Source organism: Dermacentor variabilis, chromosome 3 (assembly GCF_050947875.1).
Source record: "Dermacentor variabilis isolate Ectoservices chromosome 3, ASM5094787v1, whole genome shotgun sequence".
In the NCBI taxonomy this organism is placed as follows: Eukaryota; Metazoa; Arthropoda; class Arachnida; order Ixodida; family Ixodidae; genus Dermacentor; species Dermacentor variabilis.
The window spans coordinates 171215732-171287820 of NC_134570.1; the positions used below are offsets into that span (position 1 = coordinate 171215732).

General features: G+C 46.5%; 3 protein-coding genes across 5 annotated transcripts in view; 2 read left to right on the plus strand and 1 right to left on the minus strand.

Moving 5' to 3' along the window:
• Positions 1-5219: 5219 nt before the first annotated feature.
• On the plus strand, positions 5220-31333 carry LOC142576516 (uncharacterized). Its single transcript, XM_075686667.1, has 5 exons — positions 5220-5387; positions 6244-6311; positions 14152-14256; positions 29988-30017; positions 30597-31333. Exons 1-5 carry the CDS (start codon positions 5342-5344, stop codon positions 30795-30797), a joined length of 450 nt encoding a protein of 149 aa, XP_075542782.1. The 5' UTR covers positions 5220-5341; the 3' UTR covers positions 30798-31333.
• A 28646-nt stretch (positions 31334-59979) lies between these two features.
• Positions 59980-61110, minus strand: LOC142574899 (uncharacterized). The gene has a single exon (XM_075683895.1). The coding sequence runs from the start codon at positions 61108-61110 to the stop codon at positions 59980-59982; it is 1131 nt and encodes a 376-aa protein (XP_075540010.1).
• A 9519-nt stretch (positions 61111-70629) lies between these two features.
• LOC142576518 (uncharacterized) overlaps positions 70630-72089 on the plus strand; it is a 3134-nt gene continuing 1674 nt past the window's right edge. The window contains exon 1 of one of the 3 annotated variants that reach the window (XM_075686668.1): positions 70630-71491. In XM_075686668.1, coding sequence (XP_075542783.1) covers positions 70966-71430 — 465 coding nt within the window. In that variant the 5' untranslated portion in view covers positions 70630-70965 and the 3' untranslated portion in view covers positions 71431-71491. The other 2 variants (XR_012826861.1, XR_012826862.1) reach the window with 2 other exon arrangements.

The following is a 72089-nucleotide window of genomic DNA, read 5'->3' on the forward strand; positions in this document are numbered from 1 at the left end:
CGCTATATATATCTTGCAGTGTTTTTACATACGGCTAGTCTACACCCTGATTCGGTAATTTCTCCATGGCTGCTGAGGCTTTCACTGAACCAAACACTTTTTTGTAATCAATGAAAGCGGTATATAAGTGTTGCTTATATTTCGCACATTTCTCTATCACCTGATTGATAGTGTGAATATGGTCTATTGTTGAGTAGCCTTTACGAAATCCTGCCTGGTCCTTTGCTTGACAGAAGTCTAAGGTGTTCCTGATTCTATTTGCGATTACCTTAGTAAACATTTTGTAGGCAATGGGCAGTAAGCTGATCGGTCTGTAATTTTTCAAGTGTTTGCCGTCCCCGTTCTTATGGATCAAAATTATGTTAGCGTTCTTCCAAGATTCTGGTACGCTCGATGTCATGAGGCATTGCGTATACAGGGTGGCCAGTTTTCCTAGAACAATCTGCCTACCATCGTTCAACAAATCTTCTATTACATGATCCTCCCCAGCTGCCTTCCCCCTTTGCATAGCTCCCAAGGCTTTCTTTACTTCTGCCGGCGTTACTTGTGGGATGCCAAAGTCCTTTAGACTATTCTCTCTTCCATTAGCGTCGTGGGTGCCACTGGTACTGTATAAATTTCCATAGAACTCCTCAGCCACTTGAACTATCTCATCCACATAAGTAATAGTGCCAGCTTTGTCTCTGAACGCGTACGTCTGATTCTTGCCTATTCTTAGTTTCTTCTTCACTGCTTTTAGGCTTCCTCCGTTCCTGAGAGCATGTTCAATTCTATTCATATTATAGTTCCTTATGTCAGCTGTCTTGCGCTTGCTGATTAACTTGGAAAGTTCTGCCAGTTCTATTCAGGCTGTAGGGTAAGAGGCTTTCATACATTGGCGTTTTTTGATCAGATCTTTCGTTTCCTTCTATAGCTTACTGGTATCCTGTCTAACGAAGTTACCATCCACTTCTATTGCACACTCCTTAAGGATTCCCATAAGATAGTCGTTCATTGCTTCAACACTAAGGTTATCTTCGTGAGTAAAAGCCGAATATCTTTTCTGTAGCTTGATCAGGAATTCCTATATTTTTTGTCTTACCGCTATCTCATTGATCGGCTTCTTATGTACCAGTTTCTTCCGTTCCCTCCTCAGGTGCAGGCTAACTCGAGTTCTTACCATCCTATGGTCACCGCAGCGCACCTTGCCGAGCACGTCCACATCTTTTATGATGCCAGGGTTTGTGAAGAATATAAAGTCTATTTCATTTCTAGTCTCGCCACTCGGGCTCCTCCACGTCCACTTTCGGCTCTCCCACTTGCGGAAGAAGGTATTCATTATCAGCATGTCATTCTGTTCTGCAAACTCTACTAATAACTCTCCGGTGCTATTTCTAGAACCTATGCCATATTTCCCCACTGACTTTTCTCCACCCTGCTTCTTGCCTACCCTGGAATTGAAGTCGCCCATCAGTATAGCGTATTTTGTTTTGACTGTACTCATCGCCAGTTCCGCGTCTTCATAGAAGCTTTCGACTTCCTGGTCATCATGAGTGGATGTAGAGCCGTAGACCTCTACGAACTTCAATTTGTACCTCTTATTAAGTTTCACAACAAGACCTGCACCCTCGCGTTAATGCTATAGAATTCTTGTATGTTACCAGCTATATCCTTATTAATGAGGAATCCGGCTACTATTTCTCGTCTCTCCGCTAAGCTCTGGTAGCACAGGACGTGCCCGCTTTTTAGCACTGTATATGCTTCTTTTGACCTCCTAACCTCACGGAGCCCTATTAAATCCCATTCACTGCCCGCTAATTCCTCCAATAGCCCATTGGTAGATTCGCCTCACTAGACGGCGTTCTAGCGTTAAACGTTGCCGGGATCAGATTCCAATGGTGGCCTGTTTATGCGCCCTGCTATATATGTGGATATCGGCCAGTATACCACCAGCTACGACCAGCACGAGATCTCAAAGACGTAAATAAAATTCCTACGCCGCGCCTTAGGAATAGAAGTGGTCTAGCATGTGGCACTGCTTAGTACGCTTGTTCCCGCTTATGGTGTCGGCACGCCGCGCTGCATTTCTCTACGCATTCGCAGCAACTCGTCGTCACCGGCTACAAAGGCCAATACGGGAATACGATGTACGTGTTGTTATTCTGTGTTGCGGGATTCTTACACAGGATGTAAGTTATCTTTAGTACCCTTTTAACACTTCAGAGGGGCATTTTGCGCGTACCAAGTCCACCACGATGGTTGGCTGCGGACGTAATTGCGCAGTGTTAGCACGCCTGTAAGTCCCGGTCACACAAGCGTGTCAAGACGCCGATTCTGCCCTTCGGTGTCGGCGCCAGGATTGTACTGCGCCGAGCCAACAGTCTGCAGACTGTATGCGGACAGCCTTTTCGGTGGCGCGTCGGTGAATCGGTGTCGTCAGCAGACAGTCGGGTGATTATGTTGTTACATTGTGCACTGTAACGACGACTTGATAGATCCGAAGCGGCTAACATGACGGTTCAGCGTAGGAAACATGGCGCCACCTTCTAGGCAGCAGGCGGCAGCTTCGGATCTATCAAGTTGTCGTCCTGCACTGTTACGTTCTAAACAGACACTCTCATTTTCTTTACATTTGAGTCATGATACTTCTACAGGAAAATATTAGGGAAAACTGGGAGCTATTTCCAATATCCCTTAACCGTTTCTTAACCCATGAGACCTAACAAAAACGGCAGTATCAGATGGACATGGCCTCCGTGACAGTATAAAGCCCACAGGAAAAAAATTATGGGGCTTTACGTGCCAGAACCACGATCTGATTATGAGGCACGCCGCTGTAGGTGACTCCGGGCATTTGGACCACCTGGGGCTCTTTACCGTGCACTTTAATCTAAGTACAGAGGTGTTTTCGCACATCGCCCATATCGAAATGCAGCCACTGTGCCAGGGATTCGATCTTGCGACTGGCAGTGATTGCGTAGTGGCTGTGGTATTGGGCTGCTAAGCCCGCAGGAGGCCAAGTGCGGTAGCATATCTGCTACCACACTTGCTTGTGAGTGATAGTTGGTTGCTTGTGTGTGATAAATAGCGCAACAACTTGGGGCGCTTGACGCTTCTTTTGTTACATGTAAAACTCTATATCCTTTCTTCATTGGCGCCGCTATATTGCGTATGCAATATTTAATATTGCATAGGCAGTAGCGCAATCTATGGGCAGTCTTAATGATGGCTTGGACTAGTGCTCTGTTATGGTAGCTAGAAGTTGTTAGGTGACGCCAATAGGCGGCGAGCGCCGCTCCTCTGGTTCATGTCTTGCGTAAGTGGCGCTGATCTCCGTAGCGCGATGCGCCCAACGTGCTGGACCGGGCTGGCCGCGTTCACCGTTTAGCCATTTCTCGGTGATTTATCTTGGCAAGAAGGCCTATTTCCTGAATACAATGTCCAATAAATGTCGTTTTGGCAACCTGGATATGGTAGCTGAGGTTCGTGACTGTTTTTGGTGTGCTCCTAATTTGTTGGAGCTGGCCGTCGTGAGCTCGGACATCGTATGAGAATCACGAGTTCCCTGCCTATCGTGTGCAGTGCCATAATCAATTGCTGTCAAGAGCTGAAACTACATGTGGAATTTATTCACTATAAGCCTTTAAGTCCGCACTTGCGCTTTTAACTTATCGGTGCGGGAAAGCGCGCCCTAAACTAAAGTAAATGCAGCTTCTTTCACGCGCTGTCAAGAAGCTGCATTTACTTGAGTTTATGGCGCGTTTTCAAGGCGCAACCTCGAACAAATGAAGGAGCACAGCAGAAACAGTGACGAACCTGAGCTATCAAATCCAGGTTGCCAAAACGACATTTTTTGCACATTGTATTAGAAAATACGATTTCTTCTCAACACAAATCACAGAGAAATTGCACATAACTGGAACTAAAAGTCACTGATAAAAACAAAATTACGTAGATTGTCAGGCAGGAGTAATTTATGAGATTCCTCTAGATTGTGGTAGAAAGTACGTGGGCCAAACAGAGCTGCGCCTGAAGGACAGGCTGAGGCAGCATAATAACAAAGTCAACATCGGGCGGGATGGCCACACGGCAATTCTTTGTAGAAATTGCAAATGTAAGCCAGACTTCCACGCCTGCGCTGTGGTTGCCAGAAGCCATGACAAATGGGCTCGATTAATAACTGAGACCAAAATGATCATTGAGGCAGGTGATAAGTGCGTAAGTGTTGAATGAATATCACTATCACGCAAAGAACTGCTTTACCTGAACGCGAATTCGCACTCGGAAACTGTGATTGCCCTACCTGTGCAGAATAGTGGCGTTTTTTCCTCATAAAACATTGTTGGAAGTGGCGCCCTGTGTGTGTGTGTTCCCTCTTCGTCCACCGTCGTTGTCGCGCCTTCACTTCAGATCATGCTTCACCAACGTACACGCCCAACTATCCATCCAAACAGAAAAGGGGGGGTTAACCGAGGGGCCCGATCTTGATCAGTCATATCATAAGAAGCCAATAAACACTGACACCAAGGATAACATAGGGGAAAATACTTGTGCTTAATAAATGGAATAAAGAAGCGATAAAATATTGGAAATGAAAGTGGATGAAAAAACAACTTGCCGCAGGTGGGGAACGATCCCATAACCTTCGCATTTCGCGCGCGATGCTCTACCAATTGACCTAAAAGGTTTCATATAAAAAGAAGCATTACCAACAGAAAGCTGAACTTAAGCGCACCCGCCATCGCATAACGTACGATAACGGTGACGGAGACTGAAAAGAAGCAATGCCGTGAGCACAGAAAACTTCGTCCCATGACGCTGCTTACACAACTCATGGTGGCTGTAATGTAGTGCGCACTCCTACCGGCTCGCGTCTGCATTACCTGCCTTTCCGCCTCAGCAAAAACATTCTCGTTAATTTTGTGTTCCTGTCCGCTGAGAGACTGAGGATCGGGCATAAGACTACCGCAGGCATTCGCTTCGTGATGTGGACGTATTTTCCTAATCCAAATAACAGCGGCATGGAGAGCGGACAGTTTAATGGTAGGCCTACATCTCCCAAACAAGCGTACGCGCGTCGTGGAGCTCGAAATCCAAGGCAACACTTTTCTAAAGAGGCAGGTCGTCCTTGCAGCGGATCAAAATCGAAACAATTCAACAGGCCTACCTGCCTGCTCGTATTAAACGCTTCTGTCAATCGCGCGAAACAATAGACGTGATGCAAAGGAGCCCAGAGGGCATTTGAGCGTGTTTAAGGCGCAGGCTGCATCTGGCAGTTCTTATACTGACGCGCGTGACGAGAAGGAAGTCGGCACGAGATCCCAACGCTGGCTTCCTGCTCTTAAACCACGGGGCGCCAGCTATGGGGTCCTTAAACTACATTTTAGCATTCGTTCTCGCTGTCGTCGGTAAGTACGACCACTTCTGTCGCACGGATGTCATATTATATAAACTGAAACGATCATAGAGATGCATCATGGGAAACCGTGTTGTTTCCAGTGACCGAGAAACAGTCGTTTTGCACGTTACTGTAGCACTTGTTGGCATGTTATGCAAATGCGTAGAGGGCCAGGCCCGCGTTAAATTGAAAGTCTTTTAGCAGCATTTATTCCGCTGTTATGAACATGAAGAGCACAATCTACCATACGTTCTTTACAGTAAGGCGCTTACGCACCGTACGATTTGGGTGTTTCCATGTCCTGCGTAGGGCTTGGATTATATTTGCAACGGGTTGAAAAGACGCTCTTCTGCTAAGTCTTTCGGCAAAGCTCGAGATAGTTTTTGAGGGTCCTGGGGGGGTTGTCCTGTACCGATTCCATCTTGCTCAAAAAGAGTGCACGTACGGTAAATTCATTATTCTGTAATTTATTCGCTCCATATGAAAAGAGCCAGAACAAACATTTCGCCTTTTTTAGACACCAATAAGGTTAGCATTTCTGTGTGACGGAACTGTTATGTCCTCAACAGGTTCTTCTTCTTTCTTCTTTTTAATTATCACACCAGACTAAAACGTATCGCTGCCGAACAACTCTTATTCCGTACGACTACTGGGCAATGGTTGTTCTACATAACAAAGCTAAGTTTTACCTAAGCACCCTATAACTCAATAGTACTGCTTAAATACTCAATTAATACAGCTAAGTTTGAATCACCTTGCAATATGTTAGCCAGGAAGTCAAGACAAATACACAGCACCGTTCAGATTCTAATTTATTGAAATTTTTCAATGTTAACCGCTGTATATTTTCTATGTCATTGTTTCAGCACTGCCCAAATTGAAAGCCTGGGTGACAGACGAGTGGTATTGCCAACGCTTGGCTCCGCTATCAATAGTGAGTGTATATTTACTGCGCCTGTCACAGCCCTTAACATTATAGCGATAATATATCACAAGATGTGGCTTTTCCCTCAGTGCGTGAAACTGCTTTTCAAATATCCGGTGCCCTTAGACTTACGGGCACATTAAACAACCACAAGTGGCCTGATTTAATCCAGAGCTCTCCACCTCGGCCTCCCTCTTATCAGACAATGATATTTCGAAACGTTAATACCGTGGTATAACAAAATTCATGTGCTTGACGTTAGCGAGTGAGAAATAATATTGTGATTTAACAGGAAAACTGCACTACAGAAAATGTCTGAACAGAGTAACAAGTAACACCGCAACCTAATGTTCATCTTTTCAGGCGCCCATACCATATGGTAGATCAAGTGACATGTTAAAATTTTTGCTTTGTATTTTGCCAAAACAGAAACACGAGAAATTATATACAAAACCTTTCCGCGTAAAAAAAATTCATTGCGTCGTTATGTTACAGAGTTAAGAAAGTTAAGAATCATTTCGCCTCTTCCTCGAAAGTGAAATTCTCAGTAAACACTAGCATAAATTGCCATTTCCATAGGTTTACATTCATGCAAATCTATGCAGCGGTTCATCGAGATAATTTGATATAACAGTGCAATTTAATGGAGCCTTTCGCAGCAACATTCAGAAAACTAAAGTTGGCATGACACTCACTTACTTGGCCACAAATATCGGTTTATATCTCGCGCACGCAGGAGTTTGCACTGCGTCCGCACAGTCGTTGACTCGAGCTTACCTTTCATATGCGAATGATAAAATCCTATTAGTTCGTTTACTACCTTTCCGAAACAGTTCTCTAACAGCCAATTCGCGGCGTACTACTCAAACACAGCAAAATTATGGACATCTTAACTGACGCCGACTCTTTCTAATAGATATCATAGGTTTGTCTTTGTACCAGCTTTGAGTTGGGCATCAATATTACGCACTTAAATATATGTTGCATGCATAACAGCACTAGAAGAAGAGCAAGCCCCAGGCTTTTCGCAACTTCCACGAACAAATCGAGAAGACGCTTTTTCTCGCAAAGCATGACTGGCGCAAGAGGCTATGACTTCGTAATATCTTTTTTTTTTCTGAAATTGTCGGTGATGTATCATAGAATTATGGGACTTAGCGTGCCTGATAAACGCATTCACCAACTGACTTCGACTCAAACTTCTTTGTCCAATCTATTGCACAGAGCGTAGTGGCTACCCTTTACAGTAGAAGAAACTGTGCTTGAATATTAGTCGTCGGTGATTGCTACAATGAGGAATTCATTGAAAGACGCACCAATGCTCCCTTACGACCTAGTAGATGCTGAAAGCAACTGAGTGCATAATTTAAACGCAGGAATCGCCGAGGCGTGTCACTGACAAGCGGTAAACACTTGTGGGGGAGGGGGGGGGTGCGTTGCTATCTGTTTACCCTGTTAAGGTGGAATGACGAGTTCAAGAATGCGAGGTTACATTTTCTTCTAGTCGCTGGTGATCACTGACGGTGATGTGTAAAAAAAAATAGCCCGTGTAGACTTGCAAGACTACACTGATGACTGAGTTTGTGCGATTGCTCGGCTGATGAAACAGAATAAAATGAGTTTAAGTACGAGGCGGAGGTGGCTTGGAGGCGAGGGAAGCGGCACTGACTTGTGCGCAGAGACGCGCTCAATAATTCTAGGTGCGACAGCTTCCGGAATGAAAAGGTCTGACAAATAGTTGGAGGCAGTAAATGCAGTTATGTTTTTATGTCCTTTATTTTTTTACGCCCAACAAGACTTGTGAAAACATATCCTATATTTTAAAGCGTGGCATTCTATGCGAACCATACCCTGATTTTGCTGACCGTGACTGATGCTACAGCTATCTTGATCAATATCTCATACAAGACATCTTAGAAATACATGCCCGCAGGCATGTATTTCTTGCGTGGCCTCCGACACGCATGGCATGTCGCTGTGTGGCAACGATTAGAAACGCATCATGCGGCAACCGAGCTCCTCGTTCACGCTTCCTTTCATTTAAAAGTGGTTCATAGCCAGTTCGGTCGTTCCCTAGCGTGCTAAAGGGTCGGGTTGAATCCGTGCCACAGGAACCCTTGTGTCATGGGGTCGATTTCTCTCAGTATCAGTGAAATTTCAGGGTTCTTTTCGTCATTGTAGAGCGAGACACATTCCTAGTGTCACACACCTAGTTACCCAAGCTGGCGTCAAAGGCGTGCATTGAAGAGCGGCACACACCGACCGGCACATGTCCATTCCCCCAAGTTGGCACTCAAGAGGCTCATTGAAGACCAGCACAGACCGAGTGGCGCCTGCCCAGAGCTCCATGTCGGCGTCAAAGAGCTTCATTGAACAGCGGCGCCTTCCCCGTCCCTCATCTCTACAATGACCCATATCGGCGTAAAATAGGTCCGTTAAAGAGCGGCGAATAACTACGCATTAACACATGCAGAATGACTCAAGTTGGTCCAATGGTTGATTTCCAAACCTGTTCCCTCACCTCGGCAGCCCGATTGCACTACCCATTACGCTTACCCAGTTTTATACATACATTACTAACAGTTACATATTAGACTTAACCAAGAACCTCTGTTCAAAGATCAAGGCACTGCTGACTAATCACATAAACAAAGTGATTAAAAGAAAATTTCAGCTGAATGGCATGAGAGCAAGATGGACCTCATCTACAGAGGCAAAGGTGATCAGGATAAGACGAGCTCGTTCAGGCCAGTTACGGTAACGTCGGTGATATATAATTGTAGACTGGCAATGCAAGCCGAAAAATTACAACTGTGGAAGTGGGTGGGAAAAAATGATGTACTACAAAATCGGTTCAGACTAGGCAGACGCTGAGGGGATAGCACTAACACGGTGCATAGAGATTTCAGTAGCACAGAATATACCTTTATGGATACCATTTCTAGATATTAAAGGAGCCTACCACAACGTGCAAAAGCAATTCTTAAGGGGTATTCTGAACCACGAAGTCATAGATGACGATTTTGTGGAGCTGCTGAGGGATATGTACGGAGACAGCCGAGTACAAATTGTATGGGAAGACTGAAAATGTAATGAAATGGTGGAAATTCACCAAGGACTGTAGCGAGGATGTCCTCTGTCTTCGTTGTAGTTCACGCTTTCTGTTGACAGCATAGAAAGACGACTACAAAACAGTGAATTACGGTTTGATTTATGCTACATGCGTAATGAACAAATGGTGCAACAGAAGGCCGCTGGACCGATGTACGCGGACGACATACTGCTACTAGCTGGCAATACAAGACATCTACAGGCACTTTCGAATATCTGTGACAACGCAGCGACAAATCTAGTTCTTGAGTTTAGCACAGAGAAATCGAGAATGATAATCTTTATCTAAGAGACGAGTAATCACGTGGTGTAAATTCAACAGCAAGTCATACCCATAGTCAAGTAATATTAAAATATCAGCGTATACATAAATGAAGGAAAGACTTGCTCAAGAACTCACCAAGATAATCTGGAAATAAAGCAGAAGGGTAATACAGAAATAACGAAACAGAGCACTTTGGGGCCACCATAATTGTGAGGCGGTGCGTGCAATCTTGAAAGGAGTAATGGTGCCAGAGCTAACCTTCGCAAACGCCATTCTGTGCTTCAAATCGGATATTTTGTCGGGATTATAAGTTAACGAAAGATACCGCTGGTTCACTTCGGGAGCCCACATCAAAACCAGAAATGAGGCAGTGTATGGTGACATGGGTTGGGGCTCGGAGAAGCGCAGAGCAAAATTAGTTTTGAACAAATGCGCAAGGACCTGGAACAAAGTTTATAAATGGGTGGCTAAAGTACACACGTATCTGCACCTGAAAAGCGATGACACAGAATGGAGGAAGAGGTCAAGAAAGTTGGTAGCCAAGTACAGGGTAATCGAAAGTACAGCAGAAAGCCAGGAGTCAGCAGAAAGAAAGTGATAGGAACAGACACAGAGAATTGAATGGAAATAACTCAAACAAAAAAACATGAAGATTTTCGAGAATAGGAAGAAATTAGAAGGCGCAAATCTGCACGATAACACAAAGGGCAGTGCCTTGCTATTTGACCCTCGAACTGGTTTGCCCAAGGACGGAAGCATACCATATCAAATATTCGCAACAAGATGAAGCATATGTATGCAGCAGCAAAATCCGTAGACTACTCAGCGCATACTAATGGAATGCGGATGGATTGACCTAGTGAGACCCGCAGATAACGTACAGCTTCCAGAAGCTCTTGGATTGGAAGTGGACGGAAGCATCAACCAGTCAGCAGTATGGATAAACAAAAGACGCTTAGAGTATTCGTGGAAAGAATCCAGGACGAAATCGATGCGAGCATATCCGTTAGAGGCATATGAAGCGATACAAGGTAGGTACAGAAGTTTTGAGCAAAGACGATTATGGAGATGTGTATGAAAATGATAGAACGAAAAATATGTACAGCATATCCGATTAAGCCAAGCCGGCTAAGCCACTATTTGACGCGGCCGTGTTAGAAAGGGGATGCCCGTAAATCATCATCGCCATCATTATCCTACCACGTACAACCCAGTGACCCACGTAGGCGGAAAAACTATTACATACAAACGTGAATACATAGATAGCTAGCACCTGAAGGGTGCGTCAAGCACCCTGGGAATGATAATGCATTAATAACCAGCCTTACAAGTCTCTCTGGTGCCGTATTTCTCTCTTTGTACACCACGTGAGCGTGATTGCAGGTAGCTCTATGCTGTTGTATATTACGCAAATATTTTGAGAGCTGGGGTGTATGGTGTGCTGGCCGCACCAGGTGTTGCGTGAGAAAAGAGGGCATCGCCAGGACGCCACGTCGCCCTCGCTCTCGGAAGCCTGTGTTGTCCGCACGTCCCTAGGCCGCGCAAGCTCTCGCCTGCGTTCTAACTTCGCCTCGGTAATCGCTATCAAGAAATGTATAAACACAGAATTCAAAAGGAAAAACGTTGGCAGTAGTGGATTTCGAACATATGACCTCACGCTCACAATGTGGACTTCCTACCCACTGGGCTAAATCAGCTAAGTGTCTCAACGCGCTCGCTTGCCCGCGAGGCGTTCGTTACTGGACGGACCACTCAGTGACGTTCAAATGGACATTATTGCTTTAGCATGCACTACTCATAAAAAGTGCCCAGGTGTCCTGGGATCTTTTTCTCTATTCTTTCATACCGCACACATTCAATGACTAGAACCGCCTTTCCATCGATATTGCCAATTTCTGATCACTCTCTTGTACTGCTTTAGCATTCTTCGGATGCTTCACGCACTGTCCGTGCGCTACTTTTTTATGTAACTGCGTCTCTAACCGTTTTCCCGCCTACCTAGTGCACTGCGTGGTCCATGGTCAAATAGGTAGAGCATCACGATGCTGTGCTGCGGGAAAAGGATTCGAAACCAACCATGTGAACAACTTGGATCACTGAGGCAATGTGTACATATGTTGCACTCTTGAACGAACTCCTTCACGCCGACATAGGGCTCTGTAGATGTGGTACTGGATGTGTGCCGCTCTTCAAGGAAACGCTTTGACGCCGACTTGGAGCACTGGGTATGTGCCAGTAAGCATCCACCGCTCCTCACTGAACATCTTTGACGCGAACCTGGGAAACTAGGCTTGTGCTTCTGGGGATGTGCTGCTCTCCAATGGCAAAAAGTTGAGTCGTTTTAGCATACGCTAAAGCGAACGTAGGCGTTCGCCTGCGCGCTCACGAGGCATTCATTGCACTACCTGACATTTCATTCTGATGCGCTACTTCCTATTACCTGTTTTCTCCCACCAAAGGTTGTGGGCTCAAGTGCCTTAATTAAAGCTATCTTAATTAGCTGTGCCCTAAATAACTTCGCCTTAATTTTCGTCATAGGTAGTAGATTCGACTCTCGACCTGCACTATGTCAATTGGAATTCAATTTGGAGATATGGTCGGTTTGCCCATATCTGCATGTTATGTCGTGGGTTCGAGTGCCTTATTCAACATCGCTTCAAATAATACAAAAGGTCGTGGGTTCGACTACCACTAAAGGTCATGGATTAGACACTCGACCTTCATGATGTGATTTAGAATCCAACTTGGAGATATCGCGCGTTCGCCCATATCTCCAAGTGGATTTGACTCTCACCCAAGGTCGACGGTTTGATTCCCACCAAATGGTGGGTTCGAGTGTCTTAACTATATTCTAATTACCCGTGCCCTAAATAACTTCGCTCTAATTAACGCCAGAGGTAGTGGGTTCAACTCCCATTAAAGTTCATGGGTACACGTGCTTTACTTAACTCCATCCTAATTAGCTGTGCCATAATTACTTTGCCTCAAATAACACCACAAGTGATGGGTGCGGCTCTCACCAAAGGTCAAGGATTCGAGTGCGCTAACTCTATCTTATTTACTGTGCCTTAATTAGCACCAAAGGTTGTGGGTTCGACTCCCAACAATGGTAGAGGGCTCAACCCCCAATTTCGAGGCCATTTAAATTTGGTGCCATAACGCCGGACGGTCAAATTTTCTTCCCATGAGCCGCCTAAGACTTTCGCCTTACAAGAGAGCCTGGGCGGAATCTACATACACATTGCTGGGCGCAATCAAATCCACGCTACACGGGTTCCTCGTGGACCGCAACCCTACACTTTATCAGGCTTCACCACAAATGCTCTGTCTGTGTGCCACTTTTCAGTGAACGTGTTCCCCGCCAACATTCTGGCGAGCAGTGCCGTGAATGCACTCGGTCTTCAGCTCTTCAATGAGTTTGTCGCCAGCTTGGATCACTGAGTATGTGCCACTGCATGCGCGGCAAGCGAAGGAACGATTGTTTGAGTTCGCTCACACCGGTTGACCGTGCTCTCGTCTCGGAAGCTACGCGCAGACTTCTAGGCAGCGCCACTGGATGGCACAACGTATACAGAAATAAACTCGAGAGGGGAGCCCGGCTGCCGCATGACGCGTTCCTCAACGTTCGCCGGCACCGACACGCCATTCATTTCGGAGGCCACGTGCCGGCGCCGCTAAATGGCGCCGTGTGTTCTTAGGGAAGCGAAAACGGGGAGCCCCGCTTCAGTAAACGCTTTATTCATAACTCGTTTCGACGGTGGCGTTACGTTGTGTCGCTATATTGATTTATTGATAAACGCATTACCATGGAACGTGACATTGGTTTTGCCAATTTTGTTTGCAGTTGTTCTTCTACCAACCTTCACTGTGGTTATCATGTGTGATTACTTGGTGTATTCTCTTCCCCTTCCTTCCTTTTCTTATTTTTTTTGCCATTCGTGTTGTGATACCTGCTGCTTGTTCAGTATTATCTTTTGTTGATGATTTCCCTCTAGTATTGTATAACGTACCAAGTTCATTCTGTTGTAACTCTTTCTGATACTATGTAACCTGTTCCCATGTACAGTGCCTCGGCGCTTTAAGGCATGCCAAAGAATTAAATTTTAATTAGTTAACTAATTAGTTATTTATTTAATTATTTAATTAATTATGAATAGGTATTAATTAATTAATTAATTAATTTGTTTGTTAAGTGCAGTCTACATCTCTCAAAAATCAATTGCGATAGTGTAGGTGATTGCCCATCAAATCTGTAGCCGAATTCCTCGTGCGAAAGCAATATTGTGCTCTGATCTTATACTGCAAATCATGTAACCGAATCCTACGTATGTATGTTTAAATGGTTTCAATACTAGTGGGCATTATCCGTGCTATAGTGTCAAACGTTATGACGAGCAAACATTTCATGTGCCTAAATCATCTAACCTTCTTCTGTTTACTCTTTCGCCGGTTAACTTCTCGCTTTCGTTTCAGACGTCGGTTGTGACACCGTGTACTTTTCCGTGTCTGCTAATATCACCCTACAACGCGCACGCCCGGATTTTTGTGCGAAAAGAAGCTGACGGTACACCATGTAAGGTAAGTAGCGCCTCCTGAGTGGTGTAATTGTTATTCATCGTTCTGGAGCCTATACGCCAGTAGTGTTCAACAGGAATTATATTTTACGCTTTTCAGCTCGTATGTACCGCATGATGGGACATACAAACGAAACAGGATGTAGTTCTACCTACGCGGATCGATGCCGCCTGGCAACAATCTGTATTTGCACCCTATTCTGTAATATCAGGAATACTTCACTGCAGATTCATTTCGACAGTTTTGACCCTTTTCACGGCAATTCCGTGGATACTGCAATGTTTTATCACGTAGTGGCGAGTCCATTGCTTGCCCCAGCTACCTGCGTTGCCTCGGTGCTTAATATGGATGGGCATGACACCAGTGCGGCTCAGCACTCCTTTGCAGCTTTGTTTCGACGGATATTGTAGACGGTAGCAAGGCTGACGACACGAAGCTTTGGTCGCTGCTATGGAGAAGGTGTAAGCGCTTTCGGAGCTGATTACACCTTGTCCAAAGGGTGCGAGCTGCTTATACAGTGCATGTAATAGAAACAAGGCTGGGAATCTACTCCAAGCTATCAGAACTTTCTGCTTCTGAATTTTTTCAGGGTCACTATTCTATAGCCTGCGCTCTTTATTATCTAATCACTTTGAAGCAGTGTTGGCTTGTCATGTTTTTGACTCGGTAATGTTCCTGGGTGCGCTCACTCTCTGATTCCGTATCTTCTGCCTATTCGCTCGTGGGTGGACTCAGTTGTGATAGATTTGTTTGTGCTAAGCACAATGTTTCAAAGGTACGTTTTCACTATGTTGTAATAGTCTGTAGAACAAATGTATATCGCTTGTCATTCGGTTGCCCAGTGGACCGTCACGAAACGTCCAGCTTCAAACTTTCATGTGCTGTGGGTATAGTCGCCGTCACCCTTGCTTCGCCGCATTGATTCAAGAGTACGCCCGTTCACTTATTCCTGGTACATCGCCGATAGATCGGGCCTAAGTTTCAGTGTGAGTTGGAGTGAATGGGTGTTGATAACGTGCGAGAAACTTACCGTATGCCAGTAAGCGGCGCTGCTCCTTTGTCACCGTGTAACAGGCGGTACTCCCTCTTGCCGCCATTTCGGGGATGGAAGTCTTTTCTTTGGATACAACGCTCGCGGATGAATTTTTTTTATCCTCTAGGAAAGCCGTGCATAGCTAGGGGCCCACAACACAGGCAGTCCTTGTGTATCAGCTGTCTATGAACTTGGCCACACAGATACATTACATTCCTTTATACGCAGATCACTATTTCGCGACCAACTACTGCACACGCTTTTCCTCTGCCGTTCCACATTAAGTAGCATGAATATAACACACTGTGTTAAGGTTGATTTACGCTTTTCATTCGACGCAAGCCTAACCGCACCCGTGCAGTGCATGGGCGGTGTGCGGCAGGCGCAACTGATAAGAAATTTCGATTTACGCTGGGACCGCACGGTGCAGTTGAGAGCTCGCAACCGTTCGGCGGAGCAAAGGTGTTCGAAGTCCGTCTATTCGACATTGACGTATTGTTACGTGTAGCTGGAGCCCAATACCATATACAATTTATTTACAGGGAAGCTAACGGAAGGCCATAATGGCGACGCTATATCAAGCGGGCCCACGTCGTCTTCTTCCTCCTCAGTGCAGCCTCACTGTGGCGGCTGTTCCGTAGCATCACCCCCGGCAGTAGAAGAACCGTCCCGGTGCTTAATCTACACATCAGCGGTGAAAGGTGTCTGGTATGGCTTTAGTCTCGCCACGTGAACGATGTCACTTGCAGCGTACGATGACGATGACAGGTCGGCGGGGATGACTTCATACGTGACATCGGTCACTTGTCGCACCACACGGTATGGGCCAGTGTAGCGCGACAGCAGCTTTTCGGAAAGGCCCACACGTCGAATGGGTGACCAGAGAAACACCAGAGAACCCGGAGTAAAGCGCACGTCGCGATAGTGGCAATCATAGAGGCGTCTCTGATGCTCCTGTGAGGCCTCGAAATGGGTGCGGGCGAGTTGGCGCGCGTGGTCGGCGTGTGCGATCGCGTCGCGGGCGTATTCAGTGGTTGAACGTGTGGCCGAGGGCAACAAAGTGTCCAAGGGCAACGCCAGTTCTCGACCATGTAGGGGATATAATGGTGAATAGCCGGCGGTGTCGTGACGAGATGAATTATACGCGAACGTCACATATGGTAAGTGAAGATCCCAGTCGTGGTGGTCGGTCCCAACGTACTTTGAAAGCATGTCGGTGATGGTCCGGTTGAGGCGCTCCGTGAGGCCGTTGGTCTATGGGTGGTAGGACGTGCTGAACTTGTGCTTTGTCGAGCAGGAGCGGAGCATGTCCTTGACGACTGCCGAGAGAAAGCTGAGGCCACGGTCAGTGAGTAATTGGCGCGGAGCACCGTGCACTAAAATGATGTCATAGAGCAGAAAGTCAGCAACGTCAGTAGCACAACTTGTCGGAAGGGCTCTGGTGATTGCGTACCGCGTAGCATAATCAGTAGCGACGGCGACCCATTTATTTCCGGAGCCCGAGAGAGGAAACGGTCCAAGAAGGTCTAGACCAACACGGAAAAAGGGGTCCGGTGGGATGTCGATCGGCTGGAGACATCAAGCTGGAGGTGTGGAGGGCTTTTTCCGGCGCTGACAGGGCTCACAAGCGGCAACGTAGCACCGCGCGGAGCGGGCGAGACCCGGCCAAAAGAATCGACGGCGTACACGGTCGTATGTGCGCGAGACGCCCAAGTGTCCAGCCAAGGGAGCGTCGTGAAGTTGTTGGAGGACAGTCGAACGCAGGTGTGATGGAATTACGAGCAGAAGGTCAAGGCCGTGCGGATCGAGATTGCGGCGATATAATGTCCCCTCCTTAAGGAGAAACATCAGGAGAGAGGCGTCGCCAGGCGTTTACTCCAGATGGTCGATGAGGGCTCGTAATGAAGGATCACGGCTTTGCTCGTTGCCGATTTCAAGCAACTGGGACACAGAGAAAACACACGCGATGGCGTCTTTCTTCAAGAGGTCTGTAAGAGGACGGGCGAGGACGTCGACGGGGTAGCGAGACAAACAATCGGCATCGTGGTGCAAGCGTCCCGTCTTATATACCACGGAGAAGGTATATTCTTGCAGGCGTAACGCCCAGCGAGCGAGTCGTCCCGTGGGGTCCTTGAGCGAAGATAGCCAGCAGAGCGCGTGGTGATCAGTGATGGCACAGAAGGGGCGTCCGTACAAGTATGGACGAAAGTTCGCAACAGGCCACACAAGAGCGAGGCACTCGCGCTCTGTGATTGAATAATTGCGCTCAGCGGGTTATAGAAGTCGGCTGGCATAGGCTATAACGCGATCAAGTCCATGCTGGCGTTGTGCTAACACTGCTCCTATACCGTGACCACTGGCATCAGTTCGAACTTCCGTTGAGGCAGACGGGTCAAAGTGGGCCAGAATCGGAGGCGTGGTAAGGAGAGTAGTGAGCTGCGAAAAAGATGCGGCATGGTTAGGTCTCCAATAAAATGGGGCGTCTTTCTTCAAGAGGTCGGTAAGAGGACGTGCGATAGTCGCAAAATCCTTCACAAACCGTCTGAAATAAGAGCACAGCCCTACAAAACTACGAACGTCCTTGGTAGACTTCGGAACAGGAAAGTTCGTAACGGCGCGAATTTTGTCCGGATCAGGTCGCACACCTCTGGCGTCCACGAGGTGTCCAAGGACGGTGATTTGGCGGAGAGCGAAGTGACATTTTGACGAATTCAACTGGAGAACGGCGCGACGGAACACGTCAAAAATCGCTCAAAGACGGTCTAAATGCGTGTCGAATGTGTGCGAATAAACGATGACGTCGTCCAGATAGCACAAACAGGTGGACCACTCGAAGCCCTGAAGCAAAGAGTCCATTATTCGTTCGAAGGTGGCGGGCGCGTTACAGAGACCGAAAGGCATCACCTTGAACTGAAAGAGGCCGTCAGGGGTAATAAATGCAGTCTTCTCTCGGTCCATGTCGTCGACGGATATCTGCCAGTAGCCGGACCGTAAGTCGATAGAAGAAAAATAGGTGGCACCGTAAAAGCAGTCTAGAGCGTCATCAATACGTGGCAAAGGGTAGGCGTCCTTTTTTGTGATTTTGTTCAGGTGGCGATAATCTACACAAAAACGCCACGTTCCATCCTTCTTTTTGACAAGTACGACGGGAGAAGCCCAGGGACTACAGGAAGGCTCGATAATGTCCTTTGCAATCATCTTTTCGACTTCCTGTTGGGTAACAGCTCGTTCGGACGCAGAAACACGATATGGACGTCGGTGAATAGGGTTCGCATCGCCAGTGTTTATGCGATGGGTCACGACGGACGTTTGACCTAAGGGTCGATTTTCAAAGTAAAAAATGTCGCAATAGCCGTCAAGAACGCGGCAACGGGCTACAGCTTGAACAGGTATAAGGTCAGAGGAAACCATCTTCTCAATGTCGACGTCAGTACCGTGCGATGACGTCATGGTGTGGGCTGAGCTGTGACGATCTTCCACTGTGAATGGCTCGATCTCATCATCCTGCAAAGCGCTAATTATAGCCAATGAAATCCCTGAGGCAGAACTTGCGCGGTTAGTGTGAAATTGACAAGGGGAAGGCAGGTGCGGAATCCAGTAATTGTCAGCGCAGTGTGCGGCACGGTAACGCCATGTGTAAGTATAACTGCCGGAATAGGTACGACCGCGTAATTACCGTCAGGTACAGCTGGTGAGGACAACAAGTCGACGTACGTCACAGATTGAGGCGGTAGGCGAATAAAATCCATGCAGCTCAAACGGCTTGGAGGCGGGTCCACAGGGTGGGCAAGAAGAGGCAAGTCAAGGCGAAGTGAGCCGGCCGAACAGTCAATGAGGGCCGAATGATTGGCAAGGAAATCCAGACCGAGAATGAGTTCGTGAGGGCAATGCTCGATGACAGTGAAGAGAACGACGGTGTGCCTCTCAGCAATGGTGAGTGGGGCAGAGCACATGCCAACAATAGCAACAGTCCCTCCGTCGGTGACTTGTACAAATCGGTTCGGGGCGGGCGTCAGAACTTTCTTGAGCCGACGGCGAAGAGCAGCACTCATAATGGACACATGCGCCCCGGTGTCAATCAACGCGCACACAGGAACATTGTCGACGAGAACGTCCAAAAGATTCTTGTTCGTGGGTAAGGTGAAGCGAGGATTTTGAGCAAATGTCGGTCTTTGCAGCTTCACCTCCAGAAGCTGCACTCTCTAGTTTTCCAGTCGGGGGTGCGGTGAGTAGGTCGGAGAAGGAGCACGGCGTGACGGGGGCGAACGAGATTGACGACGGCAGGGAGAAGGCGAACGGGAGTAGCGGGGTCGTGTCAAAGGTGTCGCAGGGTCAGATGATGGAGCGGGCATAGAAGGTGCGAAGGAAAGGGACGCGCTAGAGGGGCGAGGGTGGTAATCAGGAGAATAGCGTATCGGAGAAGTCCAGCGGCTGCGGCAGCGGCGAGCGACACGTCCAATGTGTCGGCAGTTAAAACAGATCGGCTTGTCGTCCACGGTTCGCCATTCGGAGGGGTTGCGCTGTCCTTAAGAGGAGTAAGAAGAACGCGGTGGGGACGTGCGTGGAGAAAGAGGTTCCGAGCGTATGGAACGAATAGATTGCAGGCCGACGTTGGACAAGTCTTTACGGACGACGGCCTGGATCAAGGAGATTGTCACCGGAGAAAGATCAGGTGACGTGAATGAAGGGGCCGCCGGTTGTGCCGCTTCGACCTCACGACGAATGATGCGGGTCAAGTTGTCACATCGTGACGGCTGGTGGAAGAGGTCATCACAGGATGACGTAGCAGCTGTGTTGGGAAGTTCCGTGATGTGCTGGGATACCCGGCGGATTTTAGCATGCTCGAGACGGCGGCACTCCATGAGGATCGCATCGATGCTGGTGACGTTCGTAAACACCAGTAAATTGAAGGTAAATTGAAGGCACCAGTAATTGAAGAATTCAAAGCAATGCTCTTGAGGACGTGATTAACCTTATCGTCCTCAGACATGGTTGGGTCAGCCTTGGCACAAAGGGCCAAGACGTCTAGAATGTACGACACGTAGGACTCGGTCGACGTCTGTACACGAGTAGCAAGGGCTTTCTTGGCATTGACTTGGCGACCGAACGGATTGCCGAAGAGGTCGCGGAGCTTCTCTTTGAAGAGATCCCAGCTCGAGATCTCCTCTTCGTGAGTCTGGAACCATGCAAATGGAGCTCCGTCGAGGTACAAAAGAACGTTCGCAAGCATAATGGTCGGATCCCACCTGTGACTGGCGCTGACACGTTCGTATAAGCGGAGCCAGTCGTCAACATCAGGACTGCCGACTCCGTTGAAAACACCAGGATCACGATGGGGGAGACGGCGACGTAGGTCGGGGCTGCAGGCGGAGACGGTTGCGTAGATGAAGTGCCGCCGGCCGGAGCCGAAGTTGCACTGTGGCCGTTGCGACCGCTGCGAAGCTCCATGACGGGTACGGGGAACGTCCACCTCCACCAAATTAATGTTACGTGTAGCTGGAGCCCAATACTATATACAATATATTTACAGGGAAGCTAACGGAAGGCCAAAATGGCGACGCTATATCAAACGGGCTCACGTCGTCTTCTTCCTCCTCAGTGCAGCCTCACTGTGGCGGCTGTTCCGTAGCAATATTTTTGTCGATGTCGGTTCAAACTTCCGTGTTACGACGAAAACACTTCTCTTACAGTGACACATTTCGTTCTCCCACTGCATGTGTTGCATTGCGCGGTGATCCGCGTTTGAAGCACTGTGCAGTCATCTTAACTGCGCCAATTTTCTTATTTATTTGTACCGCATCGGGTCACAGCCATATACCTCAGAAGAACTTTGGGGGTTGCGACGCGTTTCGGTCGACTTTAAAGACCCAGTCGTCCCACTACTATTTCCCTCCCCCTGGTTGGAAAATTGAATGTGGTTGTCACTCAAAGCTGGAGAGGGTTGCCCAGGAAGCTCCTCTCGAAGTCCCAACAAGTCCGGGGATGCTACCGATTCCCCCACGGAATCAGAAACGATTGCTGACTGTGTAGACTCGGAAGCGATACATTCAGATGCACTACTTAAATGATGCCTATGAAAGGACGATGTCACGCCAGACGAGTCATCGGAATGACTATCCAGGTTTGAATACGAGTACAAAAAATCTTTATCAGTTGTGGACAATGTACTATGTTTTGAATTATCTACTATTGTGGTTAACTTAGACGCATTCCACGTCTTCCCATCACTGAGTACAAAAGAGGATAGTCCTACCTGGGCCTTAACTGTACGAGGCATACTGTACTTAAAAAATCCATTCTTGGCAAGTTTTACTTTGACGGTGTCTCCCACCTTGATACGAGTTGCCTGAGCACCTCTACGTTTGTCTACATACTGTTTAGTTTGCCGCTGTTTCTGCGAGACTCTCTCGCAGAACTTGTGGAAGAAAACTGTCCTGAACCGTTATGTGCTTATGCAACCTGAAGTTGCTAATATCTATCTTTGAACGAGGTTGACGACCATGAAGTAGGAAAGCTGGGGAGAGACCCGTTGTAGCATGTGGTGTAATCCTATAAGAACCCAAGAATTCTGCAATGCTTTTCGAAGCATCTCGGCCTTCAAGCCTGGCTACCTGCAGGTGCTCCCTAATGACTCGGTTGAACCTTTCTATTTGACCATTTCCCTGAGGATAATAGCTGGAGGAGAAAAAATGAGCGATTCCTTTTTCCTTTAGGTAATCTTGGAATTGTTTTGAGACAAACTGTGGGCCATTGTCTGTAACTATAGAGTCTGGCAACCCTTCACGGCTGAAAGCCCAATCAAGAAGCTTAATGACATCATCTGTGGAGATGGAATTAGTATCAAGTACTTCTGGCCACTTTGAGTAGTAATCAACAAGGGTGACTAGATACCTAGGGTAGGACGTGTTTAATGGGCCAATGATGTCCATTCCCAATTTCTACCAAGGCCCGTTCGGCCATTCGACTGGTTGCAATGGAGCTACATCAGGCTTTGCAGACTTGTCTGCCAGCTTACATACATGACAATGATTTACATACTGTTCAACAGTGCTATCCATCTGGGGCCACAAATAGCGTTCACGAAGAAGCTGCTTAGTACGTACTATGCCCTGATGATTTTCATGTGCCAGCTGTAGAAATGTAGGTATTAGGACACTGGGTATTACCACACGATCACCATGCATGAGTAATCCGTCTACAAAGGACAATTCTTCATTTACATGAAAGTAAGCTATTAAAGCATTGTCTATGTTTTTCTTAGAAGGCCAACCTTCTGCTAGGCGTTTACTGACCTTCTGAAGCGTCTCATCTGTACTCGTTGCAAGTTGCACTGTTTCCTTGTCAACGACTGATGTGACTAAGGATACTATTTCTTCCTCCTGAACTTCATTCTGCGAATCCTTTACTGGAAGTCTAGACAAGGCATCAGCGACTAGGTTTTCTGATCCTTTGCAATATTCAATCTGAAAGTTGTAATACAGGAGCCTGGCTGACCATCTTGAAATGCGAAGAGGTCGACGACCTGAGTCGCCAGCGGACAGTAATGCAACTACTGCTTGATGGTCAGTTCGAAGAGTGAACAGTCTACCCCAGAGGTAAACATGCCATTTTTCACATGCGAACAGACATGCTAGCGCTTCACGCTCTCCTACAGAATACTTTCGTTCAGCTACAGACAAAGTTCTAGATGCAAAAGCTACAGTTTCTAGCTTAGAACCATACGGTTGCTGTAACACAGCACCAACACCAACATCAGATGCATCAGTCGTGACTACCACAGGCAATTCAGGGTTGAAAATCTTAATGACAGGGGAACATGTAAGACGAGCTTTCAACTGATTGAAGCTACGTTGTGCATCATCAGACCAAGCAAAATTTTGCCCTTGCCTGAGCATGAGGCGAAGCGGTTCTACAAGTTCTGCATAATGATCAATGAACTTTGCATAGTAACCAGCTAATCCTAAGAAGGATTGCTTTTACCTTGCTTTCTGTAGGCGAAATGCCTTCAGCTGAAATTTTATGGCCCAGAAAAGTCAGTTCTCTCACAGAGAAGACACATTTTTCATTCAGTTTCATACCACTGTTTGAAATGCAAAGCAAGACTTCTCTTAAATTAGCATCATGCTCAGGTTTCGTCCGACCCCATACCAAAATGTCATCAAGGTAACAGACAACATTCTTACAATTCTGCAAGATTTGTGACATCATTTTCTGAAACACTGCTGGCGCGGATGCCAAGCCAAAACAGACACGCTTGAACCTGAATAAGCCTTCATGAGTTATGAATGTAGTGAGATCTCTACTACCTTCTTCCAGTAACAGCTGGTGGTAAGCAGATGCTAGATCCAGCTTAGAAAAATATGTGGCACCATGAAACATTTGCAATAACTCTTCTACGTGCGGCAAAGTATACCCATCAATGACAATTGCCTTATTCGGTTCCCGGAGATCAACACAGAGCCGGATGGCTCCATCCTTTTTGCGCACCATGACGAGTGGAGACACCCATTCAGAAGCCTCGACGCGCTCGATGACGCAGCAGTCCTCGAGACGTCGCAGTTCATTTGTCACCTGGTCACGGAGAGCCAGGGGTAGTCTGCGCAACTTTGAAGATACTGGTTTCATACCTTGCCGCTGATGTATTCGGTGCACGAAGTTTTTGACGAGTCCCAACTCGCCACTGAAGAGGTGATCAAACCCCGGTGGCACACCTGTGGGGCTCTGTGCTGGAGGAAGCGTAGCCAGGCAGCATGTCAGCGACGTACCGTCGATTTGTATCCCGAAGTGCTGGATGGCGTCAAGACCCAGCAGTGATGTTCCTGTATACGTTACATGGAACGTGACTGAGCACGACCTTTGAAGAAACTTGACAGTGGCTTGGAAAAGGCCTTGAATGTCGATGCGTTGCTTGGAGAAATTCCTCAAGTCCACTGCTGTTTTTGACAGTCTGTGCTGTCGACCAAAGTGCTTTCCAAAATCCTCGGCCGTCCTCAATCCGACAGACGCTCCTGTGTCCACGAGCAGCCGCATGGTGACGTCGTTAACCACGGCCGGGACTTGTAAATCCCTTTTAGCGTCCAAAGTGCTCACCGTCAAGACAGATGCGGACGGCTGTCCTGCGGAAGAGACGTGCTGAACAGTACGCGTTTTTCGGCATACTGATGCAAAATGGCCCAACGTGTGGCAGGCGTTGCACCGCCGGCTCCTTGCGGGGCAATTCCTGTACGTTGCAATATGCTTCGTGCTGCCACACCGGTCGCATGAACTACGGTCGAAATTAGGGTCCTTTTTCGCATCCTGTGCTTCATTGCGGGTCCCGGAGGAGCCTCGCGGAAAATGTCGATCATCTGGGCGGCCTCTTGGAAGACGTCGGCCATCTTGGCGGCTCCTCGGAAGAAGTCGGCCATCTTCATGGCCTCCCGGACTACGTCGGCCATCTTCGCGGCTCCCCGAAAGAAGTCGGCCATCTTCATGGCCTCCCGGACTACGTCGGCCATCTTGGCGGCTCCCCGAAAGAAGTCGGCCATCGTCATGGCCTCCCGGACTACGTCGGCCATCTTGGCTCGTCGACGGAGCGCCAAGTTGAGCTGCCTCGACTCTTTGTATTTTCTCCGAGTCGAACGCGCGGTTCGCTCGATGCAGGGCTTCTAACGAGCGTCAATTTCTTCTGCCTTGTCCAGGGACAGGGTTTCGCCATGAGCCAGCAACTTTTCGCGAACGCTGACGTTCGCTACCCCATGTATGATTTGGTCTCGGACGCGCTCGTCATAGGTTGTGCCGAAGTTGCACTGTACCGCCTTCTCCTTCAATGCGGTCACGAATTCCAGGAATCCTTCTCCCTCGAACTGCTTTCGACTGGTGAATCCGTGCCTTTCCGCCAGGACATTTGTTGACGCGGCGAACAGCCGGTCAAGCTGCTGCAAGAGTCTCGGGAACTCTGACGCTGGCGGGACCGCATCACTTGACGTTGACGCTGCGCCGGTCGACTGCCTTGCTGCTTCGCTTGAAGCTGACGCTGCGCTGGTTAACTGCCTTGCTGCTTCCTGCTCCTCGTCTGCAAAGTACTTCCGTTGTCCCTCACGCCCGAGAGCGCTGACGAGCGCGGACGCTCGTCGCGCGTCCGTCCAGTCGCCACCGCCGGCCGCTTCGAGGTGGGCCTGAAAAATTTTTTTCCAGCGATACCATGGAATGAACGGTGGGCCGGGCACTTCAAGAAAAACGGGAAGGTTCGCCGTAAAAGCCATGCCAGGTAGCGTGCAGGAGACCGTGCAGGAGGCAAGCCGGAGCTCGCCGCAGGAATGGGCAAGGAAGAACAAAGGGGGCGAGAAGGCCTAGGCTCGGAAGCCTCACGACGCCAAGTGCGTCGGCGGCGTTTGCAGGCCGTGCCGATACGTAAAGGACGCTTCACTTACGAAGCTCGTTGGTTTCCCGGGGCTTCGGTCGGAACCGCTGCTGGAATCCCATCCTCGTCGCCAAAAGATGTTGTGTCGGCAGCGGCAGGCAAGCGGGGGGCCCCGACCGGGCGAACGCGCGGCTAGCGCCGGCGCAGTAAAGGAGACACAGAGCTAACTGCTCCCGATGAAAACCGGAACGAAGACTCAGCCGACCCGCGGCCGTTTATTACTAATAAAGGCTTCACACGCCAGATGACACCTCCAGGTTGGCCCAAACTCGTCACATGACAGTAGAGTTACTGTATGTGCTACCGCAGGTAGCAGAGTTGCGCGTCTGTTTTATCACGCCGCTAGCGCCTCTATTGGCAGAACGTCATCACGTGGTAGCCAAGCAACCGTGCATTGCGGAGAAGCAGATGTTCGGGCCAATTTTTGTATTTCCCGACGCCGCCGCTGCAGCGAACTGGATTGACACAAGTTGCCGCCAGTCAAATTCAAATCCAATCCTGCCTTGATCTTGCCTGATCTTGCCGTTCGCTGTCCACGTGCGTGCTAGCTGCGTAGCAACAACGCAACGTGCGCAGCGCATCTCACGTTTGTTTCGTCGGCCTGCCTCGTGACACCTTACTGCAGTAATTGTTTTTCTTCCTTTGTAAAACTAGTGAAGGGTGTTCAGGTAAAGACACCTGAACAAACAAATTTTCAGCCAACTGCCTATTGCGTCAAGTGTGTATGAGATGAAATTGCTTGACTAACAGCTACGTGCTTTTTGGGCTGTGCTAAAAAAATTCACAGCTGGAATATTAAAAGCTACTGCAAGTCTGCATATTTTTAAATAATGGAAGCACGTAGAGTTATACAGGAGATTTAGCTGGAATTACCAGTTTTCTGCATGTGATGCACCACACTGCTTTCACAGAAGTGTCGTAAAAAAGCCAGCTCACATTTTCATGATTATGCACTGCTTGGGTTGTTTCTGAATATCAAAGAGGTTACTACTAAGTAAAGATATTTAATCTACTACAGCTTATGTGAACCAGGATGCAAGAGGAATGAATGTCGTCATTTAACATACGGTAAGGGCCTGACTGTGTTTTGAATTATTCCCTATAATGTAGCTATGTCAATCCTGTGAGAAAAACTTTCGCTACACTCCCACAGAAGGCTACTTTTGGAATCCCTGCAGTGAAAAGGCACATAATGAAATCACACTTGCAGGTGTAGCTGATATCCATTGCTTGCTGGTAGATGGATATGTTCCTACACAAGATCTAATGGGGTACCAGAGTCGAAATATCAATCTTTGGTCATTGATTGACCAGTAATATTTTAGACTGGCTACATGTTGAGAGCTATGGCACATAAGCAAGTATGAGCCTCATTATATTTAGTACAGTTCCCTTAGTAAAAGAGCACCACTTGATAAAGCTCACTATATCAAAATATTTGCACGCGCATATACTAGTGTTTGTTTTTTTCTCTGAAATTCGCATTGTGATTTTATTGCAAAAAAAAAAGAGGTAGTTGCGGCTCGGTGCTTTTTGTTACTGTTTACATGCTAAAAGAGCACTGCACTGCTCTTAGTAGCGTATTTATCTCTGTTGAAACAAAATCTGAGTGCCAAGCAGTATTCAAGCGAAGGAAAGTTATTAAAGTATCTGTTTACCTCAATTACTAAAGTTTGTCCAGTTTTTAATACGCTATCTTATTTCGAACCTTATACTACTTTGTGAAGCAGCTTTTTCGCACGAAAATTTTGTAGGATTTGCGGAATCTATGAAATAACATCACCATATTCCCTAAGTTTATTCGGTGCGATCTAATCGTTACCGTCGCGGTTCACGAATGCTACATCTGATCGGCGTATATAGAATACACAATCTGTTCTAGATACGCGATACCCGCCGTGGTTGCTCAGTGGCTATGGTGTTGGGCTGCTGAGCACGAGGTCGCGGGATCGAATCCCGGCCACGGCGGCCGCATTTCGATGGGGGCAAAATGCGAAAACACCCGTGTGCTTAGATTTAGGTGCACGTTAAAGAACCCCAGGTGGTCAAAATTTCCGGAGTCCTCCACTACGGCGTGCCTCATAATCAGAAAGTGGTTTTGGCACGTAAAACCCCAAATATTATTATTATTATTAGATACGCGAGTGCCCATACGTTATTAGGGCGGAGAAAGAGCACAGGTGAATGCAACTCCAAAGAAGAACCAATATACGCGCTGCATCTTACGCCGCGCGCTAAAAAAGGGCAGCGCCTTTTTCTTCACAATCTAATCAAGTCAGCTGTTTCGATGCGCTTTGTTTGCGATTTGGCGGAAAAGCGATGCACAAGCGATGCAAAAGCGCCCACGGTCGATCGACGATACGCTAGACATGTCGCCTGCAAAAACGGAGTGCGGCTTCGCCGCATAGACTTGGTTGCTTCCCAGGCAAGATGGCGGACCTACGCGCAACTATGACACCTCCAGGTTGGCCCAAACTCGTCACATGACAGAAGGGGAGTGCGCCATCTAGCTAAACAACTATAAAACATACATGTACGATAACACAGAGATCTGACAGGGGGCGACACTATACTACAGTAGCCACGTCGCGTCGGCGTTCTGCCGACTCCACTTCCATTGCCGTGGCAAAGGGAGCGGCGTCTCCCAGTAAAGCACGGAAAAAAACTAAATACTGCAGCGCGAAGGAACAGTGGTCTTTACAAGAATCACTTCGTCGTCGTCTCCCCCCAACAGAAACTTATTGAAGTATGCGTGGGGCTGCGACACATTAGCGTTATGATGGGTGGGAAGTTTGTATGAAATTCTTTTTGCGCAGAGATATGACACGCAGCAACTTTTTCTCAACGAAAATGAAAGTGGCGAGCACGTTTTCAAGCGTGCAAGTTTTGCCTTTTGAAATGAAACCGAAAGGACACAAAATGGAAGTTCAATGAAATTCATCGTGTTGTATGGGTCATATTTACCTAGTTGAAGCAACAGACAATGGGAAGAAGGTGCTTAACGACACAGAGAAAGTTGAGTAATCAGCGTATCTTCTTCAGTGCGCATACCATCTGGCTAAGCTGATGCAGCATTTAAACAGGCGTCACAAATTATTATTGTTCCCAAGTCCTCGCGGCCACAGCCAAGTTCTGGTGCGATCGCCTCGTGTGACCGCGCTGTACTTTAAGGGAGCAAAACACTGATGTTAACTCTACGTTCGCTCCAGCTATCGGCCTTTTCGTCGGCACTCAGCGTTACTGATGTGCCAGTATGTCAGTTACGCCTCGAACGACGCCGACACTACCGATAAGCGAAAGTGGTATGCAATCGGGCCGGCTGTCGTGCCGTAAACGCCAACAAAACAATCTGCCGATCATTGTCAGACAAGTCTTCAGGAATATGAACGCTTGCATTAAACTTTGCCAAAGAAAAGAAAGAAAGAATCCTGTCTGGGTACCATAGAGGCTTTGCTTGTGCTTAATATACATGAGAAGCTCTTCCAGATCAAGCGTGCAGATTCCGGCAGTGCTCTGCTGTACACATACAGGCTTTCCAATAAAGCGAGCACTGAGTGTGTAGGAACGCTTTGTCGGAGCCAGTTTGTTTCTGAATACTATAGCGCACAACCTTAATTAACAGACATCACAAACACGAGCCATGAATTGTGTTTGTAAAGTCGTATTCGTAAAGTCAGATTCCATACAGCAGTAGCAACAATCAATTATGAGGGCCTCTAAGACAATTATAGTGCAGACAACTGTTTCCCGACGGAGCAATGGTACGTGCAGCACATGCTAAAGATGAGAATAGGCCGTGGTGTTGGCAGCGGCTTGTCACTGCCGGTTGCCCTCTGAGTAACAGGAGTACCCTTCTAAGCCTGCAGGGTGTCTGTTCTTAGCAAAAAAAAACTGTTTGCGATTCGTGTCAAATGAACAAGTGATGCACCTGTAGGTAATAAAAACAGCGTACGCTGTACAGGAGAAGACGCGAGGAGCAGATGGTTGTTTATTTCGTCAGTAGCTACGAATACGCGCGAGCCTCCAAACTGCCCTATTCAGAACTGGAAAAGAAAAATCCAATAAATGCTATGTACCACCAAATGAACTCATAATTCGCAGAAAGATTTCTTATTGTACGAAGAACAGTGACATAAAAAGTTGACGTACAAAAATGCAGTGCCTCCTTCAATAAATAACGTCACGTTATTCGAGGCTGCGAGTGCTAATATGTTGTGCGATGTTTTTTTTTTCAATACATCGTGAAACATGTACAATTATTTCACGTTATACTGAGTATAATACTCATTAATTTTTCAGATTTCAGGAAGAGCATCACCACCATTCCAGGTACGCAATTTACCTTTATTGGGTTCGATTGTGCACAATTAATTACAATGCGAGCTTTTTGAACAGTTTCAGATTTCTAAGTCATACAATTGCCATTGTACGAGCGCTATGTTGACTTAATGGGCGCTTTTGCTTATATGACTCGTTATGGGATGCCGTGCTAGATGCATATGTGGAGATAAATACAAAGATACCTAATTCGGTTGCTAAAATAAAACCTACCTAGAGTAGATTATCGTATGATTTTTTTTTACACACCCACATTATTTCTCCGCGTCTGTGCAGTGTAGTGTCGTTCCTTCTGTAAACATTGAACATACTTGCCCTCTGGGATGGACCAAAAGTCGGCTTGCACAAATACAAGCAATATGAAAATAAAGGGAATGCAAGTTTAATATAGTTTGGGTAGTGATCAGAGAAATAGAATTGGAAAACAGAGATTCATAAAAACAGTTAAAACACTGCAATCAAGCAGTACTTAAGTAATAGTTCAAGGAAGCTGTTCAGAACATGAAGGAGCCAAGCTTGGTTAAGCAAGCATTACTTTAACTGTTCTCAATTTTTTTCTTCCTCATTCAGGAGTCCAGCTGCTGCAACGGATTATGCCAGTTTCCGGCTGCTCGGCTACAGTTGCAACGGATGAAAAGGGAAACCAGACTGATTCGAGAGCGGAGGGGTTTGTTGAAAAAAATTAAAGAGACATTAACAGGAAAAAAGAAAGAGAAAAAGGAAAAGAAGAAAAAGGAAAAGAAGGAAAAGAAGAAAAAGGAAAAGAGCTAAATACAGAACGCCGGTGATACCGCTCTCTTTTGGAAATCACTCGGTGGAGGGGACACTGAGACACAGGCAGCACCAGTAACGCAGTTCGCTTGGTACAACCTTGGTTTGCAAGGCCGGTGGACAGCAGCCAGGATACTAAGTGCCAATTAGTAACGTGTACACGAGACTTGGAGGTTGTTCACGCCTCATTCATTCTCGAACAGAACGACATGGCGGAAGGTTCTTTTCAGTGCTCATTGAAAAAGCTATATATCAGAATTGCTGCGACTCTTTTATTTACGGGCTACAGACATTGAGACGGCAAGTTGATATTTTTCTGTCTGTACTCTTTGCGGGGTAAGTATTTATGCACACCTAGTTATTTTTAGCACTTCCCTCACTTGTCGGCCATTGCGAAAATTCCTAAAATTTGTTCAAATTGTCATTTGGCAAAAAAGGAAGTTGCGCGACATATTTTGTACTTTTTATGCTTCCATTCACTTTTGCTTACGTGAATTCAAGAATACGATCTTGAATAAAAATTTCCTGACTTCTTCTTTTCGGGTAATGTCTTCTATTTCGTCAATTGTATTCGACTTCGTTTGGGAAACTTTTCTTGTTAAATAAATAATCATTAAAAGGACATAATACATATACAATGATTGTTCCTCATTCTTTACAGTAGCTGCAGTACCCTGTTGTATGCCGTTGAACTGTTCCTTGCGTGTTGCACCTATTTAAGCGAAGCGAAAATTGCATGCCTGGAACATGATTTGAGAAAAACATCAAATTATTAAACTTCTGGATGCGCAATATCTCTAGTGCTCTTGCAAAGCGTGTTCGCACTCTTCAACACCCAAATTACGCAACAGTGGCTATATGCACACTCAGCGTGTTCTCTTCCGTTTTGTTAGCCCTTTATTTTCTAACATTAGATAAACATAAATTCCTCGTCCTTGTACTTCCTATTACTGTTATTGTCCCACTGACTTTCGAACTTATTTCTGTACGTAGTGGAAAATGCGTTATTAGCTGCACGACTGAAACGTGATGTCATCGATAAAACGGAGGCCACGCCGACAGTCTCACCCGATGCCAACACGCACCAGATCATTATTTCAGGCATACAGGTTCCCTCGTTGAAAGATGGGTTGTTGCTTCAGTGATGCATTATTGGTGACTGTGAACGCCGGAGACCGTGATATATGCATTGACACATATTCAAGATTAAAAAAAACTTTTTTGTAGGCGTGTTTAATTTGCACTAGTGAAGAACACTCGGAAAAGCACTTTTATTTAGTACGTGTTAAGCAACAGAAAGCTGCATCGGGAGTTCGCAAGAGTAAACTAGTAAACGCAAATATCCGGCATTGTTAAATATTATGTTGTAGCGAACATGCACGTAATGACACGTCTGAGTCGGGATGTATTGCATTTGTATGCACAGTCTATAGGTGACAGCATTATTAAGGTCGTGCTGTGTTTCCTGTGTTTTCAATGTGGATTACAGACGCCGTCAGTATTGTGCCTTGTCAACACGCACTATATTCTTGCACATAGGGAGGAGGAAGAGCACAGTGACATGTATGCTGCATTGCTGTATTTTTCATTTGCATGGTCCAAGAGCGGCACATGTGTTACGTCTTTGTGCATTTTAAAGATACACCAAGTGCATGTTACAAGTGTTCTCATATGCACAGCACAATGTTTGCAGCATTAATTTTATTGACGCTCTGGAAAAAGAAGAAGAAGCACCAAAGAAAGAATTTGGAGGGAGAGGCAAAGCAAGCGTCGTTTTAAATAAAAATGGGGTGAGGCGGGACTTATCATGCGTTTCCTAGACAAGCGAGTCGCAATATTTTCGGAATGCTTTTCTTCTATGCAGCCTGGTCAACCATTCGGCCAAGTACCAGATATGAGAATCTATTGCACGACACGAAGGCCTGGTGGGGAGCAACAATTCCCTAAAGTTTTATTGACACGCTCGTCCCGTATTTATCTGTTTTGGAATTTTTAGCACTGATCCCCTCTCAGTAGTTATGGTTAGCACAATCCAGGTAGAGGTATAGGCACACCATGAGTGGGGCCACAATCTTCTGTGTATGAGAGGGGTGATCGCCCCCATGACAGCCCCCACCCCACCCCGTCGGACCGCCACCAGCCCTAGGCTTGCTTTCACATTCATATTTGCTTTTTCATCCATGTCGTTCTTTCGGAGCCCACCTCCTGAAATGTTGTTCCTTGGGAAAGGAGGATAGGGAAGAGTGTCAGAAAATTTTCGGGGTTTCAACCCCCAGCCCCCCTCTCCCCCGGCTTGCACCAATGCCTCTGCTACACTCTCAGAAGCACGTGCCTGGCGCTGACCTACTGCCACCAGGCGGTCAAGACTCTCCTGCAGCAGAACGTTTTGCTGCAAAAAAAGCGAGTTGTTAGAATGAGCCAATCACATATACCTTTATTTACAAAGAAAATACTCGTTGCCCTGTTGGTAATAAGCGCCCTTAACTGAGGAAGCATTAAGTGTAGTATGCATAATAAAACAATGTATCGAGACAATGTTCCCTAAATTTTTCATAACTGCACTTGTGTTTTTCAGAGCCAATTGTCACGTTGATAATTGAGCCAGCAGCTGAGGCGTCCCCGCACCTTCATGAGTCTCTATTGTCAGCACTATATTTTTGTTCACTGCAAAACAAATTCCTCTCCTTAAAACCACACCTTATGCAAGCTGATTGACTGCTATGCTACAGACATCATATTCTTGTTCCATTACATAATTCTCTACCATCATTGGCTGCAGCTGTATCTTCTTGATATCAATTCTGCCACTCTAAACTAATCACCTGCTATGAATCGGCAACAACTGATTGAGGATTTGTATGGTCTTCCCACCGGCTTAATTTTTTTTCTCTTAATGTCACCTAGCATGTCAGTTATTTACTACACCGCTGCCTTCCTGCCTTCATGCTATACGCAATAATTTTCGTGGCTTCGCTCTCTGCACATTCATTGACTTCTTAAAACGCGCACTGTAAAAAAAGAACACGCTGTTCGTCTGCCACCATCACCGGGTCTCTGCGTCTTACGCATCAAAAATGTTTATACAATGTTCGGCGCGTTGACAACACGACTTAGTTTTCAAGACAGGGAAAATAAGGTAAGTATGTTTCGGCCGTTGGAAAAAAAGCAAGACAAAGTCACCAATGCGAAAATTGTCCCTGGGACTCACGCCCATTTTGAAGAAATTTTACATGGATAGTAGAGCAATAGCTAAAATCCACACTTAATTACACGAAAGAGATCTGAGCGGCCAGAGAACAAGAAAAATTTTCGAAACATGAGCGCAGTCTACCAGATACGACTAATCTGAATTCGAGCAGTCAGAAAACCATACATTTATCATAGCTGTGCTTTCATGCGTCTGGTGCATGCAAATCAATATTAATTTAGCCAGTACAAGCTCAAAGAACAAGCTCAAAACAAGCATCCGAACAATCAATAAAACTTTGCATATCCTCCTCAGCAGTTGTAGTGGTGGTTTTGCAACAACTTTGCTAGACACCCACTTTTGCAGGGCTGGGATGACGATTCAATTATACTAACATAGAGATATTTCTAACACTAACACTTCACAAGGCTGCTTGCTAGTCACGATAGATGTTACGGCACTTTGCACCATAAACTCTATTCCTGTGAATGCATTGGTGCCATAGGTCATGCTTGTGGCAAGTAAAATTTTGTTGATTGGCAATTTGGTTCCACTCTCTCATATTTGCTAAAATTCGCATTATAACTTAGCAACATTGTGTGTGACATCAAACACTGTACTAACGAACCAATGGCACATTGAGGGACACAAAGATTGGGCATAATTGAGCCAACATTTTTTCAGTATTCTGGAAGGATAACTTTTCCCCAGCCTAAAACTAAAGCTTTCTTATTAACACCACTACGTGGATGCTACTTACTTGATTTGCACCACGGAGAACCTGAACTCCCCTGAATCCACACTTTGCTTCATTTCATAAGTGTCTGACTTAAACCAGGCCCATGCGTCAATTTCGTTTTTGGATTCCTATTCGATTTTGAGAATCAACATTTGGACGTCATAGTGCACGAAGATGGCTTTCTTTTTATTTCTAACGCAATTCAGCAGCCTGTCACGCACAAATACTTCATTTCAAGCTCCATTACACAAAAAGAGGGACAATAATATAGCAAGCTCAAGCTATCAATTCACTCCGCAATGAAGTTCTATTACCCGTCATTTGAATTGAAACATGCAAACATTACATCAAGGTATTTATTCTTCGACGCTTGTAAAACATTGTTGACCTCGAGTTTTTCCACTGGAGGTTCCATCCTCGTCGAAGCGGGAGTCAGGTGGGAAGACATTAACAGCGCTGTTAATGTCTATGGCTGACTCATCTGCTAATGCACCCGACGAACGCGAGGACCATAAGGTTCCCAAATGCTCAAAATGCAGAAATGGGTGGCAGTTTTGCCAATTTGAGTGAAAAATACCCCTGCGCTACAAACTAAGGTAATAATGAGTACAATTATTATGGCTGTTCGTCTTTCGGCGAACTGAATGGGCTGCCATAAATTTCGTTTCTTTTCGAAGTAACTATCTGACCAGCAGCAAGCTACTAACTTCACCGTTGTCTTTAGCCATGCGGCAGTTGGTGACCTTATATTACACAAAAAATACCAACTGCGAATCATTTTTAGGAAACGATTTATCGTTTCCAGTTGTTCCTCACCTTCTAAACTAACGTGTCTTTAACTTTTATCTGTAACATTTTGAAGGTGGAACTCCTTATACCTCGTCAATCCGTTACATTGTTACTCACCCGACAATTATACGTAACGAATAAACTTATTAACAATGAATAAACTTATTAGCAAAGTTTGCTTCGATGGTTTGTTCGTCGACTGAAAAATCATGCAAAGTTTGACGATTGGTCATCTGATTGTCTCCTCCTAAAATGAACCAAACGTGATTCGTCATTAAGAGTTCGGAGTGGGGCGTTGGGCCTAGAAAAGTGCTAAAGCGTTCTAACCACTGTTCTCGGTCTGACTTTGGGTGATAAGCACGTTCGGCTCTGCTGAGATAGGGTTTCCCTACGTTGCCCAAATGAACGTAGCAACTATTTGTAACCAATGTAGCATGCTAACCATGCAACATAGTAACGGAGCTTCGCAAACTCTGTATATACAAGTTTTCCTCGTCCGTACGTCAGCAAGTGCGTCCATCGAGCAGGAGCCTGCAGATCGGGGCGTACCGGAACGTACCGTCAGTCCCGGGCGTCGACAGCGGGGGATATTGACGCATACTCGCATCATAATTTACTATTGCCGCGCAACCTCTCATATTTTCCTCTGTTTCGCTCCAGCACCTTTAGTATTTTCGATACTTGTCAATGGTGTTATCAATTTGATCATTCATTCTTTTTAACGATCTTCGTAGCTGGGCGAGTTAGTGTGGATGCGTTGACACAAACTGCCCGACAAAACGGGACACAAGGTAAGAAAGGAAACAGACGAGTACAGACTCGCAACGGAGTTTACTGAAAAAAGAGAAGAGCCGTTGTTCGATGAAGAGACATTTATTCAACAAATGCAACAGGGTTTCTTCGGGACGTAGTCTGAACCTCCTTCCAGAGTGTTACTGGACACTCGATATTCGCATAACACAAAGCACTGGAAGAAAAGATAGTCCCAATAGTCCTACTGCATAGACGTTCTCACACTCGCTACTCGGCACTAAAATTGCCCCGACACATGAGACCCACTCCGCACGCTCAAAGGCCGCTCGAACACACTCTAAGGAAGTGACTAGATCAATAGCATGTAACCTAAGTGTTGTGGATCGCACCAGCGAGTGAAGGCTACTATAGCACGATTAAAAATATTTCGAAGAGATACACAAAGGTTTGACGTAATATTTTTACGAAAACCCACAAGGTGGAGATAATTAATAAAGGGAAAATGAGACATCTACCCAAACGTAGCTAAGTGCTACAAAGGAAACCCATACGGGTTCCTCGAAAGAAAAGCTTCACAGTTGAAGAAAAATTCGTCCTAGTCCGGGACTCGAACCCGGGACCACCGCCTTCCCGGGGCAGCCGCTCTACCATCTGGGCTAACCAGGTGGCTAGCAGATGACAGGGCGAAGTCGAATTTGTCAACAACTTCAAGCAAAGGCAAGAGTTTGACGTAATAGTTCTGCGGCAACGCGCAAGGTGAAGACAAATAAATAACAAAAAATTAGACATCCACACACTCGTAGCAGTTGCTACAATGGAAACCCATACGGGTTCCTCGAAAGAAAAGCTTCATAGTTTAAGGAAAATTCGTCGTATTCCGGGGCGTGAAACCCGGGACCACAGCCTTCCCGGGGCAGCCGCGTTACCATCTGGGCTAACCAGGTGGCTAGCAGATGACAGGGCGAAGTCGAATTTGTCAACCACTAAGCAAATGCCAGAGTTTGACGTAGTAGTTCTGCGGAAACGCACAATGTGGAGAGAAATAATTAAGAGAAAATGAGGCATCTACCCACTCGTAGCAATTGCTACAAAGGAATCCGTATGGGTTTCCTTTGTAGCAATTGCTACCAGTGGGTGGATGTCTCATTTGCCCTTAACATACACAAAAGTATTCGTCTTTTTTAACCACAGTGAAATACTACGTAAATCGTGATACCTAGCCCGAACACGCAACACCAATTCTTACAAAAATCTGATCCTGAAGAGCACGTACTACACCAGTCTGAACGAAACATAAGATCATAGTAACGAAGTAAATATACCAGCCCCGTCTGAATGCTCATTCGAGGTGCCAAAGTTTATGAGCAGCCTTCTTCACCATGCCCTTATTATGAACAATTTCTGCGTTATATTTTTGGGGCGGCCACGCCCGACGTTTTAGCCTAGCACTGGAGGGAGCTGAATGAAGTATAGTGCAGAAATATAGCGCAGTAGGGCCACGTGAAGATTGGCACAATTTTCCGAAATTATCCCGTTCTTCGCATGCAAAACAGACTGCGGAATAACTACAGAAGTCTGACCCAGTAAACGCTTTGGCTTGCGACCTAAGATCCTGTTCTGTAGGTGGGCAACAGCTGTAATTGCTCTGCTGGGTGACCAGTGACGCAGATCACATGACAAAAGTTGTTTAGCCCTATCAGTAACAAGCAATTCTTGCATTTCTTCGAACGCTTGTACCTCTCCCCGTCTCAGAAAGTGCGCGAACGTTCTTTATAGGCATGCAGTTCCTGGCTCTAAGGCTCGTCTGCTTCCCGCTTGATTTCAAAGAGCATTCGGCGGTACTCACTTGGAGTCCCATCCGAAGTTCTTTCAGCACTCTAAGTTTGAGGACTCAGTACGGCATTACTTTAGCGTGAGATTGAGTGGCCATAAATGTCTGCACCTTGTCATGTACGAAACGTAAGCGAACCGTGCCCTGTGTTTTCTCATGGACACTCAATGCCTCAACATGCGCGTTCCCGTTTTTGTACTAGGAAAGAATTATTGGCTAAATTGTGTACATGGGGCGAGAACTACGCTCAGATCTGCGCACCGAGCCATTCCGATGTTCTCCCTCCGGTTCACAGGCTCCTCCAATAACGCACGCAACAACCTCGTTTTCCATAGCTCACGCTTGAGCTTTGAAGCCATATCTCGAGCATCATCAACTCGCGGGTGGGATCCAATCCGGTCACGGGGTTACTTTTTACTCAGTTTCCATTGGAATCCGCCGTCTCCTAGTGTGTGTCTGAAGGCAAGTGAACTCACTAAGAAGGGCCGTGGGAGAGTACAGAATAATCATCACCTTGCTCTGATGCGCTGCCCAGTGCCATTATCATTTGTGGCGGCGTCAGACAAATGCTCAAAGCCGGCGCGACGGAGTCCTTCGGTAATTCGGATGCAGCACAGGAAAACACCCCGACTGTTCCTCACTCAGCCACGTGGACGTTGCTTGCTGTTTTCCTTCTCATGCCGCATATCAACACCACCTGGCCATCCACACCACAAATTCCTTTTGCTTATCTTGGTACCCACTGTGCAGAAACTACCCCTGCTCTCAGCTGCCTGCTCATAACGGTTGTGTATCCCTCTTGTTCGGGATGCCAAGGCTGCTCATCGTAACGCATCCCTAGGTTGAAAGTGTCGCAGGTATATCGTCAGCTTCACCAGGCTTCAGCACATATTTCGCAGCAGGCTCGCCGATCATGTCGACTCCGCCAGGCATGGGAAATAGGCAAGTTCAGAGCACATTCTTATTGGCAACAGTGAAGTGGAGAGTATTATTTGCTTTCCTCGAGTAGCGAATTGTTGTTTTTGCTATAACATGGAGTGTATTTTTTATCGTGCGTTACAGAGATTGGTTAACGCGATTCTGTGGGTGGAATGTGTTCTTTCTTGATTTTCTTTTATTGTGTAGCATGGCCACCCTGTCCAGTAACATTCTCAAAGAGGGAAAAGTCAGGTTATAAAGTGTATTGAGATTTTGTGCGGCCAAGTTTATTAACTAAAGACATAAGTTCTGCCAAGCGCGCGATAATTTCCGTGCGCTTGACACGGAAATTCGGACTTTTCGTAAAATGGCCGCGGTACATCGTCCAGCTAAGCATATATATATTACGAGGGTTAGTTATGCTAAGGGGGGAAGCAAGCGTCACGCCCGGGTGAGAATAAAGGCGCTTTTCCTAGCTGCTTCCACGCTGCGGCAACGTGCTCTATCTACGAATAGAAGGAAGTTGTTCCTTCTATATACGTTCATTTAGAGTCACATACGCTCACTTTAGAGTACAATATACGTTCATTTTAGAGTCACATGAAAAATATGTACACGTTTTTCATTCACACCGAAAAAAATGCTAGCATGCGTACTTCCATTTCTGTTTGTACGCGTAGAAACAATTTTCTTTAATCTTTATTTTTTATTTACGGTGAGCAAGAAAGCTTGGTCTAGCAACACTGGCTACGAACTTTTCTCGAGAAGAGCTTGAGATCCCCATCCACTCATAAACATTGTTGGCAAAGTGTTTTTCACAGACGAGGAAAACTATCTCCTAACAAAGTTTGTATAAAAATGCGTCTTCATTCGAGAAAAAGAATTAATCGGTAACAAAGAATTGACAAGGAACAAAGAGTGCGCGGAGTACGCGATCCTACACTGTCGCCCAATTACGAAAGCTATAGGACAGTATGAGATAGTGGTCCCCGCCACGGCGGCCGCATTTCGATGGGGGCGAAATGCGAAAACACCTGTGTACTTAGATTTCGGTACACGTTGAAGAACCCCAGGTGGTCCAAATTTCCGGAGTCCCCGACTACGGCGTGCCATTTAATGAGATAGTGGCTTTGGCACGCAAAACCCCATAACTTAGTTTTTTTATTTTTCACGCGAGGTAGCGGTTGAAAAATAATCAAACAAAAAACTTAAAGCAGAAACAATCATTGGTGATTACCAAGGTCATGCGAAGCATTTCTGAAAGGTGTAGACGACGCAAATGTGTGCAGAGTGGCTACAACGGTATGACGACGACGGTGGATGAGGACTACATGACAAAATGGCGAGGGCGACGATGATCTTATGACTAGGATTTCATGACGACCATCAGATTACAACGCTGGAGAGACGACGATTTTATGACTACGTTGGTGTGACGATGACGACGTGAAGACAACGTGTCGCCGATGTTAAAATGGCTACAGCGATATGACGATGGCTGTGTGATGACGACTGCGCTTCGACGCTGACATGACGACAAAGGTGCGACGAAAGTGGAATCCAGACGACAGCGAGGCGACATAGGTATGAAGAAATGGGTTGACGACAGTGCAATCGCTGCGACAAAAATGACGACGATGAAACGACCAAGACGGCATGACGGTGACTTTGCAATGTCGACGTAATGTTGACACTGGCGGGATGACGATTGAATGATGAGAGCGGTAATACAACGACGACTCGAAGATACAGTGATCACGAAGATTGTCACCACCGTGACAGCGTTGGTGGAACGGGGATGATTGCGCGTCGGCGAGAAACCTTGCAGCCATACGGCTGTGATTTCATACCATGCTCACGGCCACGGTGGCGTCCGTTCGCAGAACAGTTCAGACAACAGCAACAGAGGCAGTCATAGATAGGCTTTCGCCTATCGCAGTTCAGCTCAGCAAAGTGCCCAGCGATTTTTATAAGATGTTGCTTATACTTTGTACGTGCGCAAATTCTCTCTTCGCTTCACTGCAACACACTCTATGCTTCAGCACGGAGGTATCAGGTGAGCACCTGAGATAATAAACATTAGAAGCGTGACGAAGTGAGGTTTACAGTTTTTATAATAACGCATTCCTTAGACTGCGTATGCGCGAAAATTCTCACTCGCTTCACTGCAACATACTAAATGCTTTACCGCCATCCGAAATTACCGTTTTCTTTTTTCATAACTGAAGAATCGTAGTAAGCTCGGTGTTTTAGTAAAGTTTCCCGCTTGGTCTACGCTTTATTCCAATAAGAGACTAGACAATTACGTGTTCGCCACGCGCTTTTTCTTCACTCATAGCGGGTACAAGAAAATCATATCAGAGTTAAGCCGCACGCGGGGCAGCAGGAAAGTGCTTATGGTTTGAAGCATGCTTTGAAGGTTTGTGGACGCACATCTGCAAATATATGTGCGCTTCTCATTCCGCGTGGCACGCACTCAGTAACTTTGGGTGGCGTCAAAATATTTTGGACAAGTGCGCGCTCCGCGTAACGTATGCGACGTCAAGTCTTATACCCCTGTCAAGCGGGCAAGTTAAGTGCACTTACGGCGAGTGCACTCAGTTTTTAAGTGCACTTTCCCAAATCTTAACGTCGCAGCGGAGTGTACTCTCAGATGAGTGCACTCAAGTCGGAGTACGTTCACGGAACGCACTTTGCTGGCCGAGTACGTAGCCTCGCCGCCAACGCTTTCAACGACGCAAAATGTAATGCATAGAAAAAGGACACAGAAGTTAATTTCAGTTAGTGAACAGCTTTGAACAATATAATTTGTGTTTAGCGAAAAGCGAAATAGCACAATAAAGAAACGAATTTATCATGTACGCAACTAACGGCGCCAGAATGATGCGGCACTGCGGCGCCACCAGGTTCATTCAGTTCATGTTTATTTTGGTGTGAAAGCGTGCTGGGGGGTGGGGGGGGGACCATGCCGGTCGTGCTTTGAGCCGTGTGCGTGGCATTTTGCAGTGTAGCTAAATATCGAACTCGCCGTCTTTGCTCATATATAACTGCTCATATTCTGTTCTAGCAGGATCAACTGCCGCCTCGCCGCACGCCGCCATGTTGTTTTGGATTTGCTAGGCATTCGTCTTGGCCAGCATTGACTTGCAACAGATTTATAATAAAAACGTCTTCGTTTTTTGTTGAGACAAATAGATGAAGTTTGTCTTTATATACAATTCTACTTAAAACAATCGCTTTTTAGCAGCTTTCTCTTGTTAATTTACACCTTTAAAAACGCGCTCTTAGTCTGTCGCCATTTTTTTTTTTTTACTGGGAGTGCACTCTGTTTTCCCGTTAAGAAGCGCGTTGCCTAAAGTGTGACTCAAGGTCCCGAAGTGCACTCCCAGTAAGTGCACTTAACTTGCCCGCTTGACAGGGGTATAACCTGTTCGTACTAGCGTTGTCGGAAATATTCCCTCTGAACTGGAACAAAAACTTACCGTGTCGTCGTTATTGCTGTGGCCTCAGCACATGGCTCCATTATCACGCCGCCGCCGTCTCCTTCCTTTTCGATGTGGCGCGTGTCCACGTTCTGCGTGAATGCTTTTTCAGCGTCGTTGAAAACGGAACGACGCGGCTTTCGGCAGCGAGGCGTGGCATTGTCAAAGGCCTGCACACAACCTTTGCGCAACGTTGCACAGGCGTTTCTTAAAGCATTTCAAGTTGCTTCACGTGCCTCCGATACTCCACAATGCAAGTGATGCGAGCTCCCATCACCAAATCAGCGTCACTGTCCACTGTTGCATAGCGTTGATCGCGGCGGCAGCCCAGCGTCGGAGCGTAAACAAGCTTGAATCTAGCAGGCAACGTCGCAGGGCGCCGCCCTGGATGCCGTCATGCTAGTGGAAGTGGCCCGCGGCGAGGGCCAATAGGCGCGCAGCTCTGACCCCCTAGCGCCCAGGGGATATGTTTTCCTTATACGCAGGCGCTCGCGGGAAGACGTTTTTTTTACGCGGAGCTCATGGTTAAACAAGATCACATGGTCGTTTTGCGCGCGCTTTCCCAGCAGTTTGTCGAGCCATTTGCCGCATAATGGGAAAGAACGCTTTGTCCCAAGTTGTACTACGGGGTACAAATGGTGCAAGGAAAAGTTCTGATTTATTGCTACGCCAAAAAACGACGATCGTCAGAACAGTGCGTGCGATCCCTTGGAAGGATCGATTCCTTCAGCCGACAGACTATGTCAGAGAAGAAATTTCCAAGGCCATGTACTGCGTCATAAATGGACAGCGCAGAACAATCTAGTACGGTGCAATCGATGAGGCTAGCTTAGCAGGACTTTCTGAGGAACTATCAGACATTGTTTGGGATATCATCGGTCTTAGTGAGATTAGAAGAACTAGTGAGGCTTATACATTGCTGAATAATGGCCATGTCCTCTGCTATAGAGTTCTCCCAGATAAGAAGCAACACGGTGTTCGATTCCTAATCCACAAGGACATACCGGGCGACATTGACGAATTCCACAGCATTAGTGAAAGGGTAGCAGTAGTCGTAATCAAACTTAATAAGAGGCATAGTTAAAGGTGGTGCAAGCCTACGCTCCAACATCCACTCCCGATGATGATGAAATAGATCACTTTTATGAAGATGTTGGATTAGCGATGAGAAAAGTGCAAACCCACTATACTGTATTATTGGGCGACTTCAATGCAAAAGTGGGGGCAAAGCAGGCTGGTGAACAAGCAATTAGCAACTACGGCGTCGGTTCTAGGAAGGCTAGAGGAGAGATGCTGGTAGAATTCGCAGAAAGGAACAAGCTTCGAATGACGAACACCGTTTAAGGCGGAAGCCTTTAATTGCTCATTGTCAAGGTCATCTGCCGTCAGCAGAAGCTGTCACAGCTTCCCGGCCTCCTGATTGGTCTGCTCTGTGTCGTGACGTTACTGTCACTAGGCGCAGGTGTGTGCTTCCTGATTGGCTCACGTGCGTGACTTCACTGTCTTCAAGTGCGGGTGTCGGGGTGGTTCGGCGCCGCGCGGGATGACTCATCACATCGGCAAGTCTGGTGGCCGTGTGTTTGACGGTGCACCCTGACGTCATTGTCGTCAGGCGCTTGAGCTGGCCTCCTGATTGGGCGCTCTGTGGCATGACGTCACTGTCGCGAGGCGCGCATGGCGACCGTCTGCTTGGGTGCGGTGGGGCGGCGGCGGTGGCGGCAGTTTACATTGCAGTATCGTGTGGGAAGGATGCCTCGTCTCGCCAAACCAGTGTCTCCCAACATGCGACTTGCGGCAGCCTCACAGAGACGTGGTCAAGCCCTACTATGGCACCCATCGAGATCAAGGGGTACCACTACATCACCGGCGCTCAGCGACCGGGCAACCAAGCCGCAGGAGTGGCGATCTACGCCCATCCAGATGTGCCACTGACACCCATTGAGTTCGACGACATGCACTTCGACGTAGGAGATGTGTGTGGGGTTTGGCTCGACACAGGCCTCAACATCGCGTGTGTGTACATAGCTCCAAACACACCACAGGGCAGGACAGTCGACTTCATGCGTCGTGTGATCCCTAGCACTCTCCAACATCGACAAATGGTTGTGGTCGGTGACTTCAATCAAGGTGCTAGAGCGAAACACGATTTCATCCAAGTAATGTACACCTCCCTTATGCTGAAGTTGGATACCCCACCCAGCAAAGCCCACTACCAACCATGGGAGCTGTCTAGGCCTCATCTTCAGCACTCGCAGTAGTGTGACCAACCTTGACTACATGTCTGTGCACTTCAGTGGCAATAAAGCAGCGATCCTGCATGTGGACCCACTAAAGCACAATAAGTGCACCGGCTATGAGTTGCAAGCCGACATCCTCCCAGATGACAGCTTTGAAACGATGGGCTTAGAAGACATCAAAACGATAGACATAGGCGTAAACGACGTTGCAGGCATTTAATAAACAAACAAACATTCACATAACAGTGTACGAGTTGTCCGCCTCCGTGGTGTTTCCGACGCAACAAATCGCCAGTGGCAATGGTGTCAGGCTTCCGCCGTTTCACACTTTAGTCTCGACAAAGTGTCCCGTTTTTTTCGGCAAGCGTAGCAACAGAAAGTTGACCTGGAAAAGCCCTAATGGTGAAACAATTAAATTGATTTCATACTTTCTGCTGATCCCCGCATAGTGCAGGATATAGAAGTGATAAGAAGGGTAAAGTGCAGTGATCATAGGTTAGTGAGGACTGGGATTCACCTCAATTTTCAGAGACGAAGAGTGAAATTGGTCAAGAAGAAACAGGTCAGCCTAGAGGCAGTAAGGGTAAAAGCAGACAAATTCAGGCTGGTACTTGCAAACAGATATACAGCCTTAGAACATAGAAATGAAGATGACATAGAGGTAATGAACGAAACCTTAACTAAGCTGACTTCCGAGGCAGCAATTGAATTTGGAAGCAAGGCACCAAGGCAACCAGTATGCAACCTCTCTCAAGTAACAAAGGACCTAATAAAGAAACGACAAAGAATGAAAGCGTCCAACTCAAGAGGTAAGATAGAATTCGTGGAACTGTCAAAACAGATCAACAACTCGAAAGTAAGTGATATTCGAAACTATAACGTGAGAAAGACTCAAGATGCCGTAAAAAATGGACGCAGCCTAAAATCAGTGAGAAGGAAAACTTGGCATAGGACCAACCAAGACATATGCACTGAAAGATAATCAGGGCAATATCATCAGCAATCTCGAAGGTATAGCAAAAGCAGCGGAAGATTTCTATGCTGACCTGTACAGTACCCAGACGACTCAGAATACCTTCATTAGAAACTAGTATGAACAGAATACAGAAACTCTTATAACTAGCGATGAGGTGAGAAGGACCTTACAAGACGTGAAACGAGGAAGAGCAGCAGGAGAAGATGGAATAACAGTCGATTTAATCAAAGATGAAGGAGACATAATGCTTGGAAAACTGGCGACTCTATATACGAAGTGTCTATCGACTGCAAGGGTCCCAGAAAACTGGAAGAATGCAAACATTAAACTAATCCACAAAACGGGAGACGTTAGAGAATTGAAAAAATATAGGCCAATTAGCTAGCTCCCATTATTATATAAGATATTCACCAAAATAATCCCCAATAGTATTAGGGCAACACTGGATTTCAGTCAACCAAGGGAACAGGCTGGATTCAGGAAGGGATGCTTTACAATGGACGACATCCATGTCATTAATCAGGTTATCGAGAAATCCGCAGAGTACAACGAACCTCACTATATGGCTTTCATAGATTACGAAAAAGCATTTGATTCAGTAGAGATACCAGCAGTCATAGAGGCATTAGGCAACCAAGGAGTACAGAACGCTTACCTAAATATTTTGGAAAATAGCTACAGAGGTTCCACAGCTACCTTAATTCTACACAAGAAAAGCAGCAAGATACCTACAAAAAGGTGGTCAGACAGGCAGATACAATCTCTCCAAAGCTATTCACTGCGTACTTGGAAGAAGTATTCAAGCTATTACACTGGGAAGGCTTAGGAGTAAGGATCTACGGCGAATATCTCAGCTTGCCATTGTTCTGTTCAGCAACAGTGCAGACAGATTACAACAAATGATTGAGGACCTTAACAGAGAGTGCAAAAGTGAGGTTGAAGTTTAAATATAGAAGACAGAGATAGTGCTGATAGCCGGGCAAGGGAACAAGAGTTCAGGATCGCCAGTCAGTCGGTGAAGGAGTACGTTTACCTAGGTCAACTAATCACAGCGAATCCTGATCATGAGAAGGAAATTCATAGAAGAATAATAATGGGTTGGATCGCATACGGCATACATTGTCAGCTCCTGACTGGAAGCTTACCATCATCATTGAAAAGGAAGGTGTACAATTCTATCAGTGCTTACATACGGGGCAGATACTTGGAGACTGACAAAGAAGCTTGAGAACAAGGACCGCGCAAGAGCGATGGAATGAAGAATGCTAGGCATAACGTTAAGCGACAGGAAGAGAGTGGTTTGTATCAGAGAGCAAACGGGTATAGCCTATATGCTAATGGACATTAAGAGAAAAAAATGGAGCTGGGAAGGTCATGTAATGCACCGGTTAGATAACCGTTGGAGCATTATGGTTACAGAATGGCCACCGAGAGAAAAGAAACGCAGTCGAGGACGGCAGAAGACTATGTGGAGCGACGAAATTCGGAAATTCGCGGGCGCTAGTTGGAATCGGTTGGCGCAGGACAGGGGTAACTGGAGACCACAGGGAAGAGGCGTTCGTCCTGCAGTGGACATATAATGGGCACCATTAGCATAAATCGCGCACCATTAGCGGGTCCTCTCTCTCTCTCTCACTCGAAAATCAGTTCACACACCTCCTATATTCTTCCAAGGTGGCCCGATGCCGCATCACCCTGTGGCACAATATCATGAACGATGATACCGTTTCGTCTTGAATGGCCCCGAACAAGAACTGCCTCGCAAGATTCAGTTTTACCACTTTCCATCCCGTTGGTATGAAGCAGAAAGACGAAAACGCATAAAGCGGGCCGTACAACGCTCAGGGAGAATAAAACTATGTCTACTTCGTGACGGCCGCTTTTGTTAGAGACGGAGCGCCGTGACTGCCAAGTGGTAACCGACGACTCTCCAACCACAACCCATTTCGTTTGTAACAGCATATACCCATAATAAGAAGAACGAGTGGAAAGAAGAATAAAACACGTTGCGACCCATCCTGCGTATGTTCCGACCATCTTTCTATCGGTTTTAATTTTGATTGCAGTGACGGGAATCGCGACCGCACTCGTCCCGGAGGGCCTTCGGCGTGCGATCAAGAATTGGTCGCACGTCGGGCGAATCGCAGCGATCGGTGCGACTTTTGGACGCCAACATCTAAAGTAAAAGTGAAACAATGAAAGGGAAGAAGTACAAGATCAATCGAAAGTTCCCCGAGAGCGATTTCGCGGTTTCTTATAGAGTCACATGTGCACGACCCTAACTCACACCTGCGTCATATCTAACACTCAGAAGGCCCTCACTCATTTGTTGCCGCGTACAGGTATCTTTCATACAAATTCCCAACGCATAAATTATCGATCAATCCTTGGCCCCTACCACGCAGAGACTGCATCGGTCCTGCGATAACTGAAATTAACACATTTTAATTACGATGCGGCACCGTGCATAGACGTTATAGGGGATTAACCTGGATGTTTTAACTCTCAACTACTAACACGTGCATCGTACAAATGAGTGAGAAAATATTGTGGATGACCGCTCTTCTGCGTATAGCCGGTGGTGGGCGATACACTGGCCATGTCCAGTTGCATGGGTGAGCACGTACGTACGAATGCCGGCGCACGCACGTGCCCCCGTGCCCTCCCCCCCCCCCCCACACTTCCTTACCCCACTTATCATTTAACCATAAACGTAAGACGGCCGTCAACTACAGGCTCGAAGACATGCCTTAAGAATGGATGAGAGAATAACCGAGAGGCAAAGGTCGCACGGGGCTGTTTGCCCCCAATGAAGTGAGCATTAATAAAGCTTTTTCTTGGGCAAGTTGATGCGATTTGGTGAACATGATTGTAGGGCGCTAAAGAGGTACATGCAAGGGAGAAAGACACGCAGACAAAAAGAGCACCAACTAGCACTCGATTTATTGAAATAGGATATGGCGCATGGTTCATGTCTATTTGCAACATGCCCCATGTTCTACTTCAATAAATCAGGTGATAGTTGGCACTCTGTGTCTGTGTGTGTTTCTCCCTTGCGTGTGCCTTTTTAGTGCCCAAAAATCACGTTCCCGAAATCGCACCAACTTGTTCAAGAAGAACATTTGTTGATGATGTAACGGCAAAGCTAATGATTCAATGTCAGGTCGTATCTCCTGCGTTCCGTGTGCGCAGGAATTGCACCACGCCCCATCATCTATTTCAATAAATCAGTTGGTAGTAGGCACTGTGTATGTCCTTGTGTGTTTCTCTCATGCGTGTCTTTCTTAGCGCCATAAAATCATGCGTGCCGAATTGAGCGTTGAATAATTCTATCGTGTATGCACGTCGTCGCTTTCACATTATGTCGACATGAATTTAACACAGAGAAATTAGGCCATTAGAGAACGTTAGAGAGGACAGCGCTTGTCCTTGTCGCTTCTTTTTGTTTTCTATTTATACTTTCGCGCAGCTTATATCATTGTGGAATACCAACGAGCCCGGTCTCACAGCTCGCTTGAGAGAACACCGCCGCGCTTACCTAGAATTTCACGTCGTATGATGCCTGCTGTACTTCAAGCTGCAGTGGGCCCAAAACGTCCGAAAATTATTTGACAGCATAGATGTAGGTCGCCTTGCAATGTTTCCTACCCTTGTGTAGTGTGGAAGAAGCTTTCCAGGTTCTTAATGCTCTGAACATCTTGGCGCCACACAGCAGAATGAGAGGGATCCATATTGGTCCAAGCACTTTTGGTAGCGGAGCGTTCACTCTCTGTTATCCCATGCTGAGATGCGGGTGCTAGTAGTAGCGTCTTTTTTGCTCCGCCGTCTCTGCAGCGCAGGAGGTCTGTCTGGCGGAACGAGTACACAATTCGTATGACAGCGAGAGACCACACAAGCTCCCCCTCAATAAACTGTGTTTTACTCGTCGCCTCTCATCCCATGCCTCGTGGTCCGTGGTTGTTCAGGCGCAGACCAATCACCGGTCAGCAGTAGAACCGTTCTTCAAACGCAATTTGTCGCTCCACTCTCTGCTTCTGGCTACTTACCTTAGAGTGTGCACGTGGAAAAATTATTTTTATCCATGGCTCCTTGCCATATTATATGAAGTGCCATGAAAGCCGCTCCTGCGCGTTCATTGCAGCTCTGCAAAATGGCAAAAAGAACATGCTATTAAATGTCAAAAACTTAGCATTTTTACCTCATTCCTGTAAACACAAATATACCCGTTTCATTTATGGTGAGACTTTCATTACCAGCCAATTTTATGCCCACTGCAAGATGAAGGCCATTCCAACAAATTCATTTGCCTCCAATTCACTGCTGCTGTTTCCCTTCCTTCGGTATTGAGGATATTAGGTACAGGAACTGGATGAACTATTCCTACTGCACAACCACATTTTAAGCCTTTACCTATATGTGCATGCCACAAAACTAGCAAGCTGGTTGTCAATTTTACCGTGCCCTACAATTAAATTATGTGATGCAACGTCGCATAGCAGCACGCGCTTGAGGGATGCCACAGATGGGGCCTCAAGATTGATTTAAACCATTTAAGGTTGCAAAAACCTACTGAATAGGCCTAATTTCTGCATTGTGTAACGCGAACGAAAAGCACATGCAAAGTTTGTTTTGCAACACAACAAGTTCTCACATAATGAACTTCTTGCGCAACGAGGGTTCTCTGGCTGCGTCCATAACCATTAAGCGATTTTGCAGATAGGACACCTGTTGCAATTTACATCGTATCTTGAAAGCCAGAGCTATCCATGTCGTTCAAAGAACAACCCAGATTCTTCAATCCGTTTTATTTCTCCTATAGTTTGCTCCCAGTGATCAGTGTCCGCATTCCATGTAGGCTCTATGGCGCCCTCGAGAGGACAGAGTCCTTTAAAAAATAACTTTACAATGCAACGCAGGGCTTCACTCTATTCTCAGTGGCCTCCTCAAAGGCTCTGAAAGGTTCTGGAAGGATGCTTCACTTGCTTGCCATGATACCAAAGGAATTTTCAACGAGCTACCTTGTTCGGCTCAGGCGGTCATTAAATGTGACTCGCATCGAATACGCTTCATACGTTGCTCCATCAGCTCGGTTTCTTTGAATACCTAAGGAAAAACATTAAATTAGGAGGGCTGCGACAGTTCTTTGTTTACCTTGAAGAAATTGTCCGTTCTTTTGACCATATCTCACGCAAAGAACAATACCTAACAGTTTATGCCTCTGACTTTTACCCAAGCATTCGTGAAAGCTCCTGTGCCTGCATCAAAACAAGAACATGCTAATACAAAAGTGGCCACCCGCCTCTCAAGACGGCATATCACAGTGTACACGGGACCAGTGCAAAAAGGTGAAGGCCAAGGCTTGCTTATGCACAACAATCTTCACATAAGTACCGGCTTTTGTTACATCTTTGAACCTAGTAAAACAACATAAAGTGAAAAGAAAAGCTGTAACTTTCTGTCCAGAAGCACGTGGAGCTGAAAACATGGCGCTTCTGGCAGTGCGCACGATCCTGCTTCGCAGGGAGCCACGCCTTATTTTTCTCTTGGGAGTGACATGTCCTAGATGCACACGCCATCTGCTTAGGTGCTGTTCAGAGGCTGCTAATATGAATACCAGACCTGCGGCCTTGCCAAGATTGCGTCAGTGTTATACTGCTCATTTATAAACAGTTTAGCCTAAGTGAAATTTTGTTGCAATTAGCCTAAAGACAAACAATTTACAGTTGTCCCTTGGAAGTACTTTATTAATTTTTATATGACCTGAGACATATAAACTATACTCGTCTCAATTACTTCACCAAATATATGATGAAATCTTCACTGCAGGCTTTAGGGATTACAAGGGCACGTTTATTAAATTATGTGTAATTCGTGTGTGCATTTAGAAAACGTCGATTCATGAAGCATTGTTTGATAAGTTCATAGAAAACTGTATGCTTATGCATAAGTCACGGTCTATACTGAATAAGTATCTAACCATGTCCCCATTTATACTTGCACTTCCTGCTCTGTAGTACAAAGGAATGTAAAGCTGTAGTTCGCACCACAAGCAGCCATGTGAGCGACACTGAATGTCTTTTTGTAGTTTAGGTTGGTAAAGCAAGAGTTACTGGGACACTCAATGTGGGCATGTTTCCCATCAGTGCTTCACACGATTTGGAAATTCCACTTGTGTTCCATTTTGCGACCGCTCTCAAAAAGGACATGCACATAAATATACCGAGCATCATGCTACATGTCAATCTGAAACTGCGCAGGTTTGCAAAATGTTGTTTCCCCAGTGGGAAAAAAATTTAAGTAGATATGAAATAAACAGCTGTCAAATATTTCATTCCACTGCATGCCATCTAAAATTTTTATTATTATCCTGGTCAACTTGTTTGCTCCTTCACACTGTGCAGTCACAGAATTCAGCTGTCTTGAGCAGCTTATTAAAGTGAAATAAGTGGTTATAAACACCAGTTCACAGTGCTGTGAACTGTGCTGTGTATCAGCTAATTAAAGGCAAATTAAGCGTTCCTCCCGCCCCTTAACTACAGTATTCACAAGTACGTAGAACTCATCATCACCACGACCATAGCTTAACCCCATACTTCGCGCATACTAACGCTTTTAGGTTTTCATTTTTCCCGAAAGCTATCACCGAGTGGAATGTTTTACCTGTGGGCGTGCTATCGGTGGATGGCTTCTAACAGGCACTTCACGATATACTTTAGATAGTGTAATAATGCGTAAGCATTCTTTGGCGAGTACCCTAGCATCGTCACGCGTAATTGCGTAAAAAATATTCGTACTTTGATAAGGTAGGACATTTCATCGTTATAATAATGTAAATGTAGAATATTGGTAGCTTTATAAGTGATAAGGAACAATCTAAGCAAAAGAACAATTAAAAATAGAATACCCACAGATATACGTAGGCTCCTTAGAAAATGCATGGGGAAGCTCATAGTAGGAGTGGCTCAACTTGAAATTTGGGGGTGGGCCTAACTGAAATTTGTATGGGGGGGAGGGGGTAGATCTGAAATTTGGGGTGGGTTAACATATATTTGGGGGTGGTCCAGCTTAAATTTGGGGGTGGACTAACTTGAAATTTCGACATAGTTAAACTTTCATTGGAGGTGGGCCAACTTGAAATTCGCAAGTGGGCTAAGTTGAAATTGGGGGGGGGGGGGAGGGAGGTAACGTATATTTTGGTGCGGGCAAACTTGAAATGTGGGGTTGGGACAACTTCAACTATGCATGTGGGACAACTGATGTTTAGAGGTGGGTCAATTCGAAGTTTGGGATGGGGGTGGCACAGCTGAAATTTCGGAATGGGCCAACTTCGATCTCTGGGTACGACAACAAGAAATTTGGGGCTGGACCTACTTAAATTTTGGGTCGGCCAACTGGAAATTTGGCTGTGGGCCAACTTGAGATGTTCGAGCTACGAACACCTCGCGCGCAAGCGATAGCATTGAGACGCTTGGCGCGTTTTCATTGGGCCTTACCGAGGCACAGTTAGAACGCAGGCGAGAGCTTGCCCGGTCAGTGAACGCGCGTAACACGGGCTTGCGAGAGCGACAGCGAGAGTGACATGGCATTTCGGCGATGCACTCTGCCCTCACACAACGCCTCACGCGCTACTGCGGCAGCTGGTGGTCTCCATCGCCCGCTCTGCTCCGTCGAGGCGCGCTCGTGCCGGGCGTTGCGGTTGAATCCGTGCGATCGTTTGAAGGGGGATTTCCTCGCCTCATACGGCGAGGAAATCTGACAATTGTCTGTTAAAGCCTAAACAGTCTTTGCCACCAGGAAGACCATGGGTAGATGCGCATAAGCTCAGGAGTGCAAGTAAGCAAAAGTAGGCAAAAAGGAAATCACAACCGAGCCAAACAATCATCATCATCATCAGCCTGGTTACGCCCACTGCAGGGCAAAGGCTTCTCCCATACTTCTCCAACAACCCCGGTCATGTACTAATTGTGGCCATGCCATGCCTGCAAACTTCTTAATCTCATCCGCCCACCTAACTTTCTGCCGCCCCCTGCTACGCTTGCCTTCCCTTGGGATCCTGTCCGTAACCCTTAATGACCATCGGTTATCTTCCCTCCTCATTACATGTCCTGCCCATACACTATTTCTTTTTCTTGATTTCAACTAAGATGTCATTAACTCGCGTTTGTTCCCTCACCCAATCTGCTCTTTTCCTATCCCTTAACGTTATACCCATCATTCTTCTTTCCATAGCTCGTTGCGTCGTCCTAAATTTAAGTAGAACCCTTTCGTAAGCCTCCAGGTTTCTGCCCCGTACATGAGTACTGGTACGACACAGCTGTTATACACTTTTCTCTTGAGGGATAATGACAACCTGCCGTTCATGAACTGAGAATACCTACCAAACGCACCCCAGCCCATTCTTATTCTTCTGATTATTTCCGTCTCATGATCCGGATCCGCCGTCACTACCTGCCCTAAGTAGATGTATCCCTTACGACTTCGAGTGCCTCGCTGCCTATTGTAAATTGCTGTTCTCTTCCGAGACTGTTAAGCATTACTTTAGTTTTCTGCAGATTAATTTTTAGACCCACTCTTCTGCTTTTCCTCTCCATATCAGTGAGCATGCATTGCAATTGGTCCCCTGAGTTACTAAGCAAGGCAATATCATCAGCGAATCGCAAGTTACTAAGGTATTCTCCATTAACTTTTATCCCCAATACTTCCCAATCCAGGTCTCTGAATACCTCCTGTAAACACGCTGTGAATAGCATTGGAGATATCGTATCTCCCTGCCTGACGCCTTTCTTTATTGGGATTTTGTTGCTTGCTTTATGGAGGACTACGGTGGCTGTGGAGCCGCTATACATATCTTTCAGTATTCTTACATACGGCTCGTCTACACCCTGAGTCCGTAATGCCTCCATGACTGCTGAGGTTTCGACAGAATCAAACGCTTTCACGTAATCAATGAAAGCTATATATAAGGGTTGGTTATATTCCGCACATTTCTCTATCACCTGATTGATAGTGTGAATATGATCTATTGTTGAGTAGCCTTTACGGAATCCTGCCTGGTCCTTTGCTTGACAGAAGTCTAAGGTGTTCCTGATTCTATTTGCGATTACCTTATTAAATAGTTTGTAGGCAACGGACAGTAAGCTGGTCGGTCTATAATTTTTCATGTCTTTGGCGTCCCCTTTCTTATGGATTAGGATTATGTTAGCGTTCTTCCAAGATTCCGGTACGCTCGAGGTCATGAGGCATTGCGTATACAGGCTGGCCAGTTTCTCTAGAACAATCTGTCCACCATCCTTCAACAAATCTGTTGTTACCTGATCCTCCCCAGCTGCCAGACAAGATTGTCGTTCATTGCTTCAACCCTAAGGTCCTCTTCCGGAGTTAAAGCCGAATACCTATTCTGTAGTTTGATCTGGAATTCCTCTATTTTCCCTCTTACCGCTAACTCATTAATCGGCTTTTTATGTACCAGTTTCTTCCGTTTCCTCCTCAGGTCTAGGCTAATTCGAGTTCTTACCATCCTGTGGTCACTGCAGCGCACCTTGCCGAGCACGTCCACATCTAGTATGATGCCAGGGTTAGCGCAGAGTATGAGGTCTATTTCACTTCTAGTCTCGCCGTTCGGGCTCCTCCACGTCCACTTTCGGGTATCCCGCTTGCGGAAGAAGGTATTCATTGTCCTCATATTATTCTGTTCCGCAAACTCTACTAATAACTCTCCCCTGCTATTCCTAGTCCCTATGCCATATTCCCCCACTGCCTTGTCTCCAGCCTGCTTCTTGCCTACCTTAGCATTAAAGTCGCCCATTAGTATAGTGTATTTAGTTTTCACTCTGCCCATCGCCGATTCCACGTCTTCATAGAAGCTTTCGACTTCCTGGTCATCATGACTGGATGTAGGGGCGTAGACCTGTACAATCTTCATTTTGTAACTCTTATTAAGTGTCACAAGACCTGCCGCCCTCTCGTTAATGCTATATAATTCCTGTATGTTATCAGCTATATTATTATTAATCAAAGATCCGACTCCTAGTTCTCTTCTCTCCACTAAGCCTCGGTAGCACAGGACGTGCCCGCTTTTTAGCATTGTATAGGCTTCTTTTGGCCTCCTAAAGAAATACAATTTACTGCCCTCTATTAGCACTGCTAGACTCGCCTCACTAGATAACGTTCTAGCGTTAAACGTTGCCAGGTTCAGATTCCAATGGCGGCCTGTCCGGAGCCAGTGATTCTTAGCACCCTCTGCTGCGTCGCAAGTCTGACCGCCACCGTGGTCAGTTGCTTCGCAGTTGCTGGGGACTGAGGGCCGGGGTTTGATTGTTGTGTTCATATAGGAGGTTGTGGCCAAGTACTGCACCAGGGTGGCCAATCCTGCTCTGGTGAGGGAGTGCGTTACCGGTTCTGGTCACCGGGATCAGGCCGCACTCCAGGCCTGTTTGTGCAATTTTATCAACACGCGGATTTTTTTTTAATCCGGTGGAAAATTGCCGGCACCGGGATTCGAACCACGGCCCTCTTGCACGCGAGGCGGGTGTTCTACCTCTACGCCACCGCTGCAACTATAGCCAAACAATGCTTGCGCATTAGTAGACAATTCTCCGAATTTCTGTATGTTACATCGTGCAAACATCATTTTATGTTTTCTCTAATGATGTTTACCTGTCTTTGTATTGATTTTGATTATTCTATCTAGTGCCCTTCCTGTCTGGACGTAAAGCAAGATCTGCAGTATTGTTTAAGTATAGAAGAACGCTGGAACACTGATCTCTGCAGATATGTAGCCTGATAGATGCATGATAATGAATTTATTTAATTTTGGCTACATGGCATGCAAAGAAATGTCAATTTCAATTCGTTAATTTTTGCATTCTTCCATTTGTTGCTGGTTTGGGGAACCTGACGTAATTAGCCTGCATTTGGCTGCTGAGCACGAGGTCGCGGGATCGAATCCCGGCCACGGCGGCCGCATATCGATGGGGGCGAAATGCGAAAACACCCGTGTACTTAGATTTAGGTGCACGTTAAGGAACCCCAGGTGGTCGAAATTTCCGGAGTCCTCCACTACGGCGTGCCTCATAATCAGAAAGTGGTTTTGGCACGTAAAACCGCATAATTATTATTATTATTAATTAGCCTGCAGTACATTCCACACTGTTCCTGTTGTTTCTTTCGCAATCAGGGCTGCAGTTGACCGGCTTGTGAAAAAAATTATACAAGCTCCGGAAGACGTCACGACAAGCTCCGACGGCGTAACGCGCAAAGCTCGCATTTTTTTTTTTATATATATCCGTTCCCCCTATGTAATACCCCTTCGGGGGCCCTTAGGGGCATTATGAAATAAAATAGATTGTGCAGGAACTTGAAAAACAAGCATATCTAATATTATAATATACCAATTGATAAATAGCATTCCTGAGACAATGTAAAACAACAATGCGATATGCACACCTGGGAAAAAGCATTCTAGCAATGCAGGCAACTGGCAGAGCGAGATTCTTTCACAACGGTACTTTCGAAGCAAATTAAGGATGAAGAACTGTCAAGCTTTACCCGACAGTCATAGCAAGCCAATCATGCGGTAAAATTAGGTCTTGAAATGGTGTACCTCGGCATTCAGTGGACGGTCTGCGCAATGCGAGCAATGTGTCGAAGGTGTTCGGTGGCATCCCCAGAAATATTCGCTTTGACCGAACCGATCGTTTCATTTTTTAAACGAAGGCTAGCACAAACGCGAACAAAACTTCGCCACTTACTCTCGAAAATAGGCTTCATCCGTGGCGCGAAGCCCAGACCGAAGCGCACTTGCTTGTCCCTCTATGCTTTTATAGTTCCAGCTTGGTCGCACTCAAAACCTTCGCAGCCTTGCCTTTTGAGTGCGCCGATGCCAGACTATAGCAGGGAACACACGAGAATGATGGCATTCAACGTATAGTTGAAATGCGAACTCTGTCGTCGCCGGTACCAGGCATAGCAGCGCTGGCCGAAAAGAATTTAGGGAAGTGTCCAGCAGACGCGCGGGGGGATGAGAAAAGAGCGGGAAGTCTCATTGGATCACGTTCATGCTGCAGGAATTGATCGTGTCACGTGGTGGCCGCGCTGGCAAAAAATTCCGTGCAGTTTGATCAGCTCTTGCGTGGCCGACGTTCAGCAGTTTCGGAAGCCGACGCGTTTGCCGCTCACGTGGACGGCCTATTAAGCTGACCATTCTCCTATACAAATTTTGCCGCACCAGAACGGGCCAGAAAAAAAATTAACTTGCTAGCTTACATCTACATGCCGGCGCTGCAGTGAGCACTCCAAACTCAGGTCATTTAAGTTCGGCTTTCACTTTCGGAGCTAGTAATTAATGTTTCCACCAACTGAATGCAAAACAACAACAAAGGAGGCAGAAACATCACTAGCCATAAGTCATTTACTGTTATTTCGTCCTGCTGAGTCCGACTACTGTGCGATTACACTTCAGGCATTGAATTGTGCTGTCACCTTCCATTACCGATTGCACCTAAAGCCATTAGCACTGCAAATTTCAAGATAGATAGATAGATAGATAGACAGATAGATAGATAGATAGATAGATAGATAGATAGATAGATAGATAGATAGATAGATAGATAGATAGATAGATAGATAGATAGATAGATAGATAGATAGATAGATAGATAGATAGATAGATAGATAGATAGATAGATAGATAGATAGATAGATAGATAGATAGATAGATAGATAGATAGATAGATAGATAGATTTGCTCTTCAATTCCCACGAATGCTGGCGCGCTTGCTGAGTCCTGCGGTGCGGATTGTGCGGACGCCACACGGCGTTATCGTAACTGCTATAAAAAAAACTTGGTACGGGCTCATTGGCTTGTTGCAAGAGACAAACCATTCTAGCGTCACATGCGTATTGCCAGTATTTACTCTCCCTGAGCTCCATACTTTGTGGCTTTTTTGACAAAGAAGACGAGTGTAAGCGGAAAATAAGAAATATTGCTTCCTTATCCTTTATTGATTGCAGTGGGCAATGAAAGAAGCCATCTGCCTTCCGAAAATTTCGAGTTCACGCACTGCCTTCAGCGCTAGCCGCAGAATTTTTGAGAGTTCAAAAATAGAGATTGGAGAAAAGAAAGAAAAGGCAAGGAGGTTGACCACATGGACGTGCGGATTGCTACCCTGCACGGGCGAGAGGGATTAAGAGGAAAATATGCAGCAGATCCAAATAGTCGGAATCCATGTACTGCGAATGTACTGCATTGTCACAGTGCATAAAAGTCGAAACAAGAGTGCACACACGCACACACCCACACAGGCATATGCGCCAACAAATTATGCCGAGCCTTTTGTTAAATGGAGTTTCTGACTAGTAGCGAGTACGAAGGACACCTTGAACGCATCATGGCTACAGAGGCAGAATGCGCATACGTACGTAGCGGCATTCGAATCCATTCTATCATTCCTTCCACAAGAAGCGTTTACTTCCTCTACCGTGCAGCCGCGGATACGCGACGGCGAGCTTTCTCGTTCTTTTTTTTCTTTCCTCCTCACAATCGTTGCCGATGCTGCCACGGATGCGCGGAGGCGAGCGTCATCTGGTGGTGGTGCCAAGAACCCAGCGGCGCACACGCTCCACTGTGATTGGTTGGCCTATCGGGCAAGAGAACAGCCAGGCCGCAGCCACTGTCACGAAACTCGGTGAGGTTCGCAACGAAAAGCTTTGTTTTTGAAAGAGAAAAGGCGAACGAGAGAGATAGTTCACTCGCACAGTATTAGGCGTTCAGTGTTCATGAACATATTTTCAGGCTCGCTGATTTTAGAAGAGACACAAGAGGAAGCGTATCATTATGGGTTTATGATTGATGAGGCCAAGGCACCCATAATATTTGCCTCTGTAAAGGGTTTACCATTCAGTTCGCTGAGTGCGCTCCGAAGAAACTGGCGTTGGAAGTGAAAACGGTGCAGTGACAGAAGAAGGTCCCCCTCGATACTCTCCTCACACCTCACAGTTACAGTGGTCGCATATGCGAGAGTCAGCCATTCCGATGAGGAAGGAGTATGAATTTGCGAAATATCACAAAACTGAGTATGAAATTTCGAATTTCGCATATAGGAACGTCCACAGAATCCTAACTTACTGAGCTCTGGGGTGGTCTTGAATATATTGAACAAGAATCCCCATGTAAATGAGCAGAGTACTTCGATACAGAGTTCCAAATGAGAACGCGTGCGAGGATATCACACAATAAATTGCAGTCTGAAGAACTGGCCTACCGCAGTAGTTCATGGCCACTTGAGCTGGTACTCGTTGTCGTCATACAAACTACCATCACCGCACTTAGCGCGAAGGTGCCACCACTCACGAATGTCCCGGCCTGTCGGAACTTTCCCCTTGTGAAGGTCGTGCAGGGCAATGCACATTGGGCACAGGTCATCCTCGAGTGTGGTCACGGTAAAGTAGCGTTTCCAAGCGAAGTATTCCTCGTAGGCGGCAGGATGGTTCAGCAGGTAGCGAAGATGATCGCTTATGTGGCCGGGATGCATTTCCGCCAAGCTCACCACAGAGTGGGGTGGCAACTGGCGCCTCAACTCCTGCGATACAAGCGCACGGCTTCGCCTGAGCATGTGTAAGTATGAAGGCAACGGCTTTATCACGATGGGAACTAAGTCGTGCTTGAATGCCTCATATATGAGCTCGTAGACGCTCTGGAAGCAGGCTGGCGTCTCCGTGACTATGATGAAGTTGTAGTGCCTGGCGACGTACGCGACACACTCCGCCAGCGACTGGCAATAGCTGGCACCGCAGCTTGGCATCACGTACAGTTTGAGGGCCTTCGCGACATCCCTGAATACGCAATGGTGTGCACCACAGTCGTTTAATGACACGCCCCACTTCTGCCGTTCTTCCTCGAACATTTGCTGTTCACAGTCGGCAGCGATCCAGGCAGCGTCCGCTCTTGTCTTAAGCATAGCCGACCTCTCGCTAGCATTGAGTCTTCCAGCGGGCAGCGGCGAGTGGTGGGTGGCCGGGGAGCGAGGACGAAAAGACTTGTACTTAATGTTGACGTGGGCGTCTTCTTGACTGCCCATAGTCCAGTTGAAAAGTGCGAGTGACTCATCAGAAATACTCGAGGATGATTCCCGTTTCCGAAATTGACCTTCGGCCAAAGCACCGACGTCAAGCGCAGGAGCCTTGCGCGCCCACAATACCCACAACTGGGGAATGGCACGATGACTGGGAAGATCGTTAACGTTCACGCTGTCGGCAGGAAAAACGATGGCGTCGCTTTCCATCACGAGGCGCTGATCGTACGTCACTGTGCACTCCTGCTCCAGCAGGTCGTCATCCCTGTTGTCGATTAAACCGCACGCGATCCTTTTCTGGTTAGAAGTGGAGGCTCCCGGCCCCGCCATAACGGTCGCTGGCTTGACGACGCGTGGATCTGCCGCCGGCTCAGAAGATCGGCCGATCCACACCAAGATTCGAGGGACTAAGAGATCGCCAAAACGAAAGGGCCAGGGCTTCCACGGTTGCTGAAGAAGGATGGTCGGGGTAGGCGCTGTTGCTCGAGGCCGCAGTGTGCCGAGGAAGGTAAGAGAAAAGAGACCACAGATTGTACAGCAAACCACCCCATATATAACAGTTTGGCATTTTGTTTGCTGGTACTGAAGCACAGTAGCTGATTTGTTTATACGAGGTGCTTCCGGTAAATTTGCAGGAACGTCTGGTGGATTTGGTAGTGCTCCTGGTGGATTCACAGGGGCATCTGGTGGGTCTGGGGGTACTGCCGGTGGGTTTACAGGCGCTTCCTGAAGGTCACCTGCTGCATCTTCAGCGAGATCATCTTGACCAAAGTCATTCACAGGGGGACCGGCTTCGACCACATCAAAAGCGATGCTGCGAAGAGTGCATAGTTGTTTATGTTAGATAGAGGAAGGAAAATTTGTCAAATTGGCCTCAAGCACACCTCGCAAACCAGAGATATTAGACGCTTAGTTTGCAAAGGAGTACTATGAGATCAAATGAGAGAAACAAGATGGAAGAGAGCAAATGTGCAGTGATTACAACAAAGGCAGCGCTTGAAGCAAGAAGAAAACACTTAGTAGAAGGAAAAGGTAGGTGACAACACGAGTTGGAAATGTTTTACCACCGTCACTCGATATAGCCGTCTTAAAGATGTGCCACGAAATACATTGTCATTGTATTGCATTGTTTCCTAAAAGCTACTACACCACGACTCGGGACGATGTGAACTGCAATGGCACTTCATTCGTTGTTGCAGAAGTTACTTCAGCAAGATTTTATTGCATTATTTTGAAAAAGAATAACGCCGACAATACGAATGTCCATTTTCCTTCGCGCCGAAGCAAAAAAGTAATGTACTTCTGCTGTCGGCTACTTGTTGTTCTGGCATTCTTCAGCCAACGGCCAGTCGTGTTTTGCGCGTAGAGAAACTGCATTTTTCCAATTGCTTCCTTTCGTCGTCACACTGGTCATACCATCTTTGTCCTTCCATCGACGCCATTCCTTCCTCGACATTCCATCGTCGTCACGGCGATACAGCTGCCGATTTGCAATCGTGCTCATGAGCAACCTTAGCAAACAAGTGTCACAGCAAAGTGGGACGATACCCGAGTATGTAGCATACAGCCGAAGCAACGTAAGTTTTAGAAAGACAATTAGAGATATTAAACAAACGCTACTTCAGAAATACACTGTATCGCTACACATTGCTCCAATGCTAATCGCTTTACCGTTGACAGTCACCATGAGATGGGTTCTTCTACATTATGTTTCTAACATGCAGCAGCAAGCAAGATATGGAAATTCCCGCGCACACCAGCAACATTGCCACTGGAAGGGCGCCGCGTTGCAAGAAAATAATAGAAGAGAAAAGAAAACAATAGCTGTCTACACAAGTTTGCTTCGGCAGTGTCTCCTTGGTGTATAGAGTGATGTTAACCGGGCGCAATATACCACTTTCTGCTTGCTTATGGGTGATCTTCCTCCATAAGAAGATGGTATCTAGAGGATCCTATAAGGAAGCTTGGCCTGAGCATGAATGTGCCCGTCCTGCTTTCCTTTTGAGTTTTCACGTTGGAGTACAGCCGCCCGAATGTTTGCAATGTGATGAAAGACTATCGTGGGCGGCTAACGTCTGCGTTCCAAAGAAAGTACATCTATAATTACATTTTACTAAGGCGAAATCCTTAAGTGGCCCGTTGAAATAGTACATGCCCGAAAAAAGCAGCGTCTAGTCCAGTGAGAAAAAAAATATCATCATCAAGAGTGGCTCGTACCTCCGTAAGCAAGCAAAGATGCATTCATTGCTTCGTTTATTATTATTATTATTATTATTATTATTATTATTTTTGGTGCGCCGACCTTCATACTACGTTTAAAACCATGGGGAAACTCAAAGCGATAGCCGTAGTGAAAATTGCGACTTTCGTGCCGCAATACGCGAAAAAAAAGATCAAGTACGGTTTTTAAACCGGCAATTCGAACAATTCAAGCGTGACCTTCAGGCTGTCCTCTATGAAAATTGAGTTGAAACGGGAAGCCCATAAATTCGTTCAGAGATATTGACAGCAGACTAACCTAGTGTGATCAATACTCGCGCCGATGCTACCGAGAAATTAAAGGGGTGACACAAAACATGAGGGCGTTGTTGCACCCTTCTACAAGTTGAGATACACTTTGATAGAGCCTACGTCGCCCTCAGATATTGAGGCATGCCACTCTTTCCCCACGCGAAATGAAAGCCAGAACAACATGTTTATTCTGGTCTGGAGTCACCAAAATCGGACTTGGAGAGGCAAAGAAGTGCACATGTTGAAGCCCACCATGTTGCTGAAGCTGCGCACAATGGTTCTAGCAGTCAAGACCAGACTACAGATAAAGTCCAATGTTTTCACTGAGCATCTGCGTCTCAACTTGAAGCGCCTGCTGTCTGCCGTCGTTCCATGAAAGCGCCCGCTCAAGCGGCCCTTTGTGTGGCCATAGAATAGTCGAATATTCGCATGGAAAGCTGACGGAGCTAACGCTGTTTGAAATGTATTCTGAGGATGACTTCGCTAAAATAGCATTAGCATTACTCTTTAGCAGCTGCATTAGATAGTTCCCTCCTTCAGGTAAGATGTTTTACCAAGGATACGTTAAGCATGAGTGTGGGAAGCTCTGCAATGAGAACGGGCAGAATGCTTTAGCTGTTACGCACTTGAACGTATACGTTCGTTCTCCAAGAAACATAAGGAATTCATTTCGCTGATTGACAACTTTCGTTTTAGATTCAATGTAAATATGTCGACTGAAACGTGGTGCGATGTACTTAACCGCTGTACTTAACCGCACATTAATACATGACTACAGATAGCATTTAATTAGCAGAACGTATTCGAGTGGCGATGGAGTGGTCATGTATGTGCAGGACGCATGGAGGTGCACGACACGGAATGAATTCAAGGCCTAGCACCAGGCTTTGAGGCACTGAGCTCACGAGGCGGTTATGCAATTTTTTGACGCCAAACGCGTCGAGAATTTCTTAGAGGTGGCTGCTCGTTAAACCCGCATGTAACGAAAGCATGCTGTAGCATTATCGCTTATACCTTTGCATACCCACGTGCCTTACCTGTCTATCGTTGGGTAGTGAATAAAAACGATTACTCATCATTCCTCTGTCGCGGGCACAGATGGCGCATTTGTCGCGCTACGCATAATGCAAATGGAGCTAAGTTTAGCTTCAATTGCCGTTCACAAAGTCGTAGCTCGGCAGTTCGCTTGCCCATTCGAGCAGGAATGCTCGCGTTTGAGAGAGTTTACTACCATAGTAGATACAGATTACCAAACTCGTACTGGTGCTCATAAGGAGTTGTAAGGTCTACGAGTGTGCAATTTGTCGCAAATAATTTCGCGCTAACTCGTCTATGCCGCCCTTGACTTCGACAGGTAGATCCATAAATGGCTTGAACAGACTCGAGCAGCATGCCAAAGGAATACTCAACCCACTTGACCACGGCGGAGCATGTCCGTCTCCATAGGAAACGCAAGCGCAGGAGCCCAGGATCTATCTGGCAGTGCATCGGGCTTCATCGGCACAGGGCAGTCTCGGGCGCCGCAAGTAGGGGGCTTATTTTTTCGCTTTAGTCCTCGCTTTCATTTTTCTTTCTGATCATTACATATGTTGCATTGCTTTTTTATTTCCTTTTCTTGAGTGTATGTACACATATATACGTGTGTTCGTAAATAATTATGTATTCTGCGCCTCGTGCTTGGGCCCCCATTTGGACCTGCAGTATTGCATATGAATAATAGACAAACACTATATGCATGACAAAGGGGACCACTTCGAATAGGGAGCGAGCATGACTGCACAATTTGACCGTAAGACGCCCTCTTTCTAATGTTTTCTACGCTTTCTAACGTGCCAATACATGTTACTTGTGCATTTGTTTACATCATTTCCGTGCCCTTGTGCCCGTACACCATCTGCAGCACGCACAAGACGTTTCACGTATACCCCACTGCGGCTACGTCCCTGATACAGCCTATACAATTTTTCTGTCTAGTTTATCGTTCTCCATTGCCTAATATCACGAAGTTTTTAAATTTTGTTGATGCCATGTCGAAATACACGTCGTTAAGTAGATGCTGCCTTGTCCTTGGAGGAATGTTCAATAGTGGCACTTCTACGTAAAGAAAGTCCTCAGCTGATCGGTTAAACAAATTATGTTCTTGTGTTTTATTTTTTCCCTTTCTGTGTATCTAAGGAGATGGTGGCGCCCGAAGAGGCACCGGCTGTTCCTCTGCTTCGACATGCAACAGAAAGATGAACACTCTTGTGATAACAAAGCCATCGCGATACAAATGTATTCAAAAACGAGTTCCCCGCGAGTATTTCACAACTCGTAGCACAAGAACTGCTAGTTAGTGATTCAAGTTCACAAGCTAGAACACAAGTGCAATTCAAACCGTGAGAAGAAAAAGAAATAATAATTTATAAATGAGGAAAACAGAATCCACGAAAATATAAATACGAAACTCCGTACCATAATATAAGAACCCACAATAAGCAATCAACATACAAGGTTGCATCTCTCAGATCTATTTCTCCACAACTGTCGCAGACGTCGATGCCCGCACGTCTGAATATATCGTATCTGCGACTCTTCAGAAGTCCGACACCTTCCAGCCTGTTCTAAATGTCTAATAATTTTCCGCGACTCTCGTTCCATCAAGAATTTCTACATAAACACGTGCTGCCTGCGTTTCATTTGTTTCAGGCTGTTGGCCACGCACCCAAAGGCGTCTCCAGCGACAGCGGTCTTCTATCAAGAATATCTCATTTTCGTGACAACATTTGGCGGCAGCCTGAGTATTTGTTACAGTGTAAAAGAAGGTGTTCTATATCTTCCTCGGATTCTTCTTAGCTAGCTTTTCCGATCCTGTACAAGCTCTTCGTGTAGGCTATACTGAGCCGTAATATATGTAATATTGTTTCTATGGCGCTAGACTGACCTTGACCACTATGGTGAACTTATTAAGTGAATATGTCCTGAATAATGTGGAACACTGCGTTCTCTTACTAAGCCAAGTTTCCATTGTATTTAGGGCGCAGATTTTGTTAATAGCGCAAAGCATCTAAAGCATCATTCTCCGCAATTACACAATGACTAGGTACCCACTGGCGTACTATATTATGCAGTCCGTCTTTACCAATAGTCTAAGCTTTTTGTATCGCATATATTTTAAGCATCATTCGCTGAGAAAAAGCTTTTGTTTCTTATTGACATTAGCGGCGCTTCATTATCGCTCAGCAGTGCCCATTGTCGGAGTTGTCTTTGTGAACATATAAATTTCACCGGAGCGAGAACTGCGTAAAGTTCGGCAGTAGGTAATGGAGTAGTGTGAGACAATTTGCTAATGAATTTAATATGTGAGTTTTCACGTACCCAAACCACGATATGACTATGAGACGCGCCGTAGTGCGGGAGTGCGGATTAATTTTGACCATTTGTGGTTATTTAACGTGCACCCAATCCGCGGTACACGGACCTTTTCTGCATTTCGCCTTCATCGAGACGCAGTCGCCGCGGCTGGGATTCGAACCCGCGCCCTAAGAACGGCGGATGCAGACCATTTGTATGCTGCCTGTTCTCCGTAAAATGGAGCGGAACTTTGATCAATGCGTTCCTCATCTCCGTATACTTGAATGTGGTCTCGGTGTCCAGTCGGGTCTCTCTCTACTCCGCTCTATAATTTCATGCGCCTTTGCCCCATCTCGGCGGCCAAGGGAATGGTTAGCATCTTGAGTGGTTACACGAAATTAGTGATGACACATCTGAAAACCTCTGTGCTTGAAAAAACGGCTAGCGGGACTCGCCAATAACTACCGAGCTAGCGTATTCCTGAGGAACACCTTGACACACCCGGAAATTTTCTGCCTAAGAGTCCTCGAATGGTTACTTCAGAACTCCGTGAAAGGTCATGAAGGGCTGGAGCTGAGTATACAGTCTTTTGCCTGGTGAGTGTGCATGTGTACATCTATTATTGATTATGTCGGACCTCCCCATCTATTTGACGTTTATACAGCATCCACTCAAGTACCACCAACCTGTTCGACTATTTGAACTGCTTGATATATTTGAAAAATGATCCCGGCATACCCCACATACACGCCCAGTACACGTGTTGGTCACGAAGTCATGGCGTTACGTCAACACATGGCAGTTTCTCACTCGTGATCCCGCGCACGCCTTGTGCATGCCTTGTGCACGTGCTGAAGATGACGTCAACGGAGATTTTGAAGCGGGGATCGGCAGAGGTCTTGTGCATGTTAGGTTGTGCAGTCGTGTGCTGCGATCTATCTACATCTACAGTTCACCTCTTCTAGTTCACTACTATTCTTCTTCGTACATCTTGTTACCTTCTGTCTATAGACTCCCAGACCTGGCCCAAGCGGCGTTACTGACGCTGCTGAGCAGTGCCACTCCCGGGAGCAAATAAAAAAAAATTTGCGGCAGAGTTCAGTTCATGATGACTGTCGACGGCAATGCTTTTAGTATTGACTACATGTAGCGACACGACGTATTACCACAGTGGAAACGACTTATGTACTGCAGCTTGACTCCTCTTTCGCACTTCCCTTAGAACACTCGGTGCCATCTATAGCGCCGCAGCCGCGAAGCCTGCGCGTAGCCTCCGAAATGCATGACGTGCGGGTGCATGCGAAGGCTCAGAAACTCGTCATGCAGCAAACGGGCTTCTCTCTCGCCCTTTTTATAGACACACCGCGCCATCTATTCACACTGTCAAGAAGTCTTTGCGTGGCCTCCGAGACCAGGAGTGCAGCGCGCTGGTGCCTGCGAACAATGAGAATTGTTGCCTCGCTTGGCCGCAGAGCCAGTGGCGCATGCTCAGTGACCCAAGCTGGCGAGACGTTCATTGCGGAGCGGCGCATGCCCAGTGCATTCGTGGCACAACTTGTCAGAGCATTGGCGTGAGACGCGCTCATGCGGCCCGCACCCAGCGCACTTGTGGCGCAGCATGCTAAAGCGTTGGGCTACTCCACTTGAGGAACCCTCGCGACGTGGATTCGACTCCACCCAGCTTCGGAGAAATTTAAAAGGTCTTTTTTTTTTGTCATTCTAAATCGGCAAATTGCCAGTGGAACATACATAGTTACACAATTTATAATCACAGACGTTCATCGAAGAACGGAACACTCCTGCTGGTCCATACCCGGTGACGCAAGTTGGCGTCAAAAAGTTTCATTGAAGAGCCGTACCTACCCGGTCCCGCATCTATAGTGACCCATGTCAGCGTAAAAGAGTTTCGTTGAAGAGTGGCACATACGTACACATTGTCACATACTCAGTGATCCAAGTGGGTCCCACTGTTGGTTTCCAGCTCTGATGCCTCCGCAGGGCAGCCCGATGCACTACCCATTCGAGAATGGACTGCCCAGTGATCCCGGTGGGCGCGCAAATGGTTAGCGACATACACAAATAGGCCGAAAGCTAGCCCCCCGGAAAGTCCGTCAAGGACCCTAAGAATGCTACCGCATTAAAAACGAATTGTGAAAAAATTACGCCACAACCTGTCTCACGATGAATGCTCACGCGAATACCACTAGCAATGAAGCAAAGTAGAGGACACATCGTATTGCGAGCAGGAAGACACGTGATGTATGAGACGTGAATGCCGTCTGACTCCTCTCTTGCCGTTCCCTCTGGACACGCTGGATCATTCAACGGCGCGGCGCCGCGAAGTCGATAAGGGGCCGCTCGTGTCAAGACACATTCAGATAAATTTGCTTGCCTTTTTATGACGCCGGTTCGATTCCGCCGATATATATATATATATATATATATATATATATATATATATATATATATATATATATATGTGTGTGTGTGTGTGTGTGTGTGTGTGTGTGTGTGTGTGTGTGTGTGTGTGTGTGTGTGTGTGTGTGTGAAGTTTGTTCCACAAGGTGTGGTAGACACATGCCTGATCGACCAGTACTAGAAACAGCAGCAATGTGTTAACACATCTGTATGCAAAAATCTGTTAGCTGAATTCTGCGTTTTGAATAACGCCAAATGCGCGTGCCACTCATGTAGCTTGAGGAATGAATTTCCGATATCAAAGTTCATAAACACACACACACACGCACACATGTGTGTGTGTGTTCTTTGTCCAATAAAAATTCACTTGGTGGTAGTCAGCGTTTGTTCTGTACAGTCGCAATACGAAAGGAAGCAGATTTCTTTCTTAGACAACGATGTTTCGTGATGCGTGGGCTCAAATGTACGCACTTGATACATTACAATTAGTATTCCTTATGAGCATTTAGCCTCATTGAACACTTTTATGAAAGGCATGTGTGTTTAGCCATTACGGCCGTTTGAATGCCTTTTGGCGTTCCATTCCATATTGCTGATAAATTACCTCCTTCCGCTGAGCGCACATCTGTATATACCCGTCCATTGATCCTTTACGCTGCATTCCCGCCATCAACTAGGCCAATTCGTCAAAATCGCTATCCTAATTCAGACAACCCTGACCGCCAAACCATGGCCATTGTCGAAACGTGATAACTTGGAATGGTGTAAAGGGCATTGGAAAATACCGTGAACATTCCGAAAGTTCAATACTTTATTACAAGGAAGGTTAAAGTGTCTATGTCGTACTACCGAGTGCACTTATCAATAACTTGTTATTCAAGGAGGTTTGTTTATATTTACCATTACTATGCGGATATTTAATCTTAATATTTTTACATTTTCAAAAAAGGTCGTTTTCTGTGCCTCTTTTTTCTCATTTCGAAATTTCCGGAAACCTTACATATCTATGCGCAAGGAGTGACTCTGCATTATGTTTAGCACAGCTGCGAATTCTGCTCATACTGACTTCGAATTCCAATTTCGCAAGCACGCATCGCGTCGAAGGCTCCGGTCGCATTTGTCAGTACCAAATGGAAGACTGAATTATTCTTGCCGTGGTTTATTTAGCGCCGCTTCAGTGAAAACAAAGCAAAACTCTTTTCGCGAAGCAGTTTTCCTATTTGAAGTTATTACGGTATCAATACGAAAAAAGCCACTGAGACGTGTCTGAAGATCTGCGTTCACGCCAAGCGTCCCATTTCGCAAGAAAGTCCGGCACCTACGAACGTCGAAAAATTACAGCCACGAAAAGGTCCGACGGCACACTCGCCGAAGTCTCGACGTCACGTGTAAGCACGTGGTAGCAAGTGAAATCACAGCGTGTAAAATATACCGTTCACCGGCCGCTCTCAACGCGATTTGCTTGCACCTGCTCCAGTGTGCGGTTCTAGCAGTGCCACGCAGAAGCGAAATCATTTGTGCTGGAATACGGGCCCTGGTTTATTTATATCTATTCTAATAAGTATTTTGATGGTATTTTGATTGTGTTAGTCGCGTATTTGCCGATCTTGCTGTCCTTTTGTTCGCGACCGCTTGCTTTGTTCAACCCTAGCGCGGATTTCTCGGATTTAACGTATATATAGTGCTGACTAGAAGGTAGCCTCCTTTCGTTTGTGAAAAAGCTCAGATTTATTTTCTCGCAGTCTTTTTTTTTTCTTCTAGGTGTCATTTTAGATTGCGCTGCTTGCAACATGACACGTGTTTTGGTTGCCGGTGACTCGATGGTGAAATACGCGGACCAGTATTTCCCATCGCGTCGTAGTTTGTCAGTGTTGCCGCGCATAGAGGAGTAAGGATTGAGCATTTGCTGTCAATTTGCTGTCAATGATTGCTGACAAGCTAGCTGGTTTTGATGTCATTGTGCACGTTGGCACTAACAACACTGTTGACAGTGTCAGCGTGTGCATGGACAAGTATCGCCAGCTCGCTCAGGGGATCATTGAGAGAAATACCATGGTGCATGTAGCTTTTTCTGCCATTCTTCCTCGGGGGCAGAATCAGTACAGCTCATGGGAAGCTCAGTCCTCATGGTTGCATGACCTGAATGATAACTACGAAAAGATTAACACAGCCCTGATGCAGTACTGCCACGAGTGCGGCTACACACTCCTGGGTGGTCTCGTGAACAACTGGCCCAGTTGCCTGAGCAGAGATGGTGTCCACCCGAGCCGCTTTGGTAACAAGGTGCTGGCAGACTTCCTGTACCAGGGGGCCTGCACCCTGTCCATCCATCTGGAGAGAAGCCGCATCCAGCAGTCCTACAAGGAGACCCAGGCACCTTCTTCATAGACCAGTTGGACTCAGCAGGACAGCATCCATGCCATCTCCGAAGCTGACTGTCCCCCGCTTGGTTTGCATATTTTAATTTCTTTGCAAGCAGCAAGTGGACCTTCCACAGCACCAGCTCCTGTCTGGAAAGCCAGCACTGCTCCCTTGCAGAGGCACGGCACCAACCAGCCTACCAGAACCCTTCAAGGTGCTGGATTTTCACTTGTTGGCGGTGTCCGTGTCCGTTGCAAGGGAAGCAAGGCTTGGTTCACCTGGGACAGCCTGCTTTCCCCCACTTTCCATGGCACAAGTGTACCAAGTAGGGGAAAAGCCGAGGGGAGGTCTGCTGAGCCAATGGTCCCTGGTCGAGGTGCAAGCACCACTTGTGTCTGGAAAACTAGGAGAGCCACACAAAAGCATGAGAGTGCTCCTGCTGTGTGCTCACATGTGGGGGAAGGAGAGGCCAGTGCTCAAGAAGCAGCTGTGCCAGAGGCTGTCTCCCACTGTGGCGAGAGGGAGTGGAAACTGGTAGTATCGAGGAGGAGGCGGAAGGCTGCAGCACTGCACAAGCAAGAATGGAGCTGTGACCTGGCTGCAGACAGGAAAGGCAAAGTTCTTGCTGTGACAGCTGCCAAGTTCTTGAAGTTCGCTTCACCTTTGAGAGCAGTTGTAAGCCAGAA

Coding starts and splice junctions, on each gene's coding strand:
- LOC142574899 (XM_075683895.1), bottom strand. CDS start 61,110: ATGGCGGGGCCGGGAGCCTCCACTTCTAACCAGAAAAGGATCGCGTGC.
- LOC142576516 (XM_075686667.1), top strand. CDS start 5,342: ATGGGGTCCTTAAACTACATTTTAGCATTCGTTCTCGCTGTCGTCG. Junction 14,257..29,987: donor CTGACGGTACACCATGTAAG/GTAAGTAGCGCC, acceptor TTAATTTTTCAG/ATTTCAGGAAGAGCATCACC. Junction 30,018..30,596: donor GAGCATCACCACCATTCCAG/GTACGCAATTTA, acceptor TTCCTCATTCAG/GAGTCCAGCTGCTGCAACGG.